The sequence below is a fragment of the Amborella trichopoda genome, chromosome 8 (assembly GCF_054954075.1).
Source record: "Amborella trichopoda isolate Santa Cruz 75 chromosome 8, AtrichopodaSantaCruz75HAP2 v2.0, whole genome shotgun sequence".
In the NCBI taxonomy this organism is placed as follows: domain Eukaryota; kingdom Viridiplantae; phylum Streptophyta; class Magnoliopsida; order Amborellales; family Amborellaceae; genus Amborella; species Amborella trichopoda.
Genome location: NC_142343.1, coordinates 41251473 through 41323561, shown reverse-complemented (window position 1 = coordinate 41323561; position 72089 = coordinate 41251473). Strand labels below are relative to the sequence as shown.

General features: G+C 36.4%; 2 protein-coding genes across 13 annotated transcripts; both read right to left on the bottom strand.

Annotated features, from left to right (window-relative positions):
- Positions 1-15521: 15521 nt before the first annotated feature.
- Positions 15522-34690, bottom strand: LOC18433568 (potassium transporter). 9 transcript variants are annotated; one of them, XR_016061733.1, is made up of 6 exons: positions 34386-34690; positions 33352-33415; positions 32728-32827; positions 32072-32118; positions 21827-22220; positions 19747-20055 (listed from the first exon to the last, which is right to left on the bottom strand). XR_016061733.1 is itself a non-coding variant. In XM_006843652.4 (5 exons), exons 1-5 carry the CDS (start codon positions 34671-34673, stop codon positions 16160-16162), a joined length of 537 nt encoding a protein of 178 aa, XP_006843715.2. In that variant the 5' UTR covers positions 34674-34690; the 3' UTR covers positions 15522-16159. The 9 variants fall into 9 exon arrangements, 7 of the variants coding, with proteins under 7 accessions (XP_006843715.2, XP_020522337.1, XP_011623071.1 ...); XM_006843652.4 differs by lacking the exons at positions 19747-20055; positions 21827-22220 and adding an exon at positions 15522-16197; XR_016061734.1 differs by lacking the exon at positions 32072-32118.
- Positions 34691-36313: 1623 nt separating this feature from the next.
- On the bottom strand, positions 36314-44552 carry KT2 (potassium transporter 2). 4 transcript variants are annotated; one of them, XM_011624768.3, is made up of 10 exons: positions 44527-44552; positions 44337-44430; positions 43042-43276; positions 41565-41810; positions 41388-41441; positions 39999-40259; positions 39724-39776; positions 39479-39602; positions 39018-39272; positions 36314-37669 (listed from the first exon to the last, which is right to left on the bottom strand). In XM_011624768.3, exons 2-10 carry the CDS (start codon positions 44373-44375, stop codon positions 36591-36593), a joined length of 2346 nt encoding a protein of 781 aa, XP_011623070.1. In that variant the 5' UTR covers positions 44376-44430; positions 44527-44552; the 3' UTR covers positions 36314-36590. The 4 variants fall into 4 exon arrangements, with proteins under 4 accessions (XP_011623070.1, XP_088731130.1, XP_020522335.1 ...); XM_088875004.1 differs by having other exon boundaries at positions 43042-43273; XM_020666676.2 differs by having other exon boundaries at positions 44337-44552.
- Positions 44553-72089: the final 27537 nt, after the last annotated feature.

Here is a 72089-nt window from a genome sequence, read left to right as displayed (position 1 = left end):
ATTTTTAAATATGAAAATTACATTTATTATAAAATTTAGAGATGCGCCTTAAGGTTGCAACCTTATGCAAACCGCGTGCTTTTAATAAAAGATACATTAAATAATTCAAATAGCACCTAACCCAAAAGCCAAAACAGAGGTAGCCTTTACCAAGCTATTATGAGTTTTATAATTTCTTCTTTGGAGAGGTAATTATGGCCTCATGAACTTTGAACCGTCCAAGAGGCAACGGTCATATTGAGAGGACGAGCTTCTTCGTCATTTTAGTAAAAGTTGAGGCCTTTTAGTGATATTTCAAAAGGACCTTTGGTTAGTTCAGCAAGCTAGGTCACTTATTTGAATTTTGGAACACGAGTGTTTTTCAATTTTCTTGAAAAAAAATTAAAAGAAAAGTATATCTTTATCTTTTATTTTTAACGTCCATTTTTCATGACATCTAAAAGTTGAAAATATTACTTGTAAATAAAATGTCTCCATCTTTTCTATCTTACAACCCCTGGACCCTTTTGAACGTAAATTTTTGACTAAAACAAACATTAAAATGACAACCTATTCAAATTCCATCTCACTCTAAAACTCTATATCTCACTTTTCGCTTCTCGATGAGTTTGCAGCCAAGGGGTTTAGCTTAAGCTCGAACACGAGTGCACTTTCTTATGTGTGTGAGAGAGATAGAGTTTTAGAGAGAGATATATAGAGTTTAGGTTTTAGAGATAGATAGAGTTTTAGAGAGAGAAAGAAGTAGAGTTTGAGTTTTAGGGAGAGAGATAGAGTTTGGTGAGAGAGAGACGATGATGTGAGAGAGAGAAAGATGGAGTTTAGGTTTTTGAGAGAGATGGAGTTTTGATAAAGAGAGACAATGATGTGAGAGAGATGAAGTTTTAGAGAGAGAGAGATAGAATCATTTTATAAGTTGTTGAGGTCAATAATACATGGTCAAAAGGGTTTAAGGGGTTGAAAGATATTAAAAATAGAATCATTTTAATTACAAATAATATTTTAAATTCTTGAGTCTGAAGAAATATAGAAGTTGGAATAATATTTTCAATTTTTGGGTATGATGAGATATAGAGGTTAATAGGATATTTTTCTAAAATTAAATTCTCATGTTATTTTGAAATTGAGAAATAGTTCTCTATACTTCATATTTGCAATTAAGATCTACATTATTAGGCTTCTAATGTATATTAATCTTATGTGTTTCTATGCATTAACTTAAGCTTAAATTCGGATGTATACAAATATCACTATCACGTGCTTTTCAAAAATATAAAATAATATAAAATAAAATTATAAAATGTTAATTTTTGTAGGAGTAGTTATTCTTAATATTGAAATATTTATATATTATTTATATATTATTTATAGGCATATGATGTTGAGAATAATAAATGTATTAAATTTGAGCATAATCTTATTTAGAAAAATAAAATTAAAAATCACCATACGCTCTCACAAAAAAGCAGGACTTAAGTGACTTAAGTGTAGTAACATATGGTATAAAAAGACTTATTTAAATTTTAAAAATAAAATAAGATTTTTGTGCACTCCTTTTCAAATGTTGATAAAAAGTGGTTTTCAAGAAATTCGGCTCACCAGCCATTTCCCAAATGTGAGATATTTCTTGAAGAGGGCATTACCATTAAATGCGAATGTGACTTATTATACCCCTGCCTTTATTTAGTATTGCTCGAGAAGCCCAAACATTAAATAAGTGCCTTGTGTGCCCTCAGTTCACTATTTGCATTATTTTAGTGAGGAGTTTAATAACATTTAAGATTAGCACATAATGTATCTGCCTACTTGATTATTTTATGCTCCCCAAAAACTATAGAAAAAGCAGCATCTGTGTACTGTCCGAGGAATGGAATTATGAAGAATATCTAATAGTGGTTTTGAATACCAATTCTCTTTATTTCCAAAGAGAAGGATGAAGTTTTAGGCGTTATAAAAACAAAATAAAGCCTCACCTTAAATCCTCGTCCTGAATGCATTTTCGGCAACATAAATATCCATGAGGCTCTAAAATCAATTTCCAATACGGATAATAAAATTTCGAACTCTAAAAATATAGAGATCTTGCACATCTTTGAACATTTATTTTTAGGGCGAAATGGACAGTCTAGATAATTTGTTACAATATACATTACATTTAAAGCTTGAAAGCTAATTGTTTTTTACAACCATAATGTGCAAGCCAAGATGATCAATGTAAAGGTTTTCTAGTGCCTAAATTGTAATTTTTGACTTGTTACGATATACACTATTTAAAGCTTCAAAACCTAATTTTCTTTCACAAGGACAATGTTCAAGTCAAGATGATTAATGTAAAGGTTTTCTAATGTAACTCTATCAAACCAGTTTATATACGTATGGGTACGGTTTGTATAGCACCGAGGCTCTAAACAATCAAATTAGACCCCCTCTTAAAATAGTGTCGAGAAATATGGTTTTAATACTGAAAATCTTTGACTAGCTTTAAAATATATTTTCATCTTTAATTATAAAAATATATAGCTTAAGAAATAGTGTAGATCAAGTAGATACACTATTTCCAAAAATGTGTTACAAGATACACTATTTCCAAAACGTGAAATCCATTTTTTTCTCAAGTCCATGCATCATGATGTCGAGATGATCAATTTAAAGATATTTGGGCATTAAAATAACTTTTTTCAATGAAATTTTTGAAGTAGACTCTAATTTGATCATTTAGAGCCTAAGCTCTCTATAAACTTTTTCATATATACATATATATATTCATCCAGATTCATTTGAAAAGGGGTCAATCTTTTCTCCTCTCATACAAGGTTTCATACCAGGTTTCATTTGGAGAAGGGACACCCTCGTTTTTTTTTTTTTTTTTTTTTTTTTTTTTTTGCAAGGTTTCAGTTGGAGAAGGGACACCACCTTGTTTTTTTTGACAAAAGGTTAAGGGACAATATGTCGCCCTCTCTCTTCAGTCTCATACACAAATATGCTCATTCGTGTCCACACGCGGACGCGTACACGTCAGCACCCACTTCTATCGTACGTGAGCGTAAAAGCACTTATTCCTGCTCTTTCTTAGCGACCTCAAATTCATTGATTTGAGATACCTTATTTTAAAAAGCCAAAAGGAAAGAAAAATGGATTTTACCTATTAAATTTATTGTCTTGGTAAAAAAGGACCTCCAATTCGATTGGATTGTATTATGAATAAGCTGGAATTAGGATATATATATATATATATATATATATATATTAAAAGAAAATATGAAGATATCATTCGTTTTGGTACAAAAAGATCACAATCTCTATTGTCTGTCAAATTTCAATTAATATGATTGTAGGTGTTTGACTAGGTTCAAAATTCAAAAAAAAAATTTTAAAACTTTTGACATAGGTCAAGTTGTCAAATTGAAATTAGATGGCCAGATGTAATCGTATGTAAAGACTAGGAAAGTGACATAAATCTGACAACAGACTTGGATTGCCCATCCACCAAACCTTATCAGATTGGGCGATTCTGATCCATACTGTCGGGTTTTAAAACTCAACTTTTGATGGAGGATGTTGACCATTCTACTTGAGCAAGAGTAGTGGCTGACTTCCATTGTCTACTATTGAAAGGCGATCGCTAATTTTAACTGTAGTTTGCAAACACGGTTCAGTGACCTCGATCGTCTACTCAGAAAATCGGTCCCGATCGACAGTCTGGATCGGCAATATGAAATCACTGTTCATTTTCGTCTATAGGTATTGCATAGTATTTTATATATATATATATATATATATATATATATATATATATATATATATATATATATATATATATATATTTATTTATTGATTTTATTTTAAAGATTAGTTGATCATCAAAACCGCTCAAACCTAAAATTAGCCAGTAATCAACTCTAATCTAACAAGATGATTAGCGATTAGATCGCCCGATTTTTTCAACAATGCCCTAGACACAATTCTCTCCCTTACTCTAAATTTCTCTCCACAAAACCTCGTTCTCTAGACGCACAACCTCTCTTTACAATATCTCTCTACATCTGTCTCTCTCTTTAGGTAGACGTTGCTTTCAGCCCCACATCATGCGTTGGTGGAGGATCTGATGGTACCATGCCGCTAGCCCACAAACTCATGAGGTCGACCCATGCTACGATTACAAGTATAACAAATGCTATAAATAGACCCCCACCAATTTCATTCAAAATAAGGACACCTGCCATTCACGACAATAAAGCGTTTTAATATCTCCCGCTACCTGCGTTTCGATCTCGTCGTGTTTTTAAAAACACGATTTAAATCTTTTTTTTATCTGCAAAGATTGAACACTTTTCTTTATTATTCAAATCATATGAGTAATACGATGTCAAATTACTAATTTTTTGAAAAATAGTATAATTTAAAAATAAAAATTGTATGTAAATTAAGAGTAAAAATAAGGAGGTGAAATATTTTTTTGCAAATCATAGGCTGTGACTATTAATCTTAGGCAATTTAAATCATTACAACTCTTTACCATTTAATTGTGGGTGAGATTTGTATAAGGTGACCACCTTATACTGTACAAGTAAGATCTGCCACCAAATTTAATTGAAAGATACAGTTTTGGTGTTCGAAACCTTTTAATGACTTGAAAATTTATTTTCAACCCTGATTATGAAATTCAAAATTTCAAAAACAATGCACATCGAGTATCTATAAACACTTGAAAATTTTGAATATAGACCGTCGAGATTTCTTCTAGATGCACTATATCTAGGACTTGAATTTTTTTTCTTCTATGTATCCATACATTTCAAGGTCGAGATGACCAATTGAATAGTTTTCAACTTCGGAACACTCTTTTTTATTGGATTTTAAAGGTACACCTTTTCCTTTATTTGTTCTTCCGGTACAACCATTTGTAATGTTTTGTCAATGTTTCAAATTGAATCATCGTGCACCCGATTCTCACATACGCGAAGATGTGATGTCAATCCCATGATGCCTAGTTGTGGTTAGTGAGTCCAAAAGATATGCGATTGGTCGCGCAACTAGAAAAAAAAAGAGGTTACCATCATTTTTTACTATTGGATGTGAAATCCAATAGATAAAAGTGTGTTGCAACATTCGACAATTTTATTTTGGATTTTGTGCCAAACAATGACATATCATCAACCATCTCATATGAAATATAATCGTCAATGATGATTGTAACCTACTTGTTTAAAAAATAAATGGTTTGTGTTTACATTTCCTAAAAATAATGAGATCCAAGCCGAGAAAATTGCATCTCAAGAGCCCTTGCACGTGCATGTCATCTAATCTACATGTGTCATCCTCCTTAGTTCGTAAAACATATTGGAAGAGGGCATTCCTATATTTAGGCATGACTGTTTTGTCTCCGTTATCTAATGCAACACAAAAGGAACTCATATTTCTCTCTGTGTAGTAACACAAAATTGTTGGGTTTTTATAGCCATTAAAGGCCTTATGAGAGCTTGTAATCAAATATTTGATATAGTAGAACATAAGTTAAGTGAAAATATAGTCTATTGCGGATCAAGATAGGTAATGCTATTTGTCAATACTCATACTTGGTTTGACGTGGTAGGCATGTTGCCTTGGAAAACCCCTATTGCCTAGGCATGGAACAAAATTGATGAGGTTTGAAGGGTCATCTCTTGATGATGTCGGAGTTGCCCATGAGAGTAAATCAAGGGATTGTGTAACTCTTGATGTAAAGGTAGGTCTCTCGAGACAAGGGTTAAAGCTTCATCATTGAACCATCACATGACATTTACATATGATAGTCATATCAGGAAAACGAATCACCATTAAAGGTAAAACATGTACATGTGCGAGAGATTATCCATACGTACCATGGAGTTGTAGTTGCATCAAGCATTTGTAACATTGGACTCTTATATAGGGGAGAATCTGTAATTAATAGACTGAGATTGTATCTCTTTGTCTATCTGCTGACTTTGATAGTACAATCATGATCCCTTGCAGTAGTTTGTGGGTCATGAGAATGGCTAAGACAATTTAAAAAAGCAAGTATGGATCATAGTTCACAGTAGAAGATATAGTGTTCCAACAATCTTATAATTTATAGATTGAGTTGGATCCAATTTTCATTAAAATTATTTATAATTAATTATTTTGATGTGAAATAATTTTTAGATTAATTATTTAAATTTTTGAAAAAACTTTGATGTTTAAGAAGTTTGAAAAGTCAAAGATGGAATGAATGAGAAATTTATTCATGAGTAAGAAAAATATGATATTATTTTTATATTTTGATTATTTGATGGGATTATATTAAGTAAGTTGAAAGATAATATTCTAACACATTCCTTTAAATCATAATGATTGATTTAAAGATTGATGGCTCAGATGTCTCACCACACAGATCTTTTATGATCAATGATCTGGATATAAATTTATTAAAGATGACGAACCCTAGGGAAACACTAATCTTGAAAACTCTATAAATAGAGGCTCTCTCTCTTTTTCAAATCTCTACACTTCTCAGCTCTTTCTCTACTCTATCTATGAGGGTGGCACGTCATCCCTGAATCTCTCCATTAGAAAATATTTTGGGGGTAGAAAAAAGGGTCCACGCCCAAGCTAGGACTAAGAGAGGGGCCTGCTCCTACTATTAGGTCTTGAGGTCTAAGCTATTGTCTCATAGTTGTTCCATGCTCTCATATTTTGATAAGGGTAGTAGCCAAATTTTCCCATACTTTGTAGATTTAAGATAGACCGTTGATCTCGTACGTCATCAGATGAGGAGACCCGGTGTGGTGTGTATTAAGTCCAGTTTAGGTAATATTTCGGTATCTTTATTTTGTAGTTATTTTATTTCTTATGCTTTATTATTCTCATAAGCATTATGTTGATTTTATTCATTGAATAAAATATGTTGTAATTAATAGGAGCACGTGAGAACCACTTTTGGTTATTTATTTGTTTATTTCAAGCAGTATTGAAAAAATTGAACCAAAACAGTTAACCGGACATGGGGCTAGAAGCGGTTCAACCAGCCTAACCGATAAACCAGTCGGTTCAACTTATCTAATCGGACAAGTCTAGAGTAGTAAAAAAAGTGTTTTTTTTAAAAAAAGCACAAAAAACTAATAAAATATAAAAAACATGTTTAAAGCATGATTAAAGAAAGCACATCCAAATGAAATTGAAAATTAATGAAAAGAATGAATTTTAAAGAATCAATTTGTTCCTAGGGGTGTTTTTGATTTCTAAAAGATAGGAAAATGTAAAAAGAAGTATTAATGGCCAAAACAATTTTCAATCTTTGCCAAAATGATGAAAAACGTTAAAAAATGTATTACAAACAAAATCTCTTATTTTTTGAGATTTTATATAATTATTTTTTAATTTTTTAAAATACCTAGCCGGTTCACCAAAACCGTCCAAAATCGAAACCCGCTAGTGGCAGGTGATTTTTCCTACACTGATTTCAAGTGAATTTAATTGTAATTAGACCTTTATAAGTGTTCTAGTTGGTAATGATTTCAAGTGAATTTAATTGTAATTAGACTTTTATAAGTGTTCTAGTTGGTTAGAAAAAAGAAAAATTTAAAATTATACACACTGTACTAGATCACTTTGGACAATCTTCAAAAATTACACTTTGTAATACTGATATTTAATTATTATTATTATTATTTTTTAAAGTAACACATTTTTTTCAAAATAAAAAATACTGCCATGTGGCTACAACTGTTAAATCTCCGGCCTAAAGGTTTTACTCTCTCTCTCTCTCTGTTTCTTAACATTTTAAATTCCTCTCCATTATTCTAGATGCACCTACATTCATAGTCTCTCCCCTTCCCTCTTCCAAACCCAGCAGACCATTGAGAAATAGTAATCATAGGGGGCATTATAGTCCACTCATTATAACATAGTGATGGAGCGGCATGTTCCCTATCTCTCTCAATCACTGTCCAACTACGATTGAACGATGGTGATCCTCCTCATTATGAATTTTCCATGGCGATATGAATTACGGCACCGGAATATCGCTTTACCAAACGTAAAGAAAAAAGACGAGAATAAAAAACTCTCTTGAACTTTAGCACCCTCTCTCTCTCTCTCTCTCTCTCTCTCTCTTGAACTTTAGCACCCCCTCTCTCTCTCTCTCTCTCTCTCTCTCTCTCTCAATTTTGACAATCGCTCTCTCTCTCTCTCTCTCAATTTTGATTCTCTTTCATCCTACACTACAGCTCCACCCTCTCTCTCCCTCTTTCTCATCCAATGATTGAACAATCAGCCGAATAGTTTCCACTCGGTCGAGTTATTTGGGCTCGGGCTTTAACGAGCCCAAGTTGTCCCGATTGGATGTCCAACTCTCGGAGATATTAAAAAAATTCAAAAAAATAAAATAAAATATCTTAAATTTATATGGGATTTTTGTTTGTCTTCTACCATGTTGACAAAGATTAGAAAGTGTTTTTAGCCATAAGTATTTGTTTTTATATGTTTATATTTTTTAAAAATTATTTTAAAAATACTTCTAGTTACAAGTTGATTTTTTTACAATTTTTTTACTACTTTTTTAACATTATTTTGAAGTGTTTTGTTTAATCTTACTTTAAACATACATTTCGTATCTTCTTTTATAATCATTTGAATTTTTTTTGCTACTACCTACTCAACACTAACCAGGCAGAGTTACTCAGACTCGGCCCGAGTAATCGATTCGGCCGAGACCGATTGCTCAGTCCAAGTCGCACTTTCTCTCATCTTCGACTATAGCCCCAACCACTCTTTCTCACTCCTCAGCTTCCACCACGGCCCCAACCAACGATTTCAAGGCCGAGGTCCATTTATGTTTGTAAGGGTGCTCAATACATGTTGCTATTTCCTTTTCTCATCCCTAAAACACCAATTATGAAAGGGAGCAGGTACCCTGATCCACGTGCTCATGCCAACAACATGCTCATAAGATTTATCATCGTCGTAAATTTGCATTGGACCATTGAGAGCTTGTTGAGACGAATATTTCGCCATTCACCTCCATATTAGATGGCAATGTTCCCCAAGACTATGTTAAATTGTACGATGGTCCGAAGACAAAAGCGAAAAAAAGAAAAGGAAAAACATATTACAACGATTTGTAGGACACAAATGCTCACTTTTGTTTCTTTTCTTTTTTTGGAAAATCTACCAAACCCATCTAAAGAAGAGGCAATGTTTAACATTTCAACAATTTTCTTGTTGGATATGACGATATCTAAAGGGTGTTGTTTGCATAAGGCTGAGGCCCTAAACAATGAAAAGTAAGGTACACCTTAAAATAGTGCTGCAATATGTTGTTTCAGTATCATAAATCTTTATAATGACCTGAAAATTTATTTTCATGTCCGGTTATAAAATTTAAATATTAAAAAACAGTGTAAAACGAGTGGATCTATGAACATTTAAAAATCTTGAAAATTGACGTTATAAACAATACATTACAAGATACACTATCTTTAAGACTCAAATTCAATTTTTTTTCATGTCCTTACATCTTGAGATCACAATGATCAAATTGAGGGTTTTTAAACATCACATCAACATATTCTAATGAATTTTTTGAGGTGCTCCTTAATTTGATTCTTTAGGGCCTCACCTTTATATAAACGTTTTCCATATCTAAAATCACAAGATTATATGAGATTGATATCACATTGATAAGTTTCTAATGGGTAACAAAATCTATTGAAGTTTTCTATTTGATATGGATTCTTAATATATATATATATATATATATATATATATATATATAAAAGGAATGAGAGATAAAAAACATGTATATCCTAATTTAGGTCACCACCTTATGGGAATGCTAGAGAAATGGCATGTATGTGCCTTGTGTGAGAGAGAGGTTTGTTTCTCGTAGAGAAACATGAATATTTTTCTTGGTATCCCATTTGCGAAGAGAGTCAGTTTTTCGTTGCTCTATCATTTCTATCTGGTGTGTTCGGTAATAATTGTGGAAGAAAAGAGAAGAATGATAGGTGATGTCAATCGAGTGTGGTTTCTAGGCTTGCATGACTAGTTATTGACCACGGTTAGTAAGATAATTTTTTTGTCTCAAAAAATTTTATGTAGCTCTCAATGAAATATTAGATTTTAATTTGTTATACTTATGGATGCTGCCTTTTGGAACTATGTAAGTTGTTGTATTTTTGTGGCATGTGTGTTCTATACTTTATTTCATGTATTATAGTTTGCACTTGCTCATTTTGTTTCTAGGCGATTAAGTATTCGGTAGGATCCAATTTTCCGCAATATAAGGGTTTTTAAATCCCAATATTTTCTTTATCTTAATTTCGAAAGGATGTCGATGGAGATGCCAAAGAAATGATCCAGAGACTATATGCAAACAATTTCCAAATTTGCCCGAATGTAATATTTAAAAAAAACACCAATATGGGGTGTTGGTATTTTGGACACCAAATATCTAATTATAAATACCCTATGAGATATTAGAAATTATGAATAATGATATCTCACTATATCAACTTGGGAGACATTAATATTTTTGGAAATCAATATTTTATGCGGGTTAGGTTTTCACACCTAACACGCCATAAGTAAGATATTGGTATTACTAACAACAATATCTCACCAATAAGTGACATGAAATATATCAGTATTTTATCAAAAAATTGATTTGAAAATGAAAGTAATTTTAAGTCATAAGTATCCTCGTGGTTGTTTTGCCTGAGAAACCAACTTTCGCCTCTGGGACCACCATACTAGTGCATATTTATGTAATTTATTGGACAACAGTGTTTAGAATCCGGATTGATGTGGAGATTCATTTATTGGATCGGTGATTTGGATAAGTAAGAAACAAGCTTTAACAAAAAAGAAAAAAAAAAAAAAAATCTAAGGAGAGTAATAGGAGGGAACCGGGCCTAGACCCGTGTCATCCCAAAATCTATTCGGTTCGGATCGATTTGCATCCAGATCAACAATTTGGATACGAAAATCACTTGAGTTTTTTAAAAACACTGATCCCAAATATTAACCTGCACTGGACTATCACTTTTCATAGGAAATAAGACTGAGGGTATATTTGTCACATCAGAAAGAACAAGGAATTAACACTGTTCAAAATGAGCATTGGGCATAAAATCTTAAAATAAAAAGCACATGAATGCCATTGTAATATTGACAGGTAATAGGGATAATTTCCGTCATTCTTACCCAAAAAGGAGGGTAGAAGCAAAAGTTTGGGGGAAATGAAATGAGCGTGTTTGGGAAAATGTGCGCTTGACAGAAGTGCGTCTGACCGCTCTCTTTTCTCTCAACGCTATAATCGCATATTCTCGGAAAATGAGCCTCAAAATGACTATAATGCCCCTACGTTTTTTCAGAAAAAATTACCACCTTTCTCCATGTAATTCGTTTCAACATTTCGGCTAATATGACGCCCCAAACCAACTTGCTAACCAACATGTATAGTATGCCCGCGTACTGTATAACAACTCCCTCCCCCAAAATAGCTACATGGAAAATTTTCCTTATTCTAATTTTTGGGATCCATCAAATTATCACTAGATTATTATTTCTAAAAAAAAAAAAAAAAAATATTTTGAGTTGTTGAATATCCATCCATACCCTCCAAAATTGGTGGGTTCTTGTGCTATCTTGGGGATGCCTTTTTATTTTTAAAGGCGAGTTTTATTTATTTATTTTTATTTTTTCTTCTATGAGCTTGGTTCTTGAATTCTAGAGGTGACATCCCTAAAGTTTGGGATAAAAGAATTATTACTAACATAAGTTTTGCCCGAGGAAAAACATGGATAGTATACTCTTGTGGGAGTACAAAATCCTTAGACTTTATATTTTTAGAAAAGCAGGTTTTGGTCGGAACGATTTTGTAAGGCATAAATTTTAAAAAATGGAAAATTTTTTGGTTCCTCTAAGCAGGCTTGGAGATCCACACCATCCATTAAAACCGGGTCCCATAAACAATAGTCTTCTAAAGCAAAAGTAAAATCAACGTTCAAATATTTTCTCCAAACAATATCATTTTGAGTTTTTTAAATTTATTTAGTTTTACAGATTAATAATCTCCATATTAACGATTATATATTTTCTAAAATTAAGATCAAATTCTATTTCAAAAATAAAGTATTAAGGGGTCTACATTTCTACAAGTGAGTGTGCATGGACTCATAGAAACCGTATCCTTAAAAAAATTAAAGTAAGGTGTACTTCCTAATCTTGCAAGTAGGACAGCTTTGATGTCAGAGACTAAAAATCTATTTATACCTAATTATTATTAAAGTTATAAAAATAATGTATATTAAGCAAATTTATAAACACTTATAAATTTTAAAAAATATTAGGTGTGATAGTTTGTTACAAGAACTAGTATTTTAAAGTTGAGATGGTTACTAGTAGGATTCCTCATTACCAAAATAACCTTTCCAGGGTTTTCTTACTTTCATAGTCTGACATTGTACATTACATTTTCTCTTGAGCTTTCACCACCCTATATTATGCTAATAATTTATGTTTTACTATGATTTTGTGATCATGATGATGGACAAGCTATGTTATCACCGTCCAATGAATTAACAGAAATTGAAGGAGAGTGCGGGAATATGAAGAACACGATTGGGCTGATGGAGAGACCGAAGTGAAAGGAAGAGACTAAACTTTCTGTGATCATGCGGATCACACTATATCAACCCAAAATTTGGAATTTAGCTATTGCTCAACAAGGGTTTGGAACTTTGAATCTGATTAAAAAATTACTTAACAAAATAAAAATAAAAATTTCAGAACATCAGGAGGCAAGCGATTCCAAGGATTTTCATCCCGAAATCCCAGCCTTCGTATCCAAGTTAGTGTTCGAAACCACTACTCGGGGCGACTACTTGGCCCGAGTACTCGAAACTCGGATTGAGTGGTCAAACACTTATCCAGGTCGACTCAAGTGATTCCCGAGTGGTACAAGAGATTTTTGTATCTTTAAATATTCATTTGTGGAGCTGATTTTCGATTACAAATGAAGGTTTTGGTGTCTCAAAGGTTGGCATGAAAGTGAATGTGACTAATCTTATGATGCAGATAGTTGTAAAGATGAGCGAAAGGGCGTTAGGAAGCTCTAGTGGTGGGCTGCCTTAAGTTGAATTATGATGGTAGTTTGTTCAATAATCCGGGACCAATTGGGGTAGGGGGTGTAGTGAGAAATTATTATGGTGAGATCATTCTTTGCTATGCAGGTCCATGTGGAGATAAAACAACAAGTGAAGCGAAAATGTTAAATGTATTACAAGGTCTAAAAATTTTAAGGGAAAAGGATATCCAACAACCTTGTATCACTATTTTTTGAATGTTATAAATTGGTGCAACCATATCTCAAGACCCATGTGGAAATTAAATTCCAATGGTTGATTGATAGGGAGATTGTGAACGTCGTGCGTGTTATTTTTAGATATGTTTATAGAGATGCCAATGATGTAGCCGATTCTTTGGCTAAAAGGGGTGCGTTCTTTGCGGTCTCTTCTTATGTATGATGTTCTTCTTATTTGAGTTCTTTGATATTCATTTTGTAGTAAAAAAAAAAAAAAAAAATCCCCGATATCATTCGAAATTTGGAAGTCCCACGAAACTAAACCGAAACATTGGAATATGAGGTGGATATTAAAAATGGAAGGCCAAAATAGAGTTTATGCTAGTGCTAAAACTATACAAGGAAAAGGGTTTTTAGGAAGTTGTAAGGGGTAGTGACGAAAATATAGAACAGGCTGTACAGTGGTGTCGTATTGTCACTCCCCGGTGTACTACATGGAATCTACGGACCACATCAGCTTGCAGACACAAGGAATGACATGCCTATGTAATTACCAAAATATCCTACCACTTTTCCGAATAACAAAATTGTCTCCACCGTTGCTCAAGGTCAAACAAGGGCTACGATCTGGCTACCACCCTATGGTTGTTATTCAGGAAAGGGTGAGAATCATGCAAAGACTCACCTCTAACTTTTGGTTCGGCTTGATGGCTTGAAAATATCTTTGTGTATCTAGTTATGAAATTAATTTTTTTTTACAATAGTAAATTTATAAGTTTTTAAAAATCTTGAAAATAAATTGCAAGTTATTTATTATTTTAAGACTTGTTTTTTTATTTATTTTTACATATTTCATAAATTTTGGATGTTGAGACGATCAATCGGAAGGTTTTCCCACATTAAAAGACTATCTTCTAGAATATTTGTGAGGTGCAGCTTACTTCAATAGTTTAAAGTTAACACCTTATACAAACTTTTCTTGTCAAGAAAAAAGAAGAAATTGAAAAGAAATTTATCAAACTACAACTTAGCTTTGATCTATTTAACATTGTGCTCATTATATTTTACCTGATTTCAAGTACCTCATCATTCTTTTAATTAATTTTTAAATATAGCTCATCAAATAACACATCAAAATGGGTATTGAAAGTTATCAAACTACACCTAAGATAAAGTTTAATTTTTAGGTGTATTTGATGGATTTCTCTACATTGCATGGATGAAACAAGCCATTGTCGATATGAAAAAAAATGACTATACTTTACGGTGTTGATATGAAAAAACTGCTATAAAAAACAAATTAATGTTCAAATCTAGAAAAAAAAAAAAAAGATTTATTTGTTTGGGTTTTTGTTTTTGAAAAAAATTTGTTTTGGTTTTTTGGGACAAAAATTCTAAAGATTAGAGCCCTTGGCCTCACTTGGCCAATACATCTGAATGATCAAATTTCAAATTGGGTGGTTATGATTGACTATACTTAAAGTTTTTAAAAAATATTTCTCAAACTTGGTGTCACATTTCAAGTAATTCAATTTAATATCTAATGCCTAGTAGCAATTGTGAACTCATTGTAACAAAGGTAAATAGTCACATAGAGTACAGTCCTTCCCTAATATGCAATTTTTATTTTCCCTATGCATCCATGGCAAATCTTGCCTGCCAAGTCCTTCTAGCATAAAGAAAATCTTCAAAAAGCAGCCCTTTAAGCCTTAGAAAAAAAAGAAAAAAAAAACTCGGGGCTTATTTCCAAAAATAATGTTTTAGGCCTTTTGGCTATATAAGGGTGAGGTTTGCCAAAGTTGTCCACTTCAAACAATCGATCAACGTAAAGCACATCACTAAACCGAGCTATAAGATACAATTCTACTACATCACTAAACCGAGCTATAAGATACAATTTTACTGTTGAAAATCATTATGATAGCTTGAAAATATATTTTTATACTTAATTATGAAATTTAAAGGTTACACCTATAATTACGTAAAAATATTGAAAATGGACGGTTAAGATTATACGTTATAAGATGCACTACTTTTAAGTCTTAAAAATCTTTTTTTTTTTTAAAATATATCCATACATCTCTAGGTGGAGATGATCAAATGAAGGGTTCTCTAGTGTCGAATGACCTTTTTCATCGAATTTTTTAGATGCATCTTACTTCTATATTATAATGTTGATGCTTTATATACATTCTCGGGTAGATTAAAAGAAAATATATTAGGAACTAAAATAGGTATAGGTCGCGTTGCCTCGAGTCATTTATATAATTGAGTAATGATCTTATGAGACTCTTTCGAACTCATGTGTATAGGATCTTAAAGGATCACCATTAAGTTTGACATTCATTTATATAAAAATTATCACATAAGTATATGATTTGATTTTTTTAGAGATCTGTATCAAATTTAACAGTGATCATTTGAAATTCTACATACACGAGTACGAGAGGATCTCACAAAATCAATTCCTTATTCAGTTTAGGCTTACATAAAAAATTTTAAAATAAAAATTATAAAACCCCAAATTCTCCAATCTTCCACACCTAAAAGTCCGTCCACCATAAAGATCACGGAATTAGAGATTATGCTGCATAAAACCCCAAATTCCCCAATCTTCTACACCTAAAAGTCCACCGCGAAGACCAGCAGGAAGACCCAAAAGCCCAAATCGTGGCCCAGCTAATGACGTAGGCCTTGTAATAATGGTCCCTCTGGTCTACTTCCGAACACTTCACCTTGCATGATACTCACTTTTTCGCTTAACAACTGGAAACCATTTAGCATCTCTTCCGTAGCCTCAAATTTGTAGGACATCTTCAATCTTCATGACCATGCTGGCCTTATTGTGAATCCAGATCAAGCTTTTGTGTCTCCCCTCTTTCTAGTTGATGAGGCTGAAAAGGATTGATAATGCCAGGGTGAAGATCCAACGATGCCTTTTGAGAGAGAGAGAGAGTGTAACCTTAAGATATTTTGTATCGTTTGTTTATTTGGATGGTGTAGATTTGGATGGTGTAGATTTGAAACTCCATTCAAGATGAAGTGAATATATGACACGTTTTTTAACATAATGTCTAATCTATACTGTCTAAATAAAATGAAATATTGTATAAACTTTTTCTTATTTATATATAAAAAAAGGAAAAAATTTACATAAGGTTGCAACCTTAAAATGTAGAACTAAAGATCATAAAAGGTTGCTTGGATGTTGGAAAACCTTCAAATTGATCATCTTGATGTCGAGATGTATAACTATGAAAAAAAAAAAAAAAAGGAAAAAATATTTTAAGTTTACGAAATAGTGCATCTTGGAACACAATATCTAGATCGTCAATTTTCAATATTTTCATGTGTTTATAAATTTACTTGATTTAAACCATTTTCAGAATTAAAATTTTATAATTAGAGATGAAAATAAATTTTCAAGCCATCCTAATAATTTCTTATATCTAAACTACATTTATAATAAAATTTAGAGATGCGCTTTAATTGGATTTTTTAAGGTTACAACCTTATGCAAATCACATCCATAACACAAATATATAATATATAATTTCTGTTTAGTCCTCGAGCTGAACTGAGCTGGCAGGTTGATCTAGGTCCAACAAGGACTACTGCAAGTCGGGGCCTTGGCCTAGTTCGGACGCGACCTGACCTGTTTACACCCTTAATAACTTTTAAGTCTCGCATTTGCTGTACTTTTGATTGTAGGGGAAGAAGCAAAAATAGCTTTAGTATGCAAAATTAAAATAAATAAACTTTTTGTAAAGCAAGATTATATACTAAAATATAATTTATCTTTTAGTATAAGGGGGTTTACGATTTATCTTTACTACAAAGTCTAGTTTTTCTTTTGAACTTTAAACTTGTTTAGTGAGACAATTTTACCGTACAATTTCAAATCCAACAGCAAAAATTGTACTTTCTTAGACTGAAGACATTTTTAGCATCTCTCTTTCTCTCTCTTAGTTATAGCGACGTACGCTCTATTGCTGCGAACCATGTTTTTCATGATTGCCACCAAAAAAAGAGGATGGCAGCATAGGAATTATTGGTGGCTAGGACAGTATTTCTATTGGGTGGCTAGGACAGTAGGACTGCCTTTCTTTTTTTTTCTTTTTCTTGCAATATAATAAGCATCGATGATACCATGTCAGTAGTGGCCCCCTTTGATATATTCCACATTTGAGTTATTAGGAATGTTGAGTTGGCAACAATGGTTCAAATATTTAGAAATAAAAAAGAGGTACGGTGGTGTATGGCGTTTGCGGATGACATAAATTTGATCACATAAATTTGATAGATGATATCCCAAATAATGTCAACATAAAATTAGAATTTTAGAAAGAATTTTTAGAATCTAAATACTTTAAAATTAGTCGGACTATGACAGAGTATATGGAATGTATGTTTAATAATAATATGAGTAGAGACGAAGATACCAATAATACCAAAACAAGCGTGCTTTCGATTTCTTAGGTCCATAATCCAAAAAAATAAAGAGATTGAGAAAGTTCAAGTGGAAAGCTCAAGAAGACCAATGGTAAGGCAAAAAAAAAAATAGTTGGAAAAAGCTATAAAGACTTATGACCTCATTAATGGTATGACCCTTGATAGAGTCGAATGACGGACTAAGATTCGTATAGCCGATCCCAAATAGTTGAGAAAGTACTCTGAGGATGATGATGATGATGAAAGACAATATAAGAAGTTCTTTTTGCAACATGTTGGAATTCGTTTTTCACCTTTGAGGTTGCGTTGGTAACAGGCCTAGCAGCCTTACCAAAAAATTTAGGACCTTGGCTACAAAATATGGCCCGAGAGTTTGGCTGGCTTGCCACCATGGCTTGGGCTAGGGCAATGGCTGGCCCAACCTAGTGTTTTCCATTTGTTTTTTTTCTTTTCATTTAAAAAAAATCTATTAGGCTTGGCCCGTCCCTATTTGACCAACTCAAGGGCTGACTCTCAAACCCCCGTTGTATCATATGTGAAATTTGACAGCTCGACATGTCACAAAGTTCAAAAAGTTCTCTCATACTTTTTAAGGTTAAAGCATATCCTCAGCCGCTAGATTTTTGCTAACCAACTGGCAATAATAATTGCGACCTCTTTGTATTAAAGACAATAATAATTGCGACATCTTTGTATTAAAGACAAATGATCTTCTAATATACTCCTCTTTTACATCAATGCTTTGAAGGGGTAAACAATTTGCCAAAATTTCCGTTCACAAGGAAATATAGGGGCCAATTTAATTATTTCGATACTTACAAATTTCTTGGGTATGAACTGCTCCATGTAAATGTGCAAATTTGCACCCTTGTTGGGTAGCATAGTAATTCTAACATAAGTAGGGTAGGACTGAATGATATTTCAAGACATTTGGCAATTTGTATTGATAAATCAACATTTGACTTAGGTCCCACGTTAGGAATTGTGTCCCCTTAGAAATAACAAGGGACGTGGGTTTCATGCGTATGGCACACAAGATAAATTTTGTTGCCCATTAAACTGACCAAAAGGGGTTGCCACTATGCACTTAACTATTTTTCAAGATATCTTGCTCCTTTAGAAAAGAATGAGGTTTTTAGAAAGCCTAGGTATTATGAAAGCAAAATAAACCTCACCTCAAATCCTTGTCTGGAAAGTATTTTTCGTGACGGAAATCTTTGTGATGGATCTAAAATCAATTTTCAACACCGACAATAAAATTTGAAACTAAAAATAATGGTACAAATATTGTTGATATGTGAACATTTTTTTAAGGCAAAATGAACGGTTTAGGTAATTTGTTATAATATACACTATTTTTAGAATTTGAAATCCTATTTTGTTTTCACAACTATAATGTTCAAGTCTAGATGATCGATGAAAAGGTCATCAATGTAAAGATTTTCCAATGCTTGACTTACAAGTTTTGATAAGTTATGAGGTGAGGATTTACTTTCCTTTAAAAAATGGCCAAGCAAGGATGGGCGGTGCCAGATGCTTTGTGCAACAATAAATGTGGTATTTTCCATCCTTTTTCCAAGTCTTCTATGATTTTATTGTTAGCTTTTGGGTAGTGGTGACGGTTGTTGCATGGTGGAAAACTTAATAGACTGTCGATGGAACGTACGACCGATAGCTTGAATGCACGACCGGTAGTTTACACTCACAGTCGATAGCTTGTCATGACCGATAGCTTGAACTCACAACCAATAGGTTGAACTCACATCGATAGCTTGAACCCATGGTCGATAGCTTGAACTCACAATCGACAGCTTGAACTCATGGTCGATAGCTTGAACCCAAGATTGATATCTTGAACTTATGGTCGATAGCTTGAATCCACGACCGATAGCTTGCACTCATGGTCAATAGCTTGAACTCACGACCGATAGTTCTAACTACCATCTCATAAGCAGAACTTATGCTCGATAAGCCTTGCACTAACTCTCATCTTGGGAAAAATTCGATAACATCTCTTCTAGACCGAGATAAAGATTGGATTGTATCAGAATGCTACTAGTACCAGTTGGACTCCCGTAGGAGTCGGAATCTAGATTCGGAGGTTATATATGGAAAAAAGAAACACTCCTAGTGCTAGTCGGACTCCCGTCAAAGTCAGAATATGGATTTTGAGGTTATACAATGGGGCAACAAAGATCGGGATCTGGAGGCACGAGAGGAGCTCCCTTTCTTCGAAGTATTGATCACCATCTACCCGATACAAAATCGAGACGCAATAGGGTATCTGGTGAGCACACCCCCTGGATACAGCCAGATCATAAATAATCAGAGTTTCCGAGTTGTATGCTAAAAAAACTCTCTAAAACCACAACAACTAAACTGATCTTACTTGAATGAAAAAGAAACATCAAGAAGAAATTCTATGAGTTTTCATTTTTTCTTGGAAAATACCTCAAATCCTTATACAAAATATTGATGAAAATCTCCTTTAACTTCACTCCCTTCACTCTCATGTCTGTGCATCTTGATGCCAAGATGATCAATTTGAAGATATTTGGGCATCAAAACAACCTCTTCTAGTGAAATTTTCAAGGTAGGCTCAAATTTGATTGTTTAGAGCCTCGACTCTACATAAACTTTTCCCTTTTCTAAAAAGCTTGCGCATTAAAGGCCCTACGCTCTACCTGGTTGTCATGAGCACTCTAGGGAATAGTCAATTCCTATAGGAAGCGGCCTTCACTTCCACACTCATATAGGTGAGTTCGTGGAAGATGTTTTGCAGTGCAATATCCCAACCTAGTCCTTTCATCATCTAGGCAAATGGAATCATTAAGATGAAAGCTTAACCTCTCGATTCATTGTAGTAAATGTACCACAAATCCAGGGATATGGTAGAAATTTACAAATTTCAATAATATAAAAATTTGAAAAAATATCCCTTTACCCCTTATTTTTAACTTCTATATCTTATCATACCCAATAATTGAAAATATTACTTGGAAGCAAGAAGTGACCATTTTTTCTATCTTACAACCCCCTGAATCCTTTTGACTACAATTTTTTGACCTAAAGAATTGAAAAAATGACAAATTGGAGAGGAACCACCACAATGAATTTAGACGAACGTAACATCTTGACTATGAAGAAGTTGCAAACTAAACCATCGCCATGTTCATGGGAAACAGAGAGAAAGCATCCCCAATCATGAAGAAGAAAGGCTTTGGCTCCCTATGTCATGCCCTTGCCCCAACTTTCTCGCCCCCCTCCCCTCCCCCACTCCACCCCACCCCACCCATCCTCTCTCTGTCTCTCTCTAGATCCACTAGCCAATTCTCTGGTTCTCTTTCTCACACACCCTCGCCCTAACTTTTTCCCCTCAATCCTGCCCTCTCTCTCTCTCTCTCGCCCTAAATTAGGTGTTTTATTTGCTCGAAAATTTTTCTGGTTAGATTCTCAATCATTCAACCCCCTTTGACAATGAGAAAGTAGAGAAAGCGAGAGACAGGAAAGGCCACTCTGTTTTTTTTTTGTTCATCCTGAGTTTGCGAGCCTCCTCTCTTTTTTGGCCTCTATTTGCTAGGATCAGAACTTCGGCGGTTGGCTACCTTTCTTTGGTCGAAATTCTAGAGTGAAAAAGTGAGATTAAAAACGAGACCAAGGGTGGAAGGCCACTATTATTGGGTCTTTTTGGTAGTTAATTGTTTGCATATTTTCTTGATTTTTTATATCTGTGTATCCTTGTCGTAACATGCAGTCAAACCTTCGTGCTTGGAATAGGAACAAGGTAGGGTTTTCTTGGAAATCCCTATGGTATTTGGCCTTAGCTTTAGACTAGGTTCAACCTCGTCCTGACTCTAGCTAGGTAAAAGGCACCATGTGAGTATTCCACTCATGGTATTAATCTGAAGGCTCAATTTTATAGGGAGACTCTGTTGGAAATTTTTATGAGCCTCCACAAATTTGAAGAGAGTATTTTTATGGAAGCTTTGAATTTTCATGGTATTAAACAAAATTCGCAAAAAGAAATAACCACCATCAAAGAGAGAGACAAAAGTGACAAACACAACACACCTCGACCAATCTAGCATGGGCTGCCTTCGACCCTCTCTCAGGATACTGGGACACTCTGCCCCCTCCACCGCCCCTTCCTCCTTTGAACCCCCACCTTCCTCTCCCGAATCCTCACAATCCAAATCCTCACTGCCCACGGCCACCTCCTTACCATCGTAGCCACCACCTCCCACCTTCTCCCCGCCCTCCCAAAACCTATCGCATTTCACCCGCAGTCGCGTTGCTGGCGGCTTGGGCCTGCCCTCCCTATTCCCCACCAATGGTGGGCAACTGACGCCCTAGGCCCCACTGTCATAGCTTCTAACGGGACATGCCTCCAATTTAACCAGACAGTTGGGCGCTTGAGGCTGGCTTGGTCCATGGATCAGTTACCCTGGTGTTGGAGAGAGGTCACCTGTATGAAGAACACACGTGATGAGAGAGAGAGGGTGGTTCCAAATACTCATAGAGAAGAATGATAGGTTGTCATTTTTTTCAATTCTTTGGGTCAAAAATTTGTGGTCAAAGGGATTCAAGGGGTTGTAAGATACAAAAAATGGCCACCTTTTGCTTACAAGTAATATTTTCAATTCTTGAGTATGATAAGATATAGAAGTTAAAAATAAGGGGTAAGAGGATATTTTCCCTAAAAATTTTGTGATACCCACAACCATCAGGCATTACACGAACGACTTGTTTTTCCCTTGAACCTTGGACTTGGGATCTCCTTATCCTAGGTAGGGTTCCCATCGCCCTGTGGCACAAATTCATTTGGGCTTAATGCCATCCATATAGCTTTCTTCCAGACTTGGTGCCTTGCAAGGTTTTTTTCAAAAATTCTACCAAGTTAGGTATCACTGATATGAAGTACAACTATGGCTCCATTTCAATGAGTAGTCTCAACTGTCTGTGCCTCAAGCGAGTATAACTGGATTTCCCGAAGTATTCCCTAACCATTCGCTTGGTATAAAAAACTTCATAATCATACCAAATGAGACTGCAGGGTCTGAGACTTGAACATGTGGTACGTCTACCAGTAATTTCCTTAGCGACTTCGCCTTCACACAATGAAATCGAAGGCAATTTACTCCAATCATTTGGAGATACAAATCTACCTCTTGGAAACCCAAAAGTACATCCCCACCACAAATGAAGATGTATCAGAACGTCATAGATTCATAAGAATCCTGAAAACAACACTGCAAAAGATAATGGAACTCCCGCGTTATGTAGGTCATGATCTATAGTTCCTTTCAAATATCTTAGGACCCTAAAGACCGCATCCAATGCGCTTAACCTGGGTTACTGGTATATCTACTCAGCTAACCCACAACAAAGGCTATATCTGATTTAGTGTATGACATTGCATACATTATACATCCAATGACGCTGTCATAGTCCAATTGAGAAACATGACATTCATGGTTCTTTCTGAGTTTAATATATGTATCATAAGGGGTAAACTGGTTTGAAATCAAAGTGATCAAATCTTTTGAACACTTTCTCTATGTAGTGGCTTTGGGTTAAAATATACCCAGTCAGATGTCTCACTATTTTAATTCCAAGTATCACATCAGCTAGCCCCATGTCTTTCATATTAAATTCAGAAGACAATAACTTCTTTGTGTCCTTAAGGCATGCAGTATTGCTGCTTAGTATGAGCATATCATCTACATACATGCAAATTATAACTACTGCAATATCATAAACTATGGCATGTATCAGCATCACTAATCTAAAATTCATGTGAAGTAACAAATCTATTGAATTTTTCATGCCATTGCTTAGGTGCTTGCTTCAAACTATATAAGGATTTTACAAGTTTACAAACTTTGTGCACTTGTCCCTTAAGGACAAATCCCTCTTGTTGCTCAACATAAATTTCTTCATCTAGCTCACCAATTTTATGTTTACAATGTCGAGCTTCATATTCATAATCCTGCTCACCAATAAATATGTGTTCATAAAATTCTACATCCCTAGACTCTATAATAACATTTGACTCCAGGTCCCGAAATCTATAGGCTTTGTTGTATTCAGCATAGCCCACGAAAACACACTTTATAGATCTAGGTCCAAATTTGGGACTCTTAAGATCAGGGAGCCTTACCAAGGCTGCACATCCCCAAACCTTGAGAAAATCTAGATCAGGTTTCCTTCCTTTCCAATTTTTATATGGTGAAGCACTAGAATTCGAATATGGTACATGGTTTAAAATGAAACAACCAGACATAAGGGTTCTCCCCAAAGATTAGCAGGGAGGTTGGAACTAATGCGCATGGCATTGATCATATGTCCATAAGAGTGTGTTTTTTCCTTTCAGCTTAAGTCATTCTGTTGTGGTGTGTATGGGGTAGTTACTTGGTGAATAATTCCATTGTCTTCATAATAGATAGTGAAATCAGCGGAACAGTATTCACCACCTCTGTTACTTCTAAGAACCTTAATATTAGAATTCAGTTGGTTCTCAATTTCTGTTTTGTAAACTTTGAATTTATCAAATATTTCATATTTGTTTCTCATCAAATAAATATAGGTGTATCTTGATAACTCGTCTATGAGAGTGACAAAATATTTCTTCCCACCACGAGTTTGTATGCCTCTTAGATCACAAACATCACTATGAATTAATTTCAGCACCCTAGAACTTCTTTCTGCCTTAAGAAAGGGTTTTCTTGTGATATTGGACCGTACATAGACTTCACACAAAGTATTCTGTAAAGTCACACACTTAGGAATTAGGTCTAAAGTACTCATCTTTTTTAATGCATGATACTGAACATGTCCTAATGTACCATGCCATAAAGAAAAAGAATCAAGCATAAACACAAGAGAAGATTCATTATGAAGATTGAGCTTGAACATGACTTTCGAAGCGTAGCCCATTCCTTCAAAGGCATCATTCTTTGATATTGTCGGACTTAAAGACAAGTTTGAAACCCCTTGTATTCAAAAGATATGCAGATACCAGGTTTTTCCAGACTTCGGGGGCATGAAACCTTAGAAGAGGAATAATTATATATATACTAGACAGAGTCCCCTCCATTATTTCGCAAGTCCTTAACAAGTTCATGTTATTACATATGTGTTTAGTGGCACTTGAGTCCAGCCACCAATCTGCAGTGCTCTCTATTGCATTGACTTCAAAGATCATGGTAACAATTTTTTCTTCGGTCACATTGGCTTGAGCTTGCATCTTCTTTTTAATTATGCATAATTTCTGCACATGACCAAATTTGCCACAGAAGAAACATACCAATGGTTTCTTTCTTTTATCCTAAGTTATCTTTGGGCTTACATCTTTGGTATCTTTCTTTCTTCTTTCTTTCCTTCCATCTTGGTACTTTTATGAGTTATTGGTTTCTATCTTCTCAGACCTTCAATTGTGTGAGCTCTGACGACCATATAAGATTTGTATTCTTTGGCATCTTGAAGTCTAGTCTCTTTTTCAATTATGAGATGGGCCATTAACTGTTCGCAGGTGAGGTCTTCAGACTTATGCATCAATGTATTTCTATAGTCTTATTGTGAAGGAGGTAATTTGTCAATTATTGCCCCGACTTGGAATGCATCATCTAGTTTAATACCATTCGATGCTAGTTCATTTTTTATAATCTGAATATCCTGAATCTCAGCCAAGATCGGTTTTGCTTTTGTAATTTTAAAGATTATCTACTAATAAGATACTTCTTTCTGTCATCATCTTCTTCTCTATATTTAGTTTCCAAAGCTGCCCATAGTTTTTTTTGCAATTGGCATTCTTGAGTATAGATTAAACAACGGATCACTTAAAGCATTTAGGATATGCCCTTTGAAAATATCATCATTTTCATCCCATGCAGAGCTTTTTTCTCTAATCCGATCTGCAAAAGTTTGATCACCGGTAGGTGTCAAGGAAGTACTTGGAGCAATAAGACATGACTCTCTTAGCACATAATCCACTTTTAAGGTCTTAAGTAAGAATAGTACTTGCAACTGCCATCGTCTGAAATTAAGTCCATCAAAATGGTCTATTCTAACAAAATCCTAGTCATAGCTTTAAGCGAGCTTCCAATAGCCATCACGTTGGATAAACACTTCGAAATTGTTAGCTTTTGGGTAGTGGTAATGGTTGTTGCACAATAGAAAACATAGCATATTGTCGATAGCTGGAATGCATGGTCGATAGTATGAATACATGACCGATAGCTTGAACACATGACCGATAGCTTGAACTCACGATCGATAGCTTAAACTCACGACCGATAACTTGATCTCACGACCGATAGCTTAAACTCATGGTCGATAGCTCGAACCCACTGTCGATAGCTTGAACTCATGACCGATAGATTGAACTCACGGTCGATAGCTTGAACCCACGATCGATAGCTTGAACCCACGATCGATAGCTTGAACTCACGGTCGATAGCTTGAACCCATGACTGACAGCTTGAACTCATGGTATATTGTTTGAACTCACGACCGATAGATCTAATTGCCCTCTCATAAGCAAAACTTACACTTAATAAGCCTTGCACTAACTCTTATCCTGGGAAAAATTCGGCAACACCTCCACTAGATCGATATAAAGCTTGGATTGTACCAAAACGCTACTAGTACCCGTTGGACTCCTGTAGGAGTCGGAATCTGGATTCAGAGGTTATATCTGGAAAAATGAAATACTCCTAGTGCCAGTCAGACTCCCGTAGGAGTAGGAATATAGATTCAGAGGTTATACAATGCGGCAACAATGATCAGGATCTTGAGGCACGAGAAGAGCTCGCTTTCTTCAAAGTATTGATCACCCCCTACTTGGTACAAAACCGAGATGCAATAGGATATCTAGTGATCACACCCCCAGCATATAGCCAGATCATAAACAATCAGAGTTTATGACCCGCATACTTAAAAAACTCTCTAAAACCACAACAACTAAACTGATCTTACTTGAATGAAAAAGAAACATGAAGAAAAAAATTCTATGAGTTCATATTTTTCTTGAAAAATCCCTTAAATCCTTTTTCAAGATGTTGCCTGAAATCCACATTAACTTTACTCCCTTCACTCTCCCAAATTCATACATCACCATATGTTTTCTCTCTATTGCTCAAGGCTTATATAATAGAGAAATAATATAATATAGGGAGAGTAGAGAAGTGGCAACTAGAGAGATATAGAGAGAGAGAAAGAAAGAAAGAATGTATAATGCCAAGCGTATGGACACTTGTCCACCATGAGGCGAAGAGGTGAGGTCATCAAAACCAAGCAACAATTAAAAAATAAATAAGACAAAACAAGGAAGAAGTGGTGATCCAAGCATATCAAAACAGCATAATAGGCCATCACCAAAAATAACATTAAAAAAGATTTTGAAACTCCAATTATTTTTAAATAAAAATTAACATTTATGGCCTTAATATTTTGCCATCCAGTATTAAATACTTAGTGGGCCATTTAGGAAAAAAAGAAAAAAAAAATCTTTGCGGGTTATGAAATGAATTTACTATTTTACTCTTTTAGTTTCTTGTGTAAGTAATTGGCTAACACTTCATTTTAGATGTGAATTTGGGACATGTTGAAAATGGACCCACCACCCTTAGAGATAGCTAACTGGCTTGGGACCCGCTATGGTGGAGTTTCCTAAACATTTAGACTTGACCACCGAAAGTTATAATTTAGACCTGACTGTCTAAAAATTGTGACTTAGACGTGGCTCTCCAAAAATTATATGGCCTTTGTTCAATCTTATGATATTACGTATTTCAAGTATATATAGAGTAGGTATTATCATTATCATCATCATTATTATTATTATGTTGGTCATTAGGTTTGACGGTATGCTCTTGTATATAGACAATATTTTGGTTTTTTTCGTGTATATGAACAAGTTTATAAAAAATACATTTAAGTATCATTTTTATATATTGGTTTTCCTATTTTTCCGTACCCATTAAATCCCAAAGATTACATTTAGAAATGTATATGAAAGATAAAAATTATTTAGAGTACCCATTTTTTCATTTCGATGATTATAACAAGTAAGAGCTTTCTTTATTAGGATGGGAATTACTATATTTGTACTAAAAGACAAAGGGCATGTTTGTCATCTTAAGAAGAGCATTTTTAAAATATTTAATAAAATAAAAATGGCGTTTTTATTGAGGGAAAAGTTTATATAAGGTTGCAACCTTAAAATTTAGAATCATAGATGCACCTCAAAAATCTATCGGACATATTGTTTCAATGTTGAAAAACCCTCTAATTGATCATCTCAACATTGAGCTGTATGAATATTTTAAAAAAAAAAGTTTTTGAATCCCAAAAATAGTGCATCTTGCAACACATTATCTAGACCATCTATTTTCAAGATTTTCATTTGTTTATAGATCTACTTGATTTTAACCAGTTTTGGAGTTTAAATATTTTTTAATTAGATATGAAAATAGTTTTTAAGATAATGCTAAAAACGTTTTACAACAAAATTACATGTTATGATAAAATTTGGAGGTGCGCCTTAATTGGATTGTTTAAGGTTGCAACCCTATAAAAACTGCACCCTTTTATTAATAAAGAGTCTAGATTTTCACTCCATAATTACACTTGTCTTTTAGTGAAATTATCAACCATTTAATAACAAAAATGCCCTTACTTATTTTATAGTCTTGAAATAAAAAAATAGACAATCAAGATAGTTTCAAAATTTCACATCACTATTCTTATTTCTTAAAATTTATTTATTTTTTTATATTCATGATCTCCATGTTAGAGATTATATGCCCTTAAAAATTGGGTCCAAAAATCCATCTCAAAAATAAATTTTTAAGAGTTGACTCATTTTTACATGGACTCATAGAAACTGGGTCCTTATTTAAATAGATGGTTCAATAAAAGGAATAAAAGTATTTCATGAGTCAGATCATTTTCAAGAAATATAAGATTCGCTATTTATTTATTTGTTTTTCAGATTTATGATCATAGATCGAGAAAATAAACTTATAAAATATTAAATGTATAATTCATCTTCCGGATTTTGCTAGAGTTTATTCAGTGTAATAGTTATTATCCAAATGGACGCTTTAAATGTGCCAATACAAGATTATATGGAAAAGTTGCTAAAATCCCGATTGTGTTAACTTTCTTAAGATTCTCCCCTCCCCGAACAACTTTTTAAAACACTAAAACAAGGGCAAGCTTTCTATGCTTCTCCTGCAGCATAAAAGTTCTATCCTTTTTTTTTTTCCAAACGTCCATTCTAAATGCAGGGTTAAGATTGCTCCAATCACAATGTCATGTCTCTATACTATTTTTTTTTTCTTTTTTTTTTAATGAATTATTTTGACATCAATTTTTGGACGTCCATTCCTCTATTAAACTTGCACTAGCGAAAAATAAAAAAAAAATATTTTCAATAAAATAAAATGACCAAAATACCTCTGAAAGTTTAAAAGGGTATTTTGGTCATTATATTTTATCAAAAAATTATTTTTAATACTTTTTATAGGTGTACCCCAATGAGAAGATGACACGTACCAAATTTCATATTTATACAATTTGTATAAAAAAAAACTAAAAGTAAAATACTTTGAGACGTCTGATCTAAAATCAAATGGTGAGTGGCTCTCTTGATCAAAATTGGACGGCTGGATGGTAGGAGAAGTATGAAACTTCTATGCTGTAGGAGAAAAATATAAACCTTTCCCCTAAAAAAAGCCATCAATGTTTTTTTTTACACTTTGCTTGTGTTCAAAAGGTGAATAAATTTATGACCAAAATATCCCTCTCTCTACTTTATACCCATGTTTTTATAAGGAAAATTGATTTATGTTCATATTCATACAATTTGTATAAAAAAAAACTAAAAGTAAAATACTTTGAGACGTCTGATCTAAAATCAAATGGTGAGTGGCTCTCTTGATCAAAATTGGACGGCTGGATGGTAGGAGAAATATAGAACTTCTATGATATAGGAGAAAAATAGAAACCTTTCCCCTAAAAAAAGCCATCAATGTTTTTTTTTACACTTTGCTTGTGTTCAAAAGGTGAATAAATTTATGACCAAAATATCCCTCTCTCTACTTTATACCCATGTTTTCATAAGGAAAATTGATTTATGCGGGCTGAACCGCATTTATATAATATGCGGTCCAAAGGCATAAAGCATCCATCTTAAAGATGGACGCAATTAGGTGATTCATCTAAAAATAAGTGTAACAAACGGTCTAATTGTTTTCTTAATATAATTATTATTTATATTTTTATTTTATTTTTATTTATTTATTGTTTTTTATTATTCATGATGTACATGTTAAAGATTATATATTTTCTAAAAATTAAGATCAAATTATATTTAAAAAATATATTTATTGCCAAGCCTTCATTTCTACAATATTTAGGTTGGCTGCATAGAAACCATATCATTTCATAATGTACTATGAAATCAATGTGTCGGACCGGTCCAATACATTTTTTGTATCGGACCGGACTCCTTTTTCAATACGGTTACTAGACCAGCACTATGAAATCCATATGCCAGACTGGTCGGACACATTTTTCTTGGCATATTTTTTTCCGTTGGACGGGCGTCGACTCATTTTTTTCAGTCAGGCACAAAAAAAAAAAATGTTGTTATCAAGGATTTAATGGGGGTATTTTGGTCCAAAATACCTTTTTGAATTTGGAGTAGTTGCAAAAGGAAATAATACTAGGTTTTTTTTAGTGTTTTAAAACGGTTTTGGGGGAATGATGTTAGGAAAGCTGAGTTTCCCTAGATTATCTGAAGCCACGTAAGCGTAAGTTTCTAACCTCAGAAGAATGTTCAGTCTTTCTTAATGCTTGATAAAAACATTCAATCAGGTAGAATCTCTTCCGCAACTAGTCAAGGTTTCCAATTACCGAAAATCTAATGCAATTAAAATTTACTTATATCATTAAGATGAAAGAGGACCTTGTAAGGAAATAAATATAACAATAGATAAAAGCCAAAAAAAGTGACAAAAAAGATATGTGAAGTGAATCGATGGTTGTTTTGTTTATAGGAGAGAAAGTAAACAAATAGTGAAATCCAACCGCCAGTCAAATGTAGAGTTTTATTTTATTATTTTTTAAATAATTTTTTTGGTTGTCGTTTTTGGAAGTGGGTATGCTTCTTTATTTTAAACAAGGGAGCCAACTCAAATAGAACAATAAGAAAAGCCAAAGACTGTGACATAGAAGAGAGTGATGTGAAGTGAATCGATGATTGTTTTATTTATACTTTTATAGAAAAATGGGAAACTAATAGTGAATCCAACCGTCAGTGAAATGCTATTGAGTGTAGAGGTTTTCTTTCTTTTATTTTTCTCTCTTATTGGGAAATGGGGTATGCTTCTTTATTTCAAGCAAGGGAGCCAACTCGCGAGGGTGGAATAAGGAAATGCTAAGCCAAATTGGCTGAATTGAGACGGGTGATTTGGATTTGAAAAAAAAAAAAAACAAATATCGATTGAAATTTACTTGATCAATTAGATTCAGTAATTCTTTTGATTTTTCGATAGCTCGGCTATAAGAATCAACTTGAGATGCAGCACTGCTGGATATCAATTGCTAAGAACTCAAGCCCAAGTGCAATTCCTTAGATTAAGTAGTAAACTTAGAATTTTTGAGAAGGATGCAGGCAGCTCAAAATGGGCGTGGTGGCCCGCATTGCTAGGTGGGCTAGACCTTGAAAGACCTTGGCTTGCGCTATAAAATGCAGGTAGAGGTTTTGGACACCATGAATCAAGGCTGGGCCTAGGCCTAGGCCTGGGCCATGACAAGAGCAGCCCGAGCTTGCGCCAGGCTGGCTCAGGCTTGATTTATTTGCCAGCCCTATAACCACTGCATCTCAAAATGCCGATAGAAAATGCAATTTTGGGGTTGGAAATTGTCACGAGGGCCTGAAAATTTATTCAGTTTCTGATTATGAAAGAAGCTCCAAAAATAGTGTAGATCCAGATGAGTCCTACAATATTTTTGTTACATATAGATTGCATCCATGGATTTGTTGACATGCGGAAATACGCAATCTGAATTATGTATTATAAGATGCACCATTTTTACAATTTGAAATCTTTTTTTCTTTTTTTTTCCGGAGAGGTCGACAAAGGATTTATCTGTAATTTTCGATGAGACTTAAGCTGAAGCTTTAAAAGCTGCATCCCTACAATAACCTTTTCATTTGGTAAATGTGTCTCTAAGCGGTTTTTTATTGGGTAAGTAAATGTGTTTCTAAGAGGTCCTACTTGAAATCGACACAACGATAAGTGATACCTCTGCTAAATAATCGCCATGTGCCATTGCAGAAATTTCCACCCAATCTGAAATGATGACATATTTACATTATAGTTTTTTGAGCAGTTCAGTGGAAGGAATCGAAATTGGGATATAGCATTGCTAATCAATTAAGCTCAAGCACAATTCCTTTTTAAAAAAGAGAGAAAGGAATATGCATAATCTGTCTACCACTAAAACAAAGCCTATGGGAAAGAGGTCAGGGTCCTAGTGGTAGCATCCCTACGCCCAGTTATCACATCATCGTATCCATTCCTACTTCGGATACCCCAATTATAACACATTCAAAATGTAATTCCTCAATCTATTGAAAAAAAAAGGTAGGAGTCTATCTTCCCCACTGAATTACCCAATAAAATTTGGGTATCATACTAAATTAAATGACAAATTTCTCCCAAAATTCCAATGGTTACCCTATAGAAGGGAAAAGACAATTAGACTACTTTTGATCATCAATTTTGTGTTTTGTGGCACAATAATCATTCTATATCTTGAATACATTACCAAAGAAATTTTTAAAAAAAATACACAAAAAATACAGGAGTAAAAGAAAGTATTTTCTCTTTTAAAATGAGAACAGCCTGAAAAAGAAGTTGCCTGATTTGGACCTTTCAAGACATGCCACGTGGACATACCTGCCCAAATTATCAATCTGCCTTGGTTCTCCCCTTGTGTCTTTCTTGCACACCTTGCATGTCTTGTCCACCCACCCATCCTCTACATATTGTCCATCCACTATAAAAAATAAAAAATAAAAAAAATAAAAAGAAATAAAAAACAATAAATCATTAAAAATAATTAAAAACACAATAATACATAAAATGGACTTCTTAACAAGAAGCTTGGTTAAATCCTAGAATTCATGTTTGCCTACAAATTTATAGACAACGTTAAAAAATGTCACAAGTACAACTAGGACTCACCTGAGTTGGATCCGTTCGGTAGACTGGCCAATCCAAAAACCCTCGAATCATAGGATAGTTCCATTTTTTTTTTCCTCGGAATTTTTTAGATTTTTATTGTTTAAGACTTCTCGAGTCCGACTTGGACTCGGCCAGGTTCGATCCACCGGACTTGGACCAGAACCGGGCCGGTCAGTAGGAGCCCAAGTCCGACTTTTTGAACGTTGGTTATAAAATGTTTACAAATATTTGACGCCTTAGACCCATTCACAGAAAAAGGTCAAGGAGAAAGATGGCAATGCCAGTTATATGCGCAAATTATGCTTTTAAAAATAAATGCTAGGAGTTAGTACTTACCATCGATATAACTTTTGAAGAAATCCTTATAGGTCCCACCAATCTTCCTTCTTAGAGCTCCATACTGTCAATAACCAAGTTTGCAAGAGATTACCGGTTTAGTACACATATTCTAATGAGCTCCATGCTTTCAAAAATTCAAGAGCCACAAGTATATGTATGTCGATTAAGTGGTCCTCTTTCTTTTCTTTTCCTTTTTTTTTTGCAGCAATTCAGTAATTAGGAATAGAACTTGAGATATAGCTAAATGTACCCAATCCCACTTTTTGATTAATCGGCATTTCTATGTGGGGGAAAGTTGCAAGGTTCATGGGTTGTGATGGTACAATCGATACCTAGTTATCATGTTGTGGTTTAATCCTATCCACTGACACCTTCAAAAAGCTGACTCCCTAATCTATCTAAAAAAACGGATAAGGCCCGTCTTCCCTACTGAATTATCAAAAAAAAAAACATAATAATAATAATTGCAAGGTTCAATAATTGATCCCTTCGTATAAGAGCACAAAGATTAGGTACTTGTTCTATAGACAATAGACCCCTCTTTCATCCCTCAATCACACATGTAGCATATGGGCACACCAGTATAATGGTGATTGTTTGTGAGGATCAGTATCTAGAAAGTTGATTTCTGGTGGCGCCTCGGCACTTGCCGGGTGAATCAGCCTCCGTAGTTCCAGCTGAGTTGGTCCCGAGCAAAGAAAATAATATGAAAAAAAATTAAAATAGCTCAGGACCTGAATTGCCTGAGGAGGCCCTATATCCTATAGTGAACTGGGGAGTTCGCTCTAGTGAACTACATATTCCCTGTTTGAGATGGTCTAGAACTGGGAACCCATACCAACTAGGGCAATTTCGAGTCTGCTCGCCGAACTTTCAGTGGTGTGTATACCAGAAATATAACATAGTAATAAATCGACAGGAACATAATACTACTTGATTGATGTATGATTTACTCAAAAATAGCATGTAAAATCCACAAATATTAGGCCCTCTGTCATAGCATATGAGCATGAGAGAGAGAGAGAGATTACCTGCTCCCTACTCATCCTACCACCAGATTTGGTGGCCTCCCTAGCTTCATCTAGAAGCTCAGCATCTTCGGCAGACCTAACTTGGGAGAAATCAAGGGCATCAGTGAGGCTTCCGAGTAGTGATTGTTTGGGCTTGTTGGGTTCACCTTCCTCTCCCTCCAACTTAGCCCAGACACCTCCAAATTTAGTGGCCTTACATGATGTAGCAGTTTTTGGAAAGAGTCCTCCATTATAACAAGGGTAGCAACTTTGTGAAGAAGAAAGGGGAAGAGCCCTTAGTGCTGCCATGCTCCCCCCCCCCCTTTGAAACTCTTACTAAATGTTTGAATTTTTATATTGAGCAAACCATAACTGCCCCAAAAATCTGCCCAATTTTTTCCTATGAAAATAAATTTTTAGCAAAGGAGAAGAGGTTGTAGAAATTTTAGAGCAAGAAAAATATTGATAAATTGGTAGCATAAGAGCCAAGGGGATCAAATGGCTTCTAAAAAGACTCCCGAACTATTAATAATTTTTTAAATGCCACGTGGCAGCATATACAGAGAAGAGGGGGTAGGATTGTGGATATCTTGAAAAGCAATGGTTAGCGAGAGACTACGTGGATGTGCTTTTGGCCTCTACAATGGAGTGCTGCTCATTGTTCCTGCCACGTGTCATGATTTTGTTGGGTGGACCTTGTCTACATATGTTTCCATATTTTGTGGTTTAAACATAGGTTGGATTTATGCAATAATGCAATAAAAAAGGTCGGGACTAAACTACAATGGATGTTGGATATACAGTAAATTGAATAGTATTATTATATTAATATGTAAATTACACCCAAATCCTAATAGCAGGCATTTATCTACTTCAGGAAAAGACACAATTTTGGGCAAATATCAGTTTCTCAAAAATTGGAATCAGCCCCAACTCTCCAAGACCCGCTTCCGATTCGACATGTCCGACTCAGGTGCTCTATTTAGTAAAGATATTAAAAGACGAAGCTAAGTTTCAGAGAAATTATGTGATTGTGGAGTTTCTTGAACAGGAATCGATTTGCCGATGATCCCGATCAGAGTCGGGTGATTGAGGATTTTTCAATAACTTGTAGGGATCAAAAGAGGTAATGCAAAAATATTTTGAAGGTTGACATAGAAAATACGAAGAACCTAAGGATGAGCTCCCATGTAATTAATTTAGCCAAGCAAACTTTGCGATCAAAAGAAAGGAGCAATGCCAATAACAATAACAAGGGCAACATAAGAAATACGGAGTAGAACCCAATACAAACTAAGTTAAAAACCCTAGATTCACAATCAATCTCTTCTTCTTATGGGAATTCAAGGCATTTAAATGTGACCTTAATTGCAAATATGGAGGAACTATGGGGATCTAATTCAAATTTTCTTTATCCCATCCTCACGGATATCAAAATGAAATTAGCAATTTTGAAGACATTTCACTCTAGTGGATGATTTGGTTTATAGAGTGGGAAAATATATAATAAGATCATTTTTTCTTGGTACAATAAAGTCATAATCATCATTAATCACCAAATATAATTGTGCTGCGGGCATACTATCAATTGTGCTCGAAGTTCAAGAAAGTTGCGGGAACTTTTATATGGAGAAATGACGCACCCCAGACATCTGAATTTACAAGTAGTGGCTTGGGGTGTTTGTGGCCTTAGTCTGTGAAAGGTTATCGTCCCATTGTTTAAAGGTAATTGTCCCATCGTATACAATCTGTTATCAAATAGTCCACGGCAAACCGTTGGATCCTTGAGTGACTTTGTATCACAAGTTCTAAGAATTACCATTACCTATACGCTAGAGGCTTTTTAAGATGAGAAGCCTTGGAGCCTAGAGGCTTTTGCTGTTTTACTAACATCATTTTGAGCAATAGGCTAGCCATAGTTACTGTGCTTCTGTGCATATAGATATACATTGTGGTGAACCGCGTAATTCTTGTGTATTCTCTTTTCATTATTATGCTTAGACAATGAACTGTTAGTTGACCAACACATTCACAATGGATCAAATAGCTCAAGATCCTTGAAGGTGGTCAAAACTGCTAACTTTCTAAACACCTTGAACACTGTCATCTTACCAAAAGGCACCTTGGGATGATACTTGCATCACCACATTCTCTATCACCTTTCTAGCGAAAACACCAATCACCTTTTTTGTGTGGCAAAAACACCACGCATGTGTAAAGGGAGCATCACACAACATATACCATCCCAACCTCGAGCAGCGACACATGCGGGACCCGCAATGCCACCGCTGGCCCCCTACAGTTCCGACTCAAGAATGTGTAACCATAATCGATCGCCAGTCTCTTTAAGAAAGATGACCCTGGGCTCGCCTTCACATGTGCATGCCCCATTATGAATGCAGTCCCGGCCTGTTGTGCAGTTGCCAACTCCTCTAGCTCCTCCCTCACGCTATCATCCATCCTGGGGCTATCTGGGAACACAAACCTCACTCTCCTCCGAAACCCATTCTCGGAAGCTCGAAAATCCGACTCCTGGAGACTAACAGACTGTGGGCTCTCATCAGTTTCATAAACGCAACAACTTGCAAGGAAATCTGGAGCTGACCCCACAACAGTCATTTTTACCATTTCATCCCCACTACCCCGCTCTAAGGAGGTTTCAGACTGCAAGAGAGAGGCTGGGGACTGGGGACTGCTAGTCAGTCTGACAAAGTCTGCCAGTCGAGCTGCAAGCTCGCGCTCAAAGTCATGGGTATCCCGACGCACATCTCGGTATCCATATCGTGAAATGCACCTATACAAACGGGCCCCCGGTGGGCCCACTCTGCCGATCAAATACCTTTCTGCAGCAGGAACCCGGGGCACCGGAACAGATTTCACACAAACAAATACAAGGACTCTATGGAACGCGGGGAGGTTCGAAACGAAACGTGAAAAGTTGGCGGGGACACCAGAGACAAGGTCGGTGAGTACAAGGCCGATGCCTGGGACCCTAGCTATGCCTAAAGCGGGCCCCAGTGCGAGAAGCCAGTCTAGAGAAACCTTGTTGTGAAGGTCATACTCATAACTTTTGATGGTTGCATAGTGCCAGACGAACATGAGGGTCATCAGAATGAGAGCGAGAAGGATAGGGACCCAGGCACCATCAAGGAACTTTGTGAGAGAGGCAGAGAAATAGAGCAGCTCAAGGGGCCCGAAGAAGAGGAGGAAGGCGAGGGCCACAAGGGGGGGCTTGTGCCAGCATAGGAGGATCACTAGAGAAGTGAGGCAGGTTGTGACCAGCATCACAGTCATCACCGCAAGACCTGCATATGCAGAAGGCTGCAGCTGTTAGGGACCTTCGGAACAATCTGCCATCTCTCTCTCTCTCCCTCTCTCTCTCTCTCTCAAACAGGTACACATTTCATACATATACAGTAAGTTCAACAGAAATACTCTTCACAGGTCTTTCTTGCAGCTTCAAATAATAGAGAAAATATACTACGATGCATATGACAACAGTAAAACTATGAACTCAAGTGTCCGTCATTATCCAATGATTGATGGATGGTGATGAAGAGAGCGTAAGACCAGTCATGTGTCCTACTTCTCACAACCCTCCATTCATTAATGGGTGCTTATATACTTTCTAAAGCACATCATCATAGTACTCTGTAACTATGAATTTTAAGACATGCATATCTAGAGTTTTAGGCATGTGTCGATAGGCCAAAGACAGGACACGCGTTTGACACTAAAGAAATTTTAGAGGCTTCTACTTTTTTTCTTCTAGAATGTCAAGTACTTGTTGCTTAAAAGGTGAATTCTGAGCTTGGAAAGCATGGGCTCAGAGACTTGCTATGGACAAATTATCATGTATACTTTGTAACTATGACCTTAAGACATGGATGTCTACAGCTGTCGGCACATGTTGACATGCTTAGGATATGACTCACATGTCTAACACTTCAGAAATTTAGACTCTTCTAATATATTTTTACCTTCTGAAATGTCATTAATACACTTCATCACTTAAAATCCCACCTCTCCCCTCTCTAAATGGTGTATGAAAGTTTATGTCTGAAAAGCATTTCAGGTTTGGTAAAAGCATAGCATTTCCAATGAGCATATCTGTGTCAAGTGTTGACTCTCATATATCCATGTCTTAGAAACATGGCATTCTAGTCATTCACACACACATACAATGATGGAGGCCCTTATACCCCCAACACCATAACCAACTATTGCCCCCTCCCCGTTTCCTTTCTCGTCTCCTCTTTCTCTCTCTCTCTCTCTCTCACACACACACATACATACAACTTCAGGACAGCGGTGATGTATTTTCTCTATCTATACTGAACCTAAAGCAAGTACGCTGAGAACAGTAGAAGGCATTCAGTCATTGTTAGAGAATTGCGATGGGCTCTGTGCGAGTGTGTGTGTGGATATGTGTGTGTGTGTGTGTGAGAGAGAGAGAGAGAGAGAGAGAGAGAGAGAGTTGGTTATGATCGAAACCTTGGTTCGAATGGAATGAATATAAAGGCAGAGAGATAGTTAGAGTTGCATCAGACTTACTCTTCTAAAAATCTCGCCACCACAATTCATTCATTTGAAGCCAATATGCAACTGCTACTATGACAAGCCAATCCAGAGAAATCATGCTCAAAAGCTTACCTGAGGCATTGCCCATGTGTTTCGTATCCCTGAACCCTACAGCCACAGCGAGAGTGAGGACCATGAGCATCCAGTTAACCTCTGGTATGTAAATTTGGCCATGAATTTTGTCTGATGTATGAACCACCTTCACTCTTGGAAAGCAGCTCAGAGACTGGCTCTGGTTAATGATGGAGAAAGTTCCACTAATAATAGCCTGGCTTCCCACCACTGAAGCGAGGATTGCAATAGCAAGTATAGGCCACCTCACACTCTCTGCAAAACATAACAAAGAAATAAACCCAATTAAAATTATGTTCTAGAGAAAGATTTTGATAAGTTTGCTAGAGAGAGATGATAAGAAACATTGAGGAATTTCCTCTCAGAAAGATGGTTGCAACCATGTTTTTAGATTTTGGTGGGGTCTAAATTAATAATTTTCATTATTGTATATCTAAGATATTTCAGAAGGGCTGATATACCTGGCACAGAGACATAGAAGCCAATTTGGTAGCTTGTGTCTATGTGATGGTGTTTTGAGAGATACGCAGCTTGGCCCATATATGCTAAAATGAGTGCAGGGTAAACTACAAAGGTGAAGGCCATCTGCAGATTCAAGGAATCAAAGCAAGTTGCAAAGAACAGTATAAAGTAAAGGTCCCTAGATGTAGTAGAACAAAAGAAATCATTCCCTCTTTAACTGGAGAGAGAGAGAGAGAGAGATTGCCTGTATTGCTCTGTACGAGAAATGGCCAAGGTCTGCAAACATGGCCTCCGATCCTGCAAAGAAAAAAATCATTACATAAATGAAGGCTTGACTGGTTTGTTCGCAAAGATATTGTACATTGTCAAAGGATAAAAGTGAACAAAGTTGCAAGAATATGTCATATCACGCGCACATGCACGTGCACGCACACACGCACACACACACACACACACACACACACATACACATGCACACACACACACAGAAAGAGCTTAATAAGTTTCAGAGTTGGTCACCAGTGATGCACAAGAGGATTCCGCCCAAGGACATCCAACCACCCTTTCTGGTCTTCTTCAAGAACTTGTACATGTAGTATGGGGACAGTGCTTGATACACATATGGGTTCCAATGAAATATGTTGTACAATCCGAGGGTACTAATACATAGTAACCAAGTCAATACAACTGGTGCAAAGAAGAAGCCAACTCGGTGAGTCCCATAATGTTGCAGCGCAAACAAGCATACCAATATGAAGCATGTGATTGGAACCACCGCATCTGAAAAAAAATAGTTTTATTGGTCAGATTTTGAAGGAAAAGAGTAGAACGCATACAAGTAGAATACGCCGTATTCCAATACACACTGGTCTGTCTATGGCATCCCAATACTACATCCTCCACTGATGGATGTTGGGAGATTAACTGAGGTGGGAACCAAAGGGGCATTCACAGGGGTAAAGTTAAACTCCAGAAAATGGCCACCATTGTTTCATGATTATGAATTAACTTTCCTAGAGCTTTTTATCCCATATTATATATTCTGAAAGAAATTACAAGAAATAACTTTTTCTTTACCTACAAATATTGAATGAAAATAAGCTTCATGATTAACATATAAAGATCTTCTAATTGATCCAAGTTTGAATTTCAAGTTATAGCAATAAATATTGCTCTACAGTGAACAATTCCATTATCGAGTCGAGAACAAAGATTCTAATTCTTGTACAAGAAAAAACTTGATAAAACATCAGGCTTGAGCTGGCGGAAAGCTCAACCTTGCAGGCCACACGTAACAATGAGTATTTTTCTCGTGTATATGGAGCCAGAGCTTCCAAATCATTCCAGACTTTTGGTTCATTGTAGCACAAAACATGGCAATGACATTTGGCTTTGTTTTACAATTCAGTACTCAGTGATTGATCATATTCCAGTCTACCAATAAATCACAACCAGATGCAATAGCCACAGACAACAATTCAACCAAATTTCTTTTGATTTTGTAGCTTATCTATATCAGAGCAAAGTGGGAAACCCCTTATCAAGATGCTGATATGTGAGGAAATTAACACCAGAGGGCCTTGTTAAAATGGAAGAAAAAAAGGGTACTTCACTTGTTAATATAGTTCACCATTCCGGGGATCTTTATTCGTACAATCTTAAACAATTCAGCGAAAGTAGAAACTTAAATTCTTGTTCACAGAGTAAATTTTCAGAGAAAGGTTCGGGAGAGGACCCCACACTCTAGTCACCACATTGTGTTTTCCATTCCCATTACTAACACCACCCCACTAACACCTTCAAAAAAGCTAACTCGTAATCTACTTGAAAAAACGGGTAGGGGCCTGTCTTCCCCACTGAATTACCCAAAAAAAAAATTCAGAGAAAGGTTCAGGAGAGGATCCTTACATTCACGATGCTCTTTGGACATAGACAGCTCAAGCCCTGAGACTGCTGAGAAAACTAAAACAAGAGACAAAAATAAAGACAAATCAATACCTTAATCAACTACTTCGTCGAGAACATAACAAAATCACCAATCAATCAATCAGAACATAAAAAATCACAAGGAAAAATGGAAAGTACCAGAAATTGCTGGAGTAAGCACCCCATCTCCAATTACCATACAAGTGCCCAATAAAACCACAATTAGCAAAGCCGTATGAAAATTCTTATGCTTCTCTAACCAAATTTTTACCCTTGATCCATTCCTTTTGTCAGGGGGAGATTCCATTATGTATGTAGAAAGCTCCTCATCTGCAACCTGCCTATTGGGTAAAAGGCTTACTTTTGCATGCCTGCATATCAATGAATACAGAGCAAATGTACCACCTACAACACCAACCAAACAAAATCAACAAAATTACTAGAGACACATGAATCCCAACTAGAATATCCTATAAAAGTTTAGATTGCACTTGATAGTGAAAAAAAGCTATAAGATCATCTTAACCAAAAGAGAAGAATATTACAAATAGTATATCAAAGAGAAGGAACATAAGCTCATCCAAATATGAAATATGCATTAAAAATTTAGACTATATTAATTGGCAATTTACAGTAAATGAAAGCAACATAAAATATGCTGAAATGGGTTCTAACCTATGTTACAGAGACACGGACACGCATGTCTATTTATGATATGGATACGAGTGTCAAAGATGTGAACCCCAAAAAATGACATCTAGACATGACACATCTATAAAATATACAAATATATAAATAATTGTATATATATACATATATTAAAATCTGTGTAATTCACATCTGCATTTACATGTACAATAATTCATGTCATACAACAATAGTTAAGGATCCAAAAAATAAATAGAATTAGATTAATAGTCCAAAAAAGGTTTCTTTGTGAATCTGAATTTTATTCGTCAAATTTCTTATAGACCAATCAAGGTTACATCGTAACAATAGAGAAAAAAGCTGCAAAGTATTAGCTAATTATTAATTCAAAGTGTAGCACCCTTATTGTGTAGCTATTGAAAACAATCCTAAAATACTTGTTACTTTAAAAATAAAATATTCTTTAATGAAGACTGAAGTTTCCAAACAATGAAGTGTCACTTAAAAAAAAAAAAGTGTGAAAAAAGGGACATAGTAGTGGACAATTAATAGAGGTGTCTTATGTGTGTCTAAGAGTGTCACACGCATAAAAGAATACAATAGTGGACACTTAATAGAGGTCTCGTATGCATGTCTAAGAGTGGCACATGCGTGTCGATGTCTGTCAAGTGTCAACACATGGTCAGACCCGGACATGCATGTCTATGTTTCATAAGTTCTAACTAAAAGAGAAAACTTATAAATTAGTATATCCAAGAGAAGGAATATGACAGACCCATTTGAGTAAATCTACATAAGAACCTAGGTAACAAATAATTGAATAAACTGACAATTGAAACAAAGCAATTGTAAAAAAGCTAGCAAAAGAATTTTTGGATCTAGTCAAACCAATAGAACATAATACAAGAAGTATATGTCAAACAGAAATACATAATTTCTAGATTAGGAATATGATACTGAACAAGTAAAAGCACTTGTATTAAGATACCTTCTCCATTATCATCAGCTCTGAGCACTATGAAGACGTACTTGAAAAGTGGGATTAGTGTGAGCGTCCAAAAAACAAAAGACAGAACCCCAAATATTTCTTCGTTGGTCTCCGAATGAGTGATATCGTCTGCAAACGTGCTCTTGTATACATAGAGAGGGGAAATGCTCAAGTCCCCATATACCACCCCTAGGCTTTGGTAAGCCAAGAGTAAAAGGCTCCTCCATGAGTCCTTCTACAACCAAATTTGGATCCAATTGATTGCTCAGACTCATATTTAAACTACTGTAACATTAACCACCCACTACCATATGTAATGTAAAGCAATATTAACAAGCAACCACCCCCCCCCCCCCCCCCTCTTCAAGAAAAAAAAGTAAAGCAATTTCAATAAATAATGGGAACAAATGAAACCATTGAGTGAAGAACAAATTCAGGAATGAAAACAAGCAAGCTAGTAAGCAATAGCAACTAAACTTCACTGGTTTTTAGAAAACTAAGAAAGAAAGGAGCCCATTAATCTACGTTCTTCAAAGAAATGCAGCAACCGTGATTTATACACATAAAAGAAGATATCCACATAAAAGAAGAAAGCCAAGTATTAGTGCCATTCAATCTTTTAATTGTGTTAGGTGAAGATGTTTATTTCCAAAAGGCTTGAAAAAAAAGGAAGCAAGATTAGCACTATATCATGGAGAAAATACTCGAAAAACCCAAATGCAAAATAACCAAAACTAATAAGAAAATAAAAATATTGGCAATTCGTGTATTTCTCATTTGCATAAAAAGATATAAACAAACCCATATCATAGCTGTATATCATACAAAAAATATATCAGATTTCATGAACATAAGCATTATTCATTAAAAAAAGAAAGGTAGCAAAAAGAGCATGGTTACTGCAGCATTCATAACTGGTGCTAAGTAAAACTAAACAAACCCAACAAAATAATAATAATAATAATATTCCCTTATCTACTCAGGAAAAAAAATCCCACACCAGATATATTGAGAAACTCCTGTAGCTCAGTAACATTACAACATATTTTGATTTTTCTTTTTTGGATTCTTTTGCTAAGAAGAACTAATAAAATGTAGTTTTTGTTACTTTTAATGTTACTAAAAAGAAACATTAGAGAAAGACAGAGGACAACCTTTAAAGGATTTCTAGTTCACTAACAGTACAGCATATTTTGATTTTTTTTTGGATTCTATTGTTAGGAAGAACTAATAATATGTAGTTTTTGTTATTTTAATGTCACTAAAAAAAACATTAGAAAAAGGGAGAGGGCAACCTTTGAAGGATTTCTCTGAGTACTGGCTTCAGGGTCCATGAAAAATTCAAGGAAAAGAACTGCCTCTTCTACTACCAATCACATTATGAAATTTCTGCAGCATAGTTTATTCAATAAATAAATCAAGAAAAATAAGTACAAAAATAGGGGGGAAAAAAATGAAAAATGAAAACAAGCGACCATGGCTAACCTCCATTGGTGTTATCAGTTAAAGCTGCAACTACAAGGCTTCAAGAATCAAGAATATAAAAGGCATGGATAAAAATGCCCTTATCTTAAATGTTAGGACAAATGAATCCAACCGTTTCCAAATGCCATGATTGTCCCTTTATGCTAAATATGACTATTCTGCCCATATCGTTTGAATAAGGCTCCAGCTCAAGGCCCAAAACTTTGCTAAAAATGATGTGAGATTTTCAAAATATTAATGTTTTCTCCATCTTAAGATTCTAAATTTTGAATCATGTAGTAAATTTAAACAAAATAGATGGTATGGTCCAATGTAATATTTTTATTATTATAAGGAAAAGAAGCTTCATAAATTTATATAACCACGTAATATCTATAAATGAAAAGTCGAACTCGGTGTTTTAAAATTTAGATAGGCCAGGGCGAACTAGTTGTTCGAGAAACTGGTCCAAAACGGTGAATCCCTATCTCTAAGATCTATTGGATTGTCCTCTATATAGAGGCACCGTGATCAAGTGGGTGGTCAAGTTGGTTATTGGTGATAAGCCTCGTATTATTTTCCTCTATTTCCCAGATTTATTGGATTATCCTTTATATATATATATATATATATATATATATATATATATATATAAAGGTACCCTATTTGTGTAATCTTTTATCCAAACAGTGAAAATGTAGCTATTGGACTTTTGTAGCTTTTGGGCTTTAGATCCGTAGACGTCAGGCTCCGACTTGAACCATATAAATCTTGTGTTATCTATATTATTCTCTCTCCATAATCTCATCTTTATCTCTCTTTTACTCTTTACATAATCTTGTGTTATCTCTCGTTTTCTCTTTCATCTTTTCATTCAATGTCTGCCTGTGCTCATTCAATCTCTCTGTTCATGTACTCTCGAATTTAACGACCAGCTCAAAGTATCGTGCCGCGAAAAGTGTCATGCCGCCGCGCAAAAGAAAACCTCCGGCCCCAAGTGTCTGGGAGCGTAAAAGAGTAAACAAAAACACTCGTGCCGCGTAAAAGAAAATCCCTAAATGTCGTGCCGCTCAAAAGAAAACCCCCTAACTGTCGTGCCGCTCAAAGGAAAACCCCTAGTGTCATGCCACGTAAAAGAAAACCCCCTAGTGTCGTGCCGCGTAAAGGAAAACCCCCTAGTGTCGTGCCGTGTAACGGAAAACCCCCTAGTGTCGTGCCACGTAAAGGAAAACCCCCTAGTGTCGTGCCTCCTAAAGTAAGTGTCGTGCCGCGTAAAGGTAAACCCCTAAGTGTCATGCCAGGTCAAAGAAAACTTGAAGTGTCATGCCGGGTAAAAGAAAACTTGAAGTGTCATGCCGCGTAAAAGAAAACTTGAATTGTCGTACCACGTAAAAGAAAACCCCCTGTGCCGCACTTGAAGTGTCGTGCCACGTAAAAGAAAACACCCGTGCCGCGTAAAAGAAAACCCCCCAAAAAGAAACCCCCAAGTGTTGTGCCGCGTAAAAGAAAAGAAAACCGCGCCAAAGAAAACCTCCGTCCCCAAGTGTCGTGCCACCCCCGGCCCCAAGTGTCGTGGGGCATAAAAGAAAACCCCTAAGTGTTGTGTCGGGTAAAGACCCCAAGTGTCGTGGGGCGTAAAAGAAACCCCTAAGTGTCGTGCCGTGTAAAAGAAGACCCATAAGTGTCGTGCTGAGTAAAAGAAAACGCCTAGTGTCGTGCCACGTAAAAGAAAACCCCCAAGTGTTGTGCCACGTAAAAGAAAGCCGAAAACCCTTAAGTGTTGTGCCGCGTAAAAGAAAACCCTAAGTGTCGTGCCGGGTAAAAGAAAACCCTTAAGTGTCGTGCAGGGTAAAGGAAAACCCCCTAGTATCATGCCACGTAAAAGAAAACCCCCAAGCATCGTGCCGCGTAAAAGAAAACCCCCAAGTGCCGCGCCATGTAAAAGAAAGCTGAAAACCCCCAAGTGTCGTGCCACGTAAAAGAAAGCCGAAAACCCCCAAGTGTAGTGCCGCTTAAAAGAAAACCCTCAAGTGTCGTGCCGCGTAAAAGAAAACCCCAAGTGTCGTGCAGCGTAAAAGAAAACCCCCAAGAGTCGTGCCGCGTAAAAGAAAACCCCCAAGTGTCATGCCGCGCAAAAGAAAGCCCCAAGTGTCGTGTCGCGTAAAAGAAAGCCAAAAACCCCCAAGTGTTGTGTCGCGTAAAAGAAAACCCCCAAGCGTCGCGCCGCGTAAAAGAAAACCCCCAAGTGTCGTGCCGCGTAAAAGTAATCCCCAAGTGTCGTGCCACGTAAAAGTAAACCCCCAAAGGAAAACCCCCAAGCCACGTAAAAGAAAACCCCCAAGTGTCGTACCGCGTAAAAGAAAACCCCTAAGTGTCGTACCGCGTAAAAGAAAACCCCCAAGTGTCGTGCAACGTAAAAGAAAAGAAAACCCCCCAAGTGTCATGCCACGTAAAATAAAAGAAAACCCCCCAAGTGTCGTGCCTCGTAAAAAAAAACCAAACCCCCAAGTGTCGTGCCGCGTAAAAGAAAACCAAACCCCCAAGTGTCGTGCCGCGTAAAAGAAAACCAAACCCCCAAGAGTCGTGTCGCGTAAAAGAAACCCCCAAGTGTCGTGTCGCGTAAAAGAAAACCCCCAAGTATCTTGCCGTATAAAAGAAAACCCCAAGTGTAGTATCGCGTAAAAAAAAACCCCCAAGTGTCATGCCGCGTAAAAGAAAACCCCCAAGTGTCGTGTCACATAAAGGAAAACCCCCAAGTGTCGTGCCGCTTAAAAGAAAGCCGAAAACCCCCAAGTGTCATGCCGCTTAAAAGAAAACCCCCAAGTGTCGTGCCGCGTAAAAGAAAACCCCCAAGTGTCGTGCCGCCTAAAAGAAAACCCCCTAAGTGTCGTGCCGCGTAAAACAAAACCCCCTAAGTGTCGTGCCTCGTAAAAGAAAAGAAAACCCCCCAAGTGGCCTGTCATGTAAAAGAAAAGAAAACCCCCCAAGTATCATGCCACGTAACCCTCCCCAAGTGTCGTGCTGCGTAAAAGAAAATCCCCCAAAGTGTCGTGCTACGTAAACAAAAAGCCCCCAAGGGTCGTGCCGCGTAAAAAAAAAGAAAACCCCCCAAGTGTCGTTCCAACCTAGAAGACAGAGAGATTTGTATCTTAGCAACCTTTGGCCCCCTTTCTAATTTAACACTCACAAAAGCGTATATACTATATTGTTGTGGGAGTATACTCCATATTTACTCTACTCTATTGTTGTGGGAGTATACTCCATATTTACTCTACTCTATTGTTGTGGGAGTATACTCCATATTTACTCTTTTGAGCTAACTGGATTTTTTTTAATCTTTGAACTTTAAACTTAGATTTTACTGTCATTAAACAGTTTATTTAGTCTTGACACTATTTTTACGGCATATATAGGGTGCATTTTAAATTTTTCCTCTATTTAAAGTCCTTGTTTGGTTGAAGATGTTACATTACAAAACTTCTCCTAAATTGGATTTTGAGTGGAGAAAATATTCTCTCATAGTATCTTTTGACCTAAGACAGAGAGTTTATATATATATAGAGAGAGTGTTGTTGTTTCACATTGAAGAGAGTGTGTTTATGTTTTAACACATTATCCGAAGTAGATAATATATATACATATATAGAGAGAGAGAGAGTTGTTTCACATTGGAGAGTGTATGTTTATGTTTTAACACATTATCTTAACTAGATAATAGATAAGGGTGTGGTTTCTATAAGGTCGCAACTTTAAACAATCCAATTCAGGCGCGCCTCCATATTTTATCATAATAGATAAGGGTGCGGTTTTTATAAGGTCTCAACTTTAAACAATCTAATTAAGGGGAAACCTCCATATTTTTATCATAACATGCAATTTTGGTGTTAAAATTTCTTATAATTATAATCTTAATATCTATTTATATATCCAATTATAAAATTTTAAACTCTAAAAATAGTTAAAAACAAGTAGATCAACAAACATATGAAAATCTTGAAAATTGACGGTTTAGATAATGTGTTGCAAGATGCACTATATATGGGACACACATTTTTTTTTTTTTTCCATATTCAGACATCTCGATGTCGAGATGATCAATTAGAGATTTTTTCAACATTAAAACAACATTATCTGATGGATTGTTGAGGTGCATTGGTAATTCTACATTTTAAAATTACAACCTTATATAAACTTTTTCCAATAGGTAAAGAGACCTAGAAAATTCACCATGAAGGACACAATAGCCATTAAAAAATATAAGGGTAAGGAAGCATTCAGATAAACATAGGGTGCTTTTGCCAATTTGTAATAATTTCATGGTAATATGGTCATTCTCTCTCATACTACAAACCCAACAGGTATTCATGGCCGTCCAGTCAAGTCCACTGTATGAATAGCAAAAGCCATGTGATTGGTTCTCGTCCTGTCTAGTCATCTTCTTAAATTCCCCATCAACAAATTAATTTAATCAAACATTCCATTTTTTACACCGTTTTTCCGAGTAAAAGTCCCAATTTCCAGCTACTGTTGTGGGTGTGAATACTAAACAATATACTGTTAATTCACTTTATAATTTTTTATTTAATTTATCTATTTTTTTTTTTTGTCCTTTACTCGTTTATTTGCTTTCGGTGACCTGCGTTGTCACTTCTGAAACTGAAGCGGGCGCCCCACCTGAGTGTGGGCCCCAATGATAATGACGTTTTCTTTATGACAAAAACACCCTACGATTTTACCAATATTGGCCGTAAAGGCCCATGAGTTTTCTATTAATTACTGACATGCCCTCTTGTAAGTATACCTTTTATTTTTTTTAAAAAAATAGGTTTTATTGAATTTTTTATCGAAAGAAAATGAAAACTACAATAAGATTAAGGGTTGGTCGTTTGGATATCAAAAAATATATTGTCTGTGAAATATATCACTGACATAATATGTAATATAGTATATACACATAATATACATTACTGCATAATATATTACGTTTATTATATGCAAATGGATTGTAATATATTATATGCAGATGGATTGTTATTATTTGAGAAGTATTTTGATGCAGAAAAATACATTGATAGTGTTTTGCTATGTCTATAAAAAATATAGGAAATTTACTTTTACATTGCTCTTATTGGACATAACGATTTCATATGGATACTATTCATCTTTTCTACGCATAATCATTCTTGCTCTTATTGGAGATAGATAGCGATTGAATATGGAATTATCTACTAAAAGACCATTTATCTTTTGTATCCAAAATCATTTATATCCTTTAAATCCTAATCCACAAAAATCTTTTTTTAAGAGAGTAGTCATTATAATTTAAATAGAATATAATTTATCATTTTTTTCTCTCGATCTGAGCCCTAATCCCAAAAAACAACATTGTTTGCTTTTCAAAAATTCAATAATCATTATAATTTATCCCTTTGATTGATGAGGTCCAATCTTAAGATCTCAGAATTCCTCTGCAACAACCTATCAATCCAAATCCTTTTGTACTGATGAGAAAAATTAAAAACAACACATAACATACCTAATCTTGCTTTAAGATTTTGAAGAGCGACGACATAATAATATGAGAGTTGATGGCTTCATATGAGGGCTACAACCCAATTTGGGAATAGAGGGATAGAGAAATGGATGTGCAGAAGAGAATGTAGAAAGGGACGTGCGTACTAGAGAGAAGTAGAAAGGGATATGCACAGTAGGGAGGGAGAATAACATAAAAAAGGAGGTGCACAAGAGGGAGCTACAACCCAAATTGGGAATAGAGGGAGGTAGAAATAGATGTTCACAAGCGCAGCGGGCGATAGAGAATTTTTTTAGCTCTCGCTTAGTTAGATTAACCGTTTAGCGTTGGATTTTACAGCCATCATGAGCCTATTAGATTTGACGTATTTTGGGGAAATCGTGTAAGATTTTACTTATTTTTGAGAAATCTTACGTAAGTTATTTCTATTTTTTATTGTTAAAGTTTATGATAAATCTCATATTTCCTTGTAATATGTTTCCTCTAAATGATTTTTGGTTACCCAAATGGCCCCTAAAAAAGAAAATAATAATAATAATAATAATAATAATAATAATAATAGGAGAATAATGCAAGGGAGGTGAGGGATGGACTAGCACCCATCACATCAATACCTTATTTGGTCAAAGAATTTATTGCTCAATTTATCTCACGATTGACATGGTTGAAAATGATTTCTCAACCCTGACAATCATGAAATGAATCATTTGAAACTCGGATTTTGGATCCGAAACCAAATTTTAGATATGAATGAAATTTGGGATCGGATATGGGTGCAATGGATCCAATTTGGATTCGATATGGTTTTTTAAAATAATAAAATTTATATTATATAAACATATATAAATTATGAAATGATATAAGTTGGACTGCCGAGTTGAATAAAGCTGATCCGAATTACTTAATCCGGTGTTGCATTTTCGTACTTCTTTTTAATTTTGTTGAGATCAACGAACCCTATAGTTAGGACACAATATCGCCTCGTCTAAGTGCTCTAGAAAATAATATACAAAAAAAAAAAATCGGCCAATATGTCTGTTATGCGCATCAACACTGACAACTCATAATCAATGTATATCTCAATCTGCGCTTTTTAATTTATATTGCTCTTTAAGTCACAAAATCGTTACCCCGTATTACCCTCTTCTAATTTATGTTAACAATCATATTTGGAGGGAATTTCGTAAGATGCCTTATGAGGAAACTTTTGGCTATGGGAAAGTTTCCTCTTAATTTGGCAACAATGTGCTTTGTATAGAATTGCTTCATGAAAGCAAAAATGATACATTTGTATGTGCAGTGAGAGCGTGTTTGGTGTGAGAGAGACATGGGCTGAATCATTGGGAAAAATTATGAAACGCCATTACTTTTCTCAAAAACAAACCACCTAACAACCCTCCCACTATTTATACATATTTCTCTCTCTCTCTCTCTAACTATATAATATAATAAGCCTCTCTCTCTCTCTCTAGGGGGAGAAGGGGGACCGCTTGCCTAAGTCCAAGTATCAAGTATGTGAGGCATGCGTACGTGTTTTTGGCTGGTTCATAGACGGCAGTGTATAATAAGGCTTGTATAGAGGTCTACTTTTGAGGCCTTGGAGATTAATTTTTTGGGAGATTACATAAATTCTTTCGCATTTAAAAAGTTTTTACAATTATTATACCTCATTGATTTTTGTTATTACACTTGATGTCTTATTACTATTTTTTCATAACCCAAGTGTAATTTTTTTATGAAAATGCCCTTTCTATTCATGAAATTAGTTTTTTAAAGTTTTTTTTTTGTTATATGTTTTTTTTTCAAGGGCAGTGCTAAAGTGTTTCATGTTCAAACATAAATAATAATCATCATCATCATAGCCTTTTGCCAACTAACTGGGGTCGGCTACATGAATTCTAGTCTAGCATTCTACTCTATTAAGGGTCATACCTTCAACAAGGCCAACCATATTCTTTTGGGCATACCCCTTGCTCTTTTCGAGCTTTCTACCTAAACTAACTTGCACTTCCTAAAGGTGTTGTACTGGATTCATGTTGCACATGGTCAGCCCACCTAATTCTACTTTCTCGTATCTTATTGCCTATTGGTGCTCATAAAACAAAAAATCAAAAGTATATATATAAACTAATTGTCACCCATTTGATTGTAAGACATTTTTATAAAAAAATACACCTGAAGATTAATGCAAAGGCAAACAATAACGAGATAATTGAGTGTAATAACAAAATTATGTGTCAAAACTTTAATATAGGGGGTTTAGGAAATGTTTGCTTAAATTTACTTATGTTTCTCCTTGAATTTGTGAAATGTAATTCTTTTTATTGGCAAAACACTTCTACTAGCATTTATATATATATATATATATATATATATATATATATATATATATATATATATATATATATATATATATATATATATATATATATATATATATATATATATATATATATATATAGCGAAAAAATAAAAGAAATACCTTTTGCCATAATCAGCAAAAACTAGGATATTATTACATACATTATTAGCATATTCACTTTCATGGCTTCTTCAATTGGGATAGGATAGGGTTGTGCTTTCACAACAAGGCCAATTCAGGAGAAGACCTCAGGTTTTTTTTTATATTAAATAATTTAAAAATAAAGCATTTTAAGAGGAAAAAAAAAAAAACCTGAGATATTTTTTTAAGACATTGATATTTAAAAATTTAGATGCTTGAGCACTCAAATTTTTAAGAGGGGACATGGACCAATAGCTCCTCTTCCAGTTACCTTATAAATCCAACATGCATTCAACCATGTTACATTACAAACCCATATTCAATTATTGATGAAAAGAAATATTTATCAACCATGTTACATTACAAATCTATATTCAATTATTGATGAAATTAAATATTTACTATCACAAATATTAACAATTATTTAGAAGTTTTCAACATGTGAAATTATTAGTTGGTTAAAATTTATATAAACTGGCTGAAATTTGTCATCTGCACCCCTAAAATAACAATGTGTTTTAAGTCAAATCTGCTGCTAATTTTTTGGAGAGGATAGAGTGTCGCTCCCCCTTGAATTAGTTGGCAATAACTTCAATTTTTTCCGGCGAGCTATTGGTAAATTCCGAAGCCCTAGTTCATTTCTGGCACCATTACCAATGAGATTCTTGAGATGGAAAATCCCCACTGCAATGCTGGTTTATAGCCAAAGAGCGCCTTCAATTTTGGTACATTTTATTTATTTTCTAGTGTAAAAGATTGGATGTTTTAATCTAAGAAAAAGTTTTAGAAAAAGTTTATATAAAGGTATTAACCTCATACTATAAAAGTAAAGTACAGCTGAATAACTTGCCAAAGATATTGTTCCATTATTAGAAAACCCTCCAATTCACACGTCAATCTCGAGATGAATGGATATGAAAAAAAAAAAGTGTCTAGTAACACATTATCTAGACTGTCCATTTTCAAAACTTTCAAGTGTTTATATATATGCTCAATCTACATCATTACTTGAGCTATAAAATTCATACCTAAGGGTGAAAGTAGATCTTCATACCACTATAGGGGTTTTTGGCAATGCATCTTTTGGTAGGGTTTCGAAGCGCGCCCTAATTTGATATTTTAAGATTGACACCTTACATAAAACGTATCTTTTAATCTAATCTTCTTATTCTTTTTTTTTTTTCTCTTCTCTCTTTTTCACTTCTTCCCAACTTTTTCACATGTTCATTCATTTTGGTTTGTAATTTCTATGTTTATTTCTCAGGGTTTCTTGTACAGATCCTTCATATTAGTTTGTAATATCCCTTTTTATGCCATTGGGGATCCTTTTACAGGACCATGACAGGGTGATGCCACCTTTTGTAGCTGAAAAATCTTGGGCAACACTGAGGAGATGTAAACTAGTTTGATCATATAAATTAGGCAAATTTCTATCTCTAAAGCATGATGAATCCACTCGAGGGGTTATTGTAAAAACTGAGGAACTATGCAGGGGTTGCTTCCGAAGAGAGAATTGGGAAGGCTGGCCTGCAAGAAGCAAGGACTCTAAATTCATTTAAACAAAATCCATTACTGTATTTAGAGAGAGTGATTCATTGATTTATTCATTTAGAAAACTTTATACAGGCGCCACCCATATATAAACTTTATTATGACTAAAAATGACTATATTTTTAATATTTTTCAATCAAATTAGTTTTGCTTGAAATTGGGGGTGAGCTCTCAACTCATTGGGGGCGCACCTAACACGATAATATCAAGGTTTAGATCCATGACCCAATTTGGTCATCTCAAAAACTGTGTCGAATCAGTGGATCGGCGAACTAGCGTGCATAAAAAGTTAAGAGACAAGTGGGTTGGGAGAATGCGTGATTAAGCACATGTCTAGTTATGCCCAGCCGTTAATAATGTGCGGTCATGTGCCAATAAGTAAAAAGTAGTCGAACAGAAATTGAAGATAGGAAGAAAAATGAAAAGAATAATCCACCCATAAATTGAAAGGGAGTTGGGCCCCGCCACCTCCTTCCTATTTAATAGAAAATTTAATATTTTTTAATCAGTTTAAAGTGGAACCGGCTGGTTAGTTTTGAAAGAGAACTGGCTTGAACTGCCCGGTTCTGAAGGGGAATCGACCGGTTCTCGATATTTAGACAGAACTCGATCGGCACTGATGCGGGATCAACTGGTTCTGTTATGATTTGTCGATTTTTAAAACACTCATAACACTGATTTAAGGGTGGCATTGGATTGGGTTAGGTCCTTGTCGACCCTGACTCGGAACCAACCCGACTAGGTCCAACTTAGACTTGGACTGGAAGACTTAGGTCAGGTCAAAGTCACTTGGGTTAGGGTCGGCTCCAGGTCTAGAAATGGGAAAAAACAAAAAACGCATTTTATATATTTAATTATAAGTATATAAATTTTATGCTATAAGAGGAGCATAAAAAGCTTGCCCTATATATATAGTTATATATTTTATACATATATTTTTTACATATGCATGGGGTTAACCTTGACTTGGACTCAAACTAATCTGACATGATAGGTCCAAGCTGGACTTGGAACCAGACCTGGCCCGAGTTAGGTCCAAGTGACTTGGGTCTAGACCCAACGCATTGAGTCTAAGACTTAGTTCAAGAGCCGGACCCGTTTGAGTCGACCCGATCCAATTGCCACCACTACCCTGGTTACATGCTAATTGACTATACAACTCTTTACTTTCGCGGCTTGCATTAAGGTAGGTAAACATAAGGGGACAATGTGGCAGCCAAGACGTCCAATTTAAGCACTACTTTGGCTCGGGTTCGGGGTTCCCATTGATATTATTCTTTGTACCATTTAAAACTAGAGAAAAACACCTTTCTTTTCCTCTCTCTGTCATAAAAAGTTACAATTTGGTAGCATTTTCTATTGCAAGGTTCCAAAGTCGTCAGATAAAAAAGAGCTGCAATAGTAAACCCTCGTAAGCATGACTATATAATAGTATGGAAAAGTATATATAGAAACCACAATTCTTTTCAAGTCAGATTTCAAGTCGTGTGGTTGTGAGTTTGTCTCTGACTGGACTCAAAGTCAAAATAAAAAATTTATTATGCTTCATGACACATTTCAAACCATATAATTTGATATCTAATGACAATGAGTGATTGTAACCTCTGTGTAATAAAAATAAATAGTTTCATAATATACAATCCCAAATAATATTTAACACCTTTAACAAACAGTCTTTTAAAGAACAACACAGTGACCCACAACATAACTATTAGATGAAATAAGGGGGCAGATTTCACACCCCTCTTCCCGTGGCTCCCCATTAGAGAGAGAGGAAATAAAGGCCAAGGTGCTCTCCTTTATAGACACTACGGGGGTGAGTACTGTGCATACTCGCCCAAATAGTTTAGAACTTAGGCTTACTCTGTCCGAGCACTGTATGCTTCCCATATACCAGAATCGAATGTTTTTTCTTGTACGAGTGGCTATGAAGAATATTTCATGTCGTGTTTATTTGATTACTGGATTATTTACTAATTAAGAGGTGCAAAAAGTTGGTTAATTTTAATTCGTTGGTACATTACTGGAAATGGAAAGGAGTGAGGTAATTGCTTTCATGAATTGGGTAACTTTTCCTGCACGTAACAAAAATATATTTTTTTCTTTATTTCTTTACATATAAAAACTTTCTCTCTGGTTAAAATAGTAGAGAACTTTGGTTATTTCTTTATTTTTCCAAATTAAATTTCGTTATTTGTTAAGGCATTTGGGTTCGTTCAGCTAGATACATATGGTTCTGGCTGTTATGGTGATTTTTCTAAATGGAACTTGGGGTTATCAATTTTAGATTGAAGATATAATTGTGGTGCTTGGTTTTAGGGGATTGTATGCAATAAAACTATTTTCTTTTGATACAACGACATCACAATTACATGCAATCATTCGATGTGAAATTTGATAGCATGGGTGTATTACAAAGTTTGAGAAAATTTATTTTGATTTTGAGTTTGGTCAATGTAGTAAATGCAGCCATCTAATTTTACATCCAATGGTGAAAATTAATGGAGACCGTCTTGTACCAAAGATAAAAAGTCTCATTGCATAATTTTCCTGGTTTTAAATCTTTTTTGGACAAGTGGTTATCTGAATGAAATTAAAATGGAAAAGGTTTTTTAACATGGCAATTTTGTTGATTCAGATTCATATTTTTGGTTTCTGGATCTTATTCGTTGGTACTTGGTAATTTTCTTGAATGGAGTCTAGACTGATGTTTACAGATAATTATGTACTTTCATAAGTCAGACCCATGAAACATTTGGTGAAATGAGTTTTTCTCTTATAGAGATCGAAATAGAAGTTTCCAAGAATTATGTGTCTTCTTACTTGTTAATCAGTGGTGTTACTGAATGTTCTTTTGCTTTAGCTAATCAGTGAGTTTAAATGTTCTCAGACATGCAATAAGGCTATAACTTAAAGTGGAAGTAGTCATCCAAAGAACCAAGTTTAAAATATGTTACTTTCTTTAAGGAACTATTTAGATATCTAGAGATACGTATCTTAGGTAGATGCCTATCTTGAAATTGAATGCCCTCGAACTAGCATCTCCTAAAATATAGGGGTCGGCAAGGAGGTTTGAAGTTTAAATTACTATTGATAATTTATTGATGCATTAATGTGACATATAATAATAACTTAACAATATCATTAACATAAAAAGGAAAATTATAAAAAATATCCTTATTGTTCACAATTTCAAAAATACCAAAAATTTGTTAAGGTTTACATCTGTAGCCAATGTTTCATGGTCTTCTTTTTTTGTCTGCCCAGAAATGTCCTTCATGCCGTAATAAGGTCATGACGCCTAAGGCTCTTGGGTGCCTTTTTTTGTTTCCCTTGACTCTAATAGGGCCTATTAGAGTGCATTGGACATGACAACCCTAATACAGCCGTGATGGTGCATCAGGGCCCTTATAGGTTTGTGTAGACACCCCATTCTTAGCTGAGGGCATTCCATGAAACCAAGACCCCGGAAAACTTATAGTATAGGCCTAAACATTTTCCTAGACCAATCCCTAACCAAAAACTTAAATTTCGCCCCACTAAGAATCCATCATTTGGCCTAAACTAGACTAGGGACCACACTAGTGCCATACCCTAGGAGCACCATTCCCCAAATACCATAGCCCATCCCATACACCACATAAGTTAATGGACTCCTACATTTAGAACCTAATCAGATTTGTTCAACCAGCTTAGTCCACTAAATCCCCTTAAACCTTCATAAATAAGGACTTAAATATCCTTAAACATTCTAATTTAGACCTAAGCTCCATTGAAACCTTCTAAAACAAGCCTAAACCTACCTAAATGGCCTAAACCACCTAAAACTTACCTAAAATAGCCTAAACCTGAGCCAATACCTTTAATCCTAGGTCAAACCCAAATAACACCATAACTCCCATTAAATCTTAGTTTGATCCCTTAAAACTCCTAATTTAAACTCATTACCACCACCCAAATGTACCTAAAACGGCTCTTTCACATGATTGAAATGTCCCAACGGACATAATAACGCAGGTGGCAAGAAACTGCAAAATTGTGGGGTCCACCATGTCTGCGTAACACCTATTTACGCATACGTAATATGGTGTGTCATAAGAGATCTACAGCCTAGATTGAGCCGCCACTCGCAAGAGCCATTATCTAGGTCATAGCCTATAAATATAGACTCTCACCCACGGTATAAAAGCCTGGATTTTAGAGAATTAGGTGAAGCCTTGCCACTCTATGCACTGAACCCTAAATCCTTAGAAACACTGAGTCCAAGAACCATAATTTCTCCTCTCACAAACCCTTGAGCCTACTTTGAACCTCTGAAACCTTATCTTAAGCCAAGAAATACCCCCAAGCAGATCAAATCAAAAGACTATCAGTTACACCCATGGACCCTAGACTCTTCCTTTAGACCCTAGGCTTGGTATCCAGTTCAAGTCTAAGTTAGCACCCACTCAATCTTAACCCTATTCAATCCTAATTGGTGAACTCTAAGAGGCGAAAGAGGTTAGCGCAACAATCTCAAATCTGAGTCAAACCACCGACTCCAGTGCATAGGCCTGGTTTTCCAAGTAAGTTCATCTCTTTTTCTTTTCTTTAGATTGCCATTTGCTCATTTAGTGTAGTTTAGACTTAATTACTTATTTCAAAACTATTTTCTAAATCTCTCCCCTTCTTTGCTTTAGAATTTCCAAATATTCTCCTTGTTTACGAATTTTCAGCCTCATCATCCCAAAAGCCGGTAACTACCGGTGGTTCGTGAGAGAGAGCGGTCCTTAGGCCTATTCATCTCTTAGACCATAATTTAACAAAGCTCCAATCTCTACCTCTGATTGACTCCGTTCTTGTTCAAAAGTGCTTGGCGTCACTCTTGAAGAGTTGTGCCCCACCTCGCCACCCTCGGGCGTTATTGTGAGGCCCAAAGGAAGCACCCAAGGAACCCAAGGGGTGCCTCGGGCGTTACAGCCTTGTTAGGGTCATGAAGGGCATCCTAGGCCCAACAAAAAAACTTTGAAAAATTGGTTATGTATGTAAATTTTAAAAATATTACTATTCTCAAATTTTTGAAAAAAATATATTTTTGATAATTTTCCTATTATTAATATAATATTTATAATGACAAAGTATTAATAATATTATTAAAAATAATATTTGGATATATTAAAAATATACATAATAATAATATTAAAAATAATATTGGGAGTTGAAAGCACTTAAACTTAAAAAAAAAGAAAAAATATCATTATTTTGGTAGAATACACATATCTACATTTTGGCTTCAAAACATGGAGATCTATTTCCACCTAATTTGGAGGAATACACGTCTCATAGTTTTGGCCTCAAAATGTGGAGATGGATATCCATGCGGAAATGTATCTCCAACTGGCATCCACACTGAAGAAATGCCCAATTGTCATGGAATTGAAGCCCCTAAAGACCCATTTCTGGATATCCAAATGGGCTCATGAAAGCTGTAACCACGTTAATGAGGGCAAATGAAATTCAAATCAAGATATCAGGAATCTAGTTTGGGCTAGATTATAGTTTAATAAAAACCCAATTTTTTATTCCTTTTGAATCAAAGGTACACTAAGACCATCACATTATCCAATTGGGATTGGGCACGATTGATGTACAGTGCCACATATTAGGGTATCGGTTCACACTTAGAGTCCCACACATTTGACCTAAGTCAGTGTTCTTAAATTTGGGCAAGTCTACTTATAATTGTAGACACCCAATTTAAATCTGACAAATTCTATGGTTTTCTAAACCTTTAGAACCATATTATCCTAGTAGACCAAATTTAATTACACCAAAACTACCAAAATCATATCCCAATTTGAAGTAGAGCGCAAGAGCTTTCTAATAGCCTAAGAATCGCATGAATCGGACCTACGGATAAAAAGATATAATAAATGACAATTTAGTCTCTGTGAGACCCAACTGTCGGGCCGTGGGCCGGGATATAACGGGCCTGACATGCCCAGACCGAGCTGATGACACAGTCAATGCATCCGATGATGCAGTAAACACGTTTTCTTTAATTACATAAGGCTAAAACTTCAAGATAAATCCAAAAAATTTCGAAAAAACTCCAAAAAATTTAGGAAAAATCACCAATTGAATCTTATAAATACCCTTTCTCCCTAACCCAAAAGGAGAGAGAAAGAGAGACCAAAAATACCATAAAAATTTCTGAAATTAAGAAAATTGCCAAAAAATACAAAAAATAGGAAAAACCCTTAGAAAATTCTTAAAAATTTAGAAAAAAACCCCCAAAAAATTAGAAAAAATCTCATAATTCATATTCAACCTCTGGATATCATAAAACCCTTAGAAAAATAAGAAAATTCTCCCCCAAACCCCCAAAAAGATCAACAGCTTTAGAAAAATCTCCAGATTAAAAACTCTAGAGAAGATAGAAACCCTAGCCTCATGAAGTCCTAACCCCCAAGATTGAGAAAACCTAGACCTAGGGCACAAAAACCCTAGATCAAAACTAGAATTAGGGCACAACAACCCTAGATCTAACCCTTTACACTAGAGATCTGCTGGTCAACATCTGAATCAGAGAGATAAAGACGATCGGTTCTGATACATGCGAGCCCTCAAAGGCCCGGGAATCCCGGGCCATCTGGCTCGTTTTAGTATTATTTCTTTCTCTCTCTTTCTTTTTTTTTTCACTGTTTTTCTTTATTTATTTATTTTTGATCTGTTAATTTATCTTAAAAAATGTATTTAATGCTCTGGATCATGTTGGCTTTGCCACAGATCTTAGATTTGCTTGCTTTCGGGCAAATCTGGCCTCAAGTATGAATTTGATCTGTCCCAGTCCCACTTTCTCTACCACTTTATTTACATCTTTTTAATTAATTTAAGATGTTAAAATTCGAGAGATCTTTATCGAAAGATCTGTCAGATTTTTACGTAAACAGTTTGGCACCCACCGTGGGGCTATTTCGAGCTTGATCCAAGCTTCAAAATATGATTTTTATTCACTGGTTTTCACTCTTTCCAGTCACAAAATGTCCCAAAAGTCGGCTGTGACCAGAAACCATGGTTTTGGTGCTTCGAAACCCTGCTTTTTCTGGGCACCAATCGTAGTGTCACCTAAATTCAAAGGTATCAGAAACCTTTGGAACTTTGTGGATCTATTCTAGGAACTCTTTTGTGGCTACACAAAAAAAATTCAGATCAAAATAAAATATTTAAAAATACAAAAAAAAAAAAAATTTTCAATTCAATCTAGGCTTTTTTATTTTACTTTATTTTAATTTATTTCATCATAAATATTTTTATTTTCTGCTTCTTTCAAGTTTAAAGTAGTCTTATTTCATCAATATTAACAAGATAAAAAAATATATATATATTTTTTTTGGACGACATTAGCCATGTCGCTCACTCTGCAAGGGCAACACCACTAGTGCCGCCTGGGCGACACCACCCATGTCGCCCAACTACAAGTGTCTCAGAAAAATTCTGGGACCCCACAGGACTATTCCAGGGACTTTGGCTCCCTGTTGACCAATTTTTGACCTAAAATAAAATTTTTTAAAAATGTAAAAAAAATATTTTGCTTCAGAAAGATCTGTTTTGTTTCTGCCCTTTTGATTTTATTTTAGTTTGTTAATTTTGACTGAAATCATATTTTTTTGTGCTTTCACCATGCTTAGTTTAACTGTGTTTCATCAAAATTACAAAAACATTTTTTTAAAAATACATTAGCGTTGCTTACCCCTCCAAATCTAGACCCACTCTTGGTCCAAGCCAATACTCGTGCACCATCTAGTCTAGATCTTAGTCTAGGTTCTAGTATAGGTCTAAGCTTAAGCGTTGCCTCTAGATCTAGAATAGGCTTACCCTAGTTCAGGGTCTTAACCAAAATCCATTGAGTCTAGTAATTATGGGTTCTAGTCTAGTCTTACCTTAGCTCTTAGCTAAGGTTTTTGCCCCTAGTGTCAGGCTAGGTTTGCTCTAAGTCGTCGAGTTTAAGTCTAGACTTTAGAACCCAGTCAAAAGCAATCACCATGTCAGTCACTCAAGGTGACCATGATGACCGCTCCTTGGCCGACTCTAAGCCTAACCTGCCCAAACCTAGGGACCAGTATGCTGCAATCCCTTGGAGTTATCGACAGACCTCAAGACAATCTATTATCCAATGCCCAAGTCTTCATTTAGAGGTAGAAATTCAAGGATCCACTCCTAATCCTGAGATATGTGTGGCCAGAAAAGTCGGCTCCGCCCGAAAAACCTTGAATAGTCAGGGAGTCCGATCAGGCGTCGTCCTATATGGGATTTTGGGCAACCAAAGTAGAAGTCGAGTGAGGGAAGAAATTCATGCAGCATTTAAAGCCAATTCCCGTAACTCGAACCAATATAACACTGAGGTGCAGCGATCTCAAAACCAAGACCCACCTAGGTCTAGGGGATCTAACCCAACCTCGAACCACCATAGTACAACTCATGATGTCTTGAATATTGTACGAAGTAGAGGTGTCGACTCAAACCAACCCTTAGGCAAGATAGGCATCCAAGCTACGCTCAAAAGTCTAGTTGACTTAAATTACACTATTCATGCCCCAGCTTACGGGTCAATCCCAAACCAAGTTAGTGGTATAGGTCAACCCTTAACACAGTCGAGTCAGCCGATTCTTCAATCGGTCCCTCTGGTTCATCCGGTCTAACAAACAGTGCAATTTCTGCAACCGGTGACGACACCTATGGGTTAGTATGCCCCTCAGGCACCAATGTATCAAACCACCCCGGTGACTGCGGCTTATCAATCTCAGGCCCATGCATGCCAACATATACCCCAAGTTTCAATTTATCAGTCTATGCTTGGGAACCCACCAACCAGTGGGCCTACTGCCATGCCAAATACTCAACAAGAAGGCACCTCAAAAGCAATGCAGGATATGCTTGTAAGAATGGACATGTATGAAATTCTACCCCAAAGGCCCATGTTCATGAGACCCTTGGAGGCATGGAAGACCTTCCCCTAGGATTTGTCGTCCTAGAATTCAGAAACACGTTTAATGGGAAGAGCGATCCAGATACGCCTCTTCGTTCGAGCTTTGCGTGATAGACCTAACCAATTGAAGGCCATCTTTTTACAAACATTGACCGGTGAGGCCTTGAACTGGCATCGGAGAATAATGTCCGCTCGACCACACATCACTCCAGACAAAATGTTCAACCTATTTGTCTCTCACTACCTCGGGTCGACACCAAAACCTCTCTCCCTAGGCGAACTCAGTGCAACAAAACAAAACCCAAGAGAATCCTTCGAGGATTTCATCAGTTGATTCCGCGAGGCGGCAATGCGGGTCATAGAATGTCCACTTACAGACCCAGCCAAGATCTCCATAATCTTAGAGAATGATGCTCTTGGGTACATGACCTTCTTCAGCCAAGGTATTATCCCCCACTCTTTCGACTCCATGATCGAGCGGGTGGCGTGACATGAAAGAGCCAAAGGGACACCCCTCAGCACCAAGCCCGACAACAAGCCAATAACATCTCCTAAAAATAAGAACAAAAACAAGGGGAATGCTTTCGGTCAAGTTAATGAGATCGTCATTAACGAATCGGCCCAAGGTTCAGCTGCTCAACGCAGCAATCAGAATCAAAACCGAAGGGGTCAGCTTAGAGCCAACGCTCAAAATAATAACCAAAGGCTAGAGGATAATTTCACCCCTCTCAAATATCCATTAGAAAAAAGTGTTGGAATTACTCTTGGCTAAGAATATGGTTTATCTCCCACCACCATTTCAAGTCACAGATAAGAGCAAGTGGTGCAAATGGCATCAAAACCATACTCATGATACTCAAAATTGCATATATTTGAAACGGGTGATTCAAGGGTTAATCAATAGGAGGGACATCACTGTCGCACCTAGAAATCAACCTGTCGAAGAGCGTAATCAAAAGATGGGTATTTTCACAAATCCTCTCCCTAAAAATAAGGTCACAACGATCGAAAAATCGGGAGCTCAAGACAACTTGAAAGACAACGTTGTCTTTCACATGATTGAGTGTGGAGACGAAGAAGAGGATCCCAGTCAATTCATATTGGCTTGTGATCATCACTTTCAAAAACTCGAAGAAGATCTTTTGAGCCTCCTAAGAGGAAGCCCTTCATCTCCAAACCTCGATAACCTTTCCAAATAGAACCGATATGACAAACATGACACACTAGAGATTAATATGGTCAAGACCAATGAAAAGGTGTCATCTTCCAAATAAGGGGCCAACACCCTAAAGTCTCCCATTACTCTTGTTAGGGCTGACCCTATCAAGCTTCAGGCTGGCGAGGTCAACTCTTTAACTCGAAGAGACCGAGTGTTCAAACCCATTCAATTGATGGCTGATACTCTCGATGAAAGAATGGGAAATACCTAAAAAACCAAACAGCCAGCGGGGGTCGTAGATCACGAGCCAAACACGAAAATTCAAGGATCTGCAACCACCTACGATCTACCAGCTCATCTCATGAAGATCCAGGTTCAAATCTCCATCTTAGAGCTACTCGCCAATTCACCAGCACATAGAGCCCAGATAGAGAAGGTCCTTGTCAAGACACACATCCCGAGCAACACACAGTCAGATTAGTTGTGTGCAATGATCAATCAGTTGATGGCACCAACACCAATCGTGTTCACAGATGATGACATCTCAGCCAACTTCAACCAATTTCACATCCAACCTCTGCACATTACCGTCTTCATGCAAGGATATGAGATACAAAGAGTGCTTGTTGATAATAGGGCATCCTTAAACATATGCTCTATAAACACAGTGAAGCAGATAGGCAAAAGCCCAGATTACTTCGAGACGTGACAACTAACTATCGCTGCATACGACAGAACCAAAAGACAAGTTGAAGGCATATTGCCTCTCACACTCAAGATCGGCCCTACCGTCCAAGTGATAAAGTTTTATGTCTTGGACATAAAACCTTCTTTCAACATGCTGTGAGGAAGATCGTGGCTGCATGAAAACCTCATGGTCACCTCTACACTCCATCAATGCCTCAAATTTCCAACTAAAAACGGTGTCGTAAAGGTATCTGCTGAACCCCCTACTTTTCTCAATCTTAGTATACATAACAGGAAGTTAGCTATATGAGTCGAGCGCGGAGAAATCCCACTCGATTCCTTCAAGCAAGTCGATTGTGCCACTTTACGCCTAGAGGCCGGCGACCCTGTCCCTCAAATTTTGCAAACTTCTGTGTCGATGGATGACATTATCCAATGTCAACATCGATACGGTTTCGGGTCCCTCGAAGCTTGACACATGCTTTGCTCCCAAGGCTTCCAACCAGGCCAAGGCTTGAGTAGTCAAGAGCAAGGCGTAACGGAGGCAATTTCTGAATCATTCAAAGCCAAAACTGAAAACGGAGATCGAAGCGGTCTTGGGTGTTCTCTCACCTTATTGCAAAGCCGGATGAAGCCTTCAAGCTATTTGGGCTTTGTATCTGGAGGCATTCAAAGTCTCGATCCTCTCGATGCCCGTCCTTCAAAACAGCCTAAGGTGATCCTTGAATCCCAATGGGGAATAACTCTTCTTACACATCTCAGCACACACAAGAACTGAGAATTGAAGACCTTTTTGCTAACCTGGATTTAAATGTATTCACAATCGGCTCTAACACAGCCAAACGTGCTCATCCACCGATTCAAACCCAAGAATGGAATGGGTCGATCACTCCCCTATCTCAAGAATCGCTAGAAGCATACCAGCCGCACTTTTAAGTCCCGGTGCCAAAAAAACGGATAGGCCCAGGGTGACCATCTAACCACCCTGCACTTACAGTCCCCAACATTTCTCTCGCGAGTCCCATAAGGGACACCTATTGTGTTGTTTTAAAAACCGTTGAAAAATCAAAACATGATAAAACTGATAATAATGAAAAAGAATTTTCAAAAAACGGCGAACACTCATGATAGACTATAATGGTGTACAATACCCAAGATGATGAATTGAATGACCAAGACAAAGATCAAGAGAGCCAAGAGTCTGAAGAAATCCCTCAACCTGAGAAACTCACTTCTCATGTTGAGCAATTCAAGAAGAGATTCGATGGTGACCCAACGGCTATCATAGAAGAGATGATCGACATAAACATAGGAACTGAGAAGGACCCAAGGTTAATCAAGATTGGAACCTCCCTATCTCCTGAGGAGAGGAAAATATGATTTCCTTTCTCAAGGAACATCGGGATGTCTTCGCCTGGTCATACGATGATATGTTATGGCTAGATTCTACATTGGTGCAACATCACATAATATTCAATGAAGAAACTCTGACGCCAAAAGACCCACCTTGAGCTCAAAATTAAAGAAGAAATCGACAAGCTGCTCAAAGAGAAGTTCATTACCCCCGTCGATTACTCAGAAAGGTTGGCCAACATAGTGGTCGTACCCAAGAAAGAAGGGAGGATCCGAGTGTGTGTTAACTAGAGAGACCTCAATAAGGCATGTCCAAAGGACAATTTTCCATTACCAAACATAGATGCCTTGGTTGACAATACTGTGGGGCACGAGATGTTGTCATTCATGGACGACTTCTCAGGTTACAACCAGATGGGAACTTATTGCTACAAAGTCATACCCTTCGGCCTAAAAAATGTCGAGGCAACTTATCAACGGGCAATGACTAGCATCTTCCATAACTTAATGCACACCATCATGGAAGACTATGTCGATGACATTCTGGTCAAGTCGAAAACCGGGCCTAATCATCTCACCAACTTGAGAACCATTTTCAAAAGACTCCAAAAACATCAACTCAAACTTAATCCGCAAAAATGTGCCTTTGGGGTTGAATCTGGCAAATTACTAGGCTTTATAATAAGCCAAAGAGGCATTGAGGTGGACCCATACAAAATACGAGCCATCACTGAAATACCCTCTCCCCGGATTATCAGAAAAATTTGTGGGCTGTAAGGTTGCATACAAGTCATAAGGCGTTTCATCTCACAACTAGCATACAAGTACGCGTCGTTTAATAGACTACTCAAGAAAGATACCCCATTCATATGGGATAATGAGTGCCAAGAAGCGTTTGATCAAATCAAGGAGTACCTCACCAAAACCTCCCAGCCTTAGTCCTCCTAGTCCAGACAAACCCCTGTTCCTATACATGTTAGTGAGAGACAAGACCATGGGGGCAATGTTAGGACAATACAATGACCATGAAAAAGAACAAACGATATACTACATCAGCAAGACTATGGTAAACTATGAGACAAGATACATGGATGTGGAGAAGCATTGCTTGATGCTTGTGTGGGACATGCAGAAGTTAAGACACTATGTATTATCTCATTCAGTCAAGCTCATCTAAAAAATAGACCTACTCAAGTACTTATTGGAGAGATCAGTCCTGAACGAACGTTTGACGAAGTGGAGAATGCTATTGAGCGAGTTTGAGATCAAATATGTTACTAAAAAATCGATCAAAGGACAAGCCATTGCTGACCACTTAGTTGAACACACACTGCCAGATAATACTCCCGTCAACACGGATCTCCCTGATGAGAACCTCTTCACAATTAAGGAATCAATTTGGGAGCTATATTTTGATGGTGCAATGAATGAATACGGGTTAGGTATATGAGCCATAATATGCTCACCCGAGAAGATTTTAATGCCAACAGCCATCAGATTGAATTTCCCATGTACCAATAACGTTGCTGAATATGAAGCCTTGATAGCTGGGCTCGAGAACGCCATGGGAATGAAAATTCAACAAATACGAGTGATTGGTGACTCCTTTCTCATCATAAACCAAGTTCAAGGGATTTGGAAGGTGAAAGAAGAAAGGCTCAAGCCTTATCAAGAAAAGGTGAAAAAGATAATCTTATATTTCAAGAAAATCACCTTTCAGCATGTAACTAGGGGAAATAATCGGTTCGCCGACGCCCTTGCGACCCTTGCTTCACTGGTTGATATTCCTTCAGAAATCACCACGTTGTCATTCTATATCAGGAACAAACATGATCCTTCCCCACCAAGGATCGAAGAAGAAGTAAAGCAAGAAAATAAAAACGATGGGGAAGTGTCTCTCTTGGCTTCAGATGCACTAGTTAAAGAAAAACTATGGTTTCACGATGTTCTGTCCTTGCTAAAAGATGAATTATACCCTGAAAGAGCCACCAAAAAGGATAAAAAAGCCCTTCGAAGGTTTTCCATGGGATTCTTAGTAAGAGGAGATCTTATGTTCAAAAAGTCCTTCGATGACATCATTCTAAGGTGTCTTGATCAACTAGAAATCGACCAAGTACTGACAGAGTTACACAATGAAGGAGGTCATTTTGGCGCAGTCGCCTTAGCTCAAAAAATTAGGCGCCAAGGCTATTATTTCACCACTATGGTTGAAGATTGTTGGAAGTTCATAAAGAGGTGTCCTAAATGTCAGCTTTATGGAGACCTCATCCATGTACCATCGATACCACTCAACTCAACACTGCATATATGGTCCTTTGCCATGTGGGGTCTTGATATCATCAAAATGATCTCACCGAAAGCCTCAAACGGCCACCGTTTTATATTAAGGGCTACATAGTACTTCACCAAATGGGTAGAGGGCGCATCATTTGTCAAAATTGAGGGACAACATGTTGCCCGTTTCATAAAGAATAATATTGTATCCAGGTTCGGTGTTCCTGAGTCAATCATTACTGACAATGGATCCAATCTCAAAAATGAAAAGGTCTCTAAGGTATGCAAAAAGTTTGGGATAACGCAGAAATTTTCCACACCTTACTACCTTCAAGGAAATGGACAAACAGAGGCTATAAATAAATGACTTCTCAAAATTATAGACAGAATAATAGAAAGTGGCAAAGATTGACACGAAAAGTTAAATGACGCGCTATGGGCCTACTGGACAAATGAGAAGACTTTTACTGGCATGATCCCGTAGTCATTGGTGTATGGTATGGAAGCAGTGTTACCCATTGAAGTTGAGATACCGTCTCTCCGAGTGCTTATTCATAAAGATTCAAATGAGAAACAAAAGATCGAAGCACGAATCGCTGCCCTCGTTAATTTGGATAAAAGATGACTACAAGCAACACAAAATATTGTTGCCTACCGGCGTAGAATTGAGAGGGCATACCAAAGGAAAGTTGTTCCTCGACAGTTCAGGGAAGGGGACATAGTACTCAAGAAAATCTTCCACACTCCTGCAAAGCCTCACGTTTTAGGCAAGTTCAAACCTAATTGGGAGGGGCCATTCGTGGTCACCCCAATGCACACAGGCAATTCTTACAAGATACAGAATTAGGAAGGGTACGAGCTCAACGACCCCATCAGTGCGATGTATCTCAGAAAATACTATATGTAACGGGCTCAAAAGAATGGTGAAAACCTGAAAAGGCATAAAAAATAAAAAAAATAAAAAAAATGGACATGGTGAAAACCTGAAAGGTCATCACAAGTATAAAAAAAAAGAAGAAGAAAAATCTCCAAGAAGGAGCTTCTGATTCAAAAACACTCAAGTACAAACAAGTACTTGCAAGTTTGAACAATACGGCACAAGCAAACCCAGAGAACGAAAACTCCTCCCAAACCTTGCAGGTTCCCAATAGAAACAACTCAGAAAGATGCAAGAGCGTGATAGGAATGGAATACCGAAGTGACTTCAACGAATCGTAGAAGAACATCGGGACCTCTCTAAGATGGAAGCTTAGCAAGAACCCAGAGAAGCACATGATGAAAACTCCAAAGGTAAGACCCGTGAAGCACAGGATGAAAACTCCAAAGGTAAAAAGACAACTTCGAGACTTTTGAGTTCTCACGTTCCCACAAGGTAATCCTTTCATCATCTTTGGGTAAAATTTAATAAAGAAAATGACCATCAAAGGGGCCACAGGTGGCAAAACTGTAAGGCCTGTCTATTTTAAAAGCGCCTTTTCAATCTAATTGTTAAAACCCTCCATTTCCAAAACCCTTTTAGAAAGGACTTCCCCCATCACTACAAGAGTTAAATTGTTAATCAACCTGGCCTCATTCTCGAAGCCAACTTCCTACGCCTATTATGAAGGCTTGAAACTAGCCAGATACTCCATGGTTGTATGAGTATAACTACCAACTACCACATATCGAAGATGGGTGAACTTTACCAATAACGATATTGGCTAGTCTAGGAGTGTTTTTCTCTCGACTGGATCCCTTGAGGTCAAATGAGGCAAGCTCATCCCCGTGTGCGCGTACGATGTCCCAAAGTCCAATTCGGAAAAATGTCAAACTCGTGCGACATAAAAGAGCTGAGGTAGGTACCGTCTATCCCTGTATGACGTGCAAGGTCAGGTGTATCCAAGGCATACCACCATGTTCGATGGAAAGACGTCAAACTCGTGCGACGTAAAAGAGCCGAGGCAGATATCGTCTACCCCCGTATAACATGAAAGGTCGGGTGTATTCAGGCCACAACCACCCTATTTCAATAGAAAGAAGTCAAACTCGTGCAACGTAAAAGAGCCAAGGCAAGTATCGTCTATCCTCATATGACGTGAAAGGTCGGTGTATTCAGGGCACAACCACCCTTTTAATGGAAAGATGTCAAACTCGTGCAACGTAAAAAGAGCTGAGACAGGTACCGTCTATCCTATATGACGTGAAAAGCCGAGTGTATCCAGGGCACAATCACCCTGTTTCAATGGAAAAACATCAAACTCCTGCGACATAAAATAACCGAGGCATGTACCATCTATCCTCATATGACGTGAAAGGTCGGGTGTATCCAGAGCATAACAACCCTGTTCGATGGAAAAACGTCAAACTCGTGCGACGTAAAAGAGCTGAGGCAGGTACCGTCTATCCCCGTATGATGTGAAAGGTCGGGTGTATCTAGGGCACAACCACTCTGTCTGATGAAAAGCGTTAAACTCGTGCAACGTAAAAGAGCCGAGGTAGGTACCGTCTAGCCTCGTATGACGTAAAAAGGTCGAGTGTATCCAGGGCACAACCACCATGTTCGATGGATTCCGTCTATCCCTGTATTAACATAAAAGGGTCGGGTGTACGGTCCATCGCTGCATGATGCTAAACTGCTTAGAGGGCTCTATGGTTGCAGGAGTTAAAACTGCTAACCAACCTTGTTTTTTGAAATATCATTCTCTTTTCAAAATTTTTACTATATGTCTTGTGTTTTCTAGAAGCTTTAATTTCTTTTTTAAAATCGTAAAATGTCCTTACTCCGGGTTATATTTCAAATCTCCCCTTACTTTCAAAAAAATTATAAAAAATTCTAAAAAAAAAGAAGGAGCTTGGACACTCGTATATGATGATTACTGCGTTGCAGTGTTGTTGCCTCGTCTCTCAGTTCGAATTCAGCCAGACAAGTCTATTCTTATAGAAAGCCTTTTCCTATAGACAACCTTAGGAAATCCTAAGGAGATCAAAGAAAATTCCAAGGTTAAAAAGTAAAATACAAAAACGCTTGAAGTTAAGTGGCATGGCTAGAAAGTCCAACTAGAGTTTCAAGCTTGTGTAACTCACCGACATCTCATGCTAAAAACCCTAGGAGAAAAAATGCCTTAGGTGGGTGAGCTCGGTGAGCGCAATGATTTGGAGGGATAGTTTGTGTGCCCCTTGACCACGTGATCTCAGGAATAAATTTAAAATGTCTACTTTATCTTTGACATTCACTTGTCCCTTGAAGGACAAGGAGTGCCAAAGAGGAGCAACTGTAGACACCCCATTTTAAATTTGATAAATTTTATTGGTTTTTGAACCCTTAGTTACCCCAAAACTACCTAAATCCTATCCCAAATTGAAGTAGAGCCCAAGAGCTTTTCAACGGTCAAAGAATCACCTGAATCAGACTTACGGATAAAAAGATATAACAAATGACAATTTAGTCTCTGTGAGACCCAACTGTCAGGCCGGGGGCCGAGTTGTAACTGGCCCGACAGGCTCAGACACGGGCTGATCATGCAATCAATGCATCTGATGATGTAGTAAATGTGTTTTTTTTAATTAGATGAGGCTA

What these genes read in the sequence shown, in the direction of transcription:
- KT2 (XM_020666676.2), bottom strand. Translation starts at nt 44,375, where the DNA reads ATGGACCCTGAAGCCAGTACTCAGAGAAATCCTTCAAAG. An exon ending in CTCAGAGAAATCCTTCAAAG is followed by an intron (nt 43,277 to 44,336) that starts GTTGCCCTCTCC and finishes ATTTGGTTGTAG; the next exon opens with AAGGACTCATGGAGGAGCCT. An exon ending in AATCCTCTTGTGCATCACTG is followed by an intron (nt 39,777 to 39,998) that starts GTGACCAACTCT and finishes TTTTCTTTGCAG; the next exon opens with GATCGGAGGCCATGTTTGCA.
- LOC18433568 (XM_088875005.1), bottom strand. Translation starts at nt 34,673, where the DNA reads ATGGCAGCACTAAGGGCTCTTCCCCTTTCTTCTTCACAAAGTTGCTAC. An exon ending in CTTCAAAAGTTATATCGATG is followed by an intron (nt 32,828 to 33,351) that starts GTAAGTACTAAC and finishes TATTTTTTATAG; the next exon opens with TGGATGGACAATATGTAGAG. An exon ending in ATGGCGATTATTTAGCAGAG is followed by an intron (nt 26,593 to 32,071) that starts GTATCACTTATC and finishes TGTACCAAGTAG; the next exon opens with GGGGTGATCAATACTTTGAA.